The sequence below is a fragment of the Phyllobates terribilis genome, unplaced genomic scaffold (genome assembly GCF_046119375.1).
Source record: "Phyllobates terribilis strain yellow unplaced genomic scaffold, ASM4611937v1 Scaffold_268__1_contigs__length_2594270, whole genome shotgun sequence".
Classification (NCBI taxonomy): Eukaryota; Metazoa; Chordata; class Amphibia; order Anura; family Dendrobatidae; genus Phyllobates; species Phyllobates terribilis.
The window spans coordinates 1,876,660-1,948,748 of NW_027363028.1; the positions used below are offsets into that span (position 1 = coordinate 1,876,660).

Here is a 72,089-nt window from a genome sequence, read left to right on the forward strand (position 1 = left end):
ACGGCTGCACTCCGTACACATCGAACACACGGCTCTGCCCTGTATACACGGCTGAACGCCGTACACCTCATACACACAAGGCTCCGCTCCATACACCTCGTACACACAAGGCTCCGCTCCGTACACCTCGTACACGCGCGGCTCCGCTCCGTACACCTCATACAAGCGTGGCTCCGCTCCGTACACCTCGTACACGCGCGGCTCCGCTCCGTACACCTCGTACACGCGCGGCTCCGCTCCGTATACCTCGTACACGCGCGGCTCCGCTCCGTACACCTCGTACACGCGCGGCTCCGCTCCGTATACCTCGTATATGCGCGGCTCCGCTCCATACACCTCGTACACGCGCGGCTCCGCTCCATACACCTCGTACACGCGCTGCTCCACTCCATACACCTCGTACACGCGCGGCTCCGCTCCGTACACCTCGTACACGCGCGGCTCCGCTCCGTACACCTCGTACACGCGTGGCTCTGCTCCGTACACCTCGTACACGTGTGGCTCTGCTCCATACACCTCGTACACGGGTGGCTCCGCTCCGTACACCTCGTACACACGCGGCTCTGCTCCGTACACCTCGTACACACGCGGCTCTGCTCCGTACACCTCGTACACACACGGCTCTGCTCTGTACACACGGCTTCGCTACGTACACCTCGTATACACACGGCTCCGCTCTGTACACCTCGTACCCACGCGGCTCCACTCCATACAACTTGTACACATGGCTCTGCTCCGTACACCTCGTACACGCGCGGCTCTGCTCCGTACACCTCGTACACGCGCGGCTCTGCTCCGTACACCTCGTACACACACGGCTCTGCTCCGTACACCTCGTACACACGCGGCTCCGCTCCGTACACCTCGTACACACATGGCTCCGCTCCGTACACCTCGTACACGTGCGGCTCCGCTCCGTACACCTCGTACACACGCGGCTCCGCTCCGTACACCTCGTACACACGCGGCTCCGCTCCGTACACCTCGTACACACGCGGCTCTGCTCCGTACACCTGGTACACACGCGGCTCCGCTCCGTACACACGCGGCTCTGCTACATCCACACTGTAAACCCCTCCTGACCCCACACATAAACTTCAGCTCACCCAGCACCATGACAACCAGCACAGCAGAGTCCTGCATCCACTGAGGCCCCTGATCATGTGACCCCTGACTCCTCCCCTCCTGTGGAGACCCCCATTACTGGGCGCAGGGGGCATTAACCCCTTCAGCACGGAGACTCTTTTGGGGTCTTCCTGTAATAGATACATACGACCCAACTATGGAGACAGGAAGGGAGGAAACGTATTGTTCTCATAGTACAGGGCCCCTTTACTGGCCCCACAGTGTAATGCCCCCATTATGCCCCTTATGAAGGATGTATGATGCCCCCACACAGTGTAATGCCCCCATTATGCCCCTTATGCAGTATATATGATGCCCCCACAGTGTAATGCCCCCATTATGCCCCTTATGCAATATGTATGATGCCCCCACACAGTGTAATGCCCCCATTATGCCCCTTATGCAGTATGTATGATGCCCCACAGTGTAATGCCCCCATTATGCCCCTTATGCAGTATGTATGATGCCCCACACAGTGTAATGCCCCCATTATTCCCCTTATGCAGGATGTATGATGCCCCCACACAGTGTAATGCCCCCATTATGCCCCTTATGCAGGATGTATGATGCCCCCACACAGTGTAATGCCCCCATTATGCCCCTTATGCAGTATGTATGATGCCCCACACAGTGTAATGCCCCCATTATGCCCCTTATACAGTATTTATGATGCCCCACACAGTGTAATGCCCCCATTATGCCCCTTATGCAGTATGTATGATGCCCCCACACAGTGTAATGCCCCCATTATGCCCCTTATACAGGCTGCAACTCAATGGGGAGGGTGCAGCTGTGCTTGGGGGAGAAAATGGCTAGAAGGTTGGAGGAGTGTTTAAACTAGGGATTGGGGGGAGGGGGACCTGGGCACAAATAAAGAATTTGGGGGTGGGGTTAGAACAGTCAAGAAGGAATAGAGGTACAGAGAGATACATAAAATGCATGTACACTAATGCTAGAAGCCTCACCAACAAAATGAAGGAATTAGAATTAATTTTGTTGGAAAATAATTATGACATGGTGGGGATATCTGAGACATGGCTGGACGAGAGCCATGACTGGGCAGTTAATTTACAGGGCTATAGTCTGTTCAGAAATGACCGTACAAACAAGCGAGGGGTGGGGGGGGTGTTTATATGTAAAATCATCCTTAAAACCCATCTTGCGGGAGGATATATGTGAATCTAATGAAAATGTAGAGTCCCTGTGGGTGGAGATAAGGGGAGGGGGAAAAATAATAAATTATTGATAGGGGTTTGTTATAAGCCTCCAAAAATAATGGAAGTAGCGGAGAATATCCTCGTAAAGCAAATAGATAAAGCAGCGACTCAAGGAGAAGTCATTATTATGGGGGACTTCAACTACCCTGAAATACATTGGGGGACAGAAACCTGTAGTTCCAGCAAAGGTAATAGGTTTTTGACAACTATGAGAGACAATTACCTTTCACAACTGGTTCAGGACCCAACAAGAAGGGGGGCACTGCTAGACCTAATATTAACCAACAGGCCAGGCCGCATATCAAATGTATGAGTTGGGGGCCACTTGGGTAATAGTGATCACAAAATAATAAGTTTTCATTTATCCTTTAATAAGATATGTAGTAGAGAGGTTACAAGGACACTGAACTTCAGGAAGGCTAATTTACAACGGTTGAGTGATGATCTTAGTGCAATAAACTGGCACGATATCCTGAGACATAAAGCTACACAAAGCAAATGGGAGACATTTATTAGCATCCTGAATAGGACCTGTGCACAATATATACCCTATGGGAATAAACATGCTAGAAATAGGAGGAAACCACTATGGCTAAATAGAGCTGTAAGGGGCACAATAAGTAACAAAAAGAAAGCATTTAGAGAACTAAAGCAAGTAGGTAGTGATGAGGCATTAAATAAATATAGAAAATTAAATAAATTCTGTAAAAACCAAATCAAGGCAGCAAAGATTGAGACAGAGAGAATCATTGCCAGAGAAAGTAAAAATAACCCCAAAATATTCTTTAGCTACATAAATAGTAAAAAACTAAAAAATGATAGTGTTGGCCCCCTTAAAAATAGTCTGGGTGAAATGGTGGATGAGGATGAGGAAAAAGCCCATATGTTAAATGATTTTTTTTCAACCATATTTACACAAGAAAATCGCATGACAGAAAACATGATCAGTGATGACAAAAATTCTCCATTAAATGTCACTTGCTTAACCCAGCAGGAAGTACGGCGGCGTCTAAAAATCACTAAAGTTGACAAATCCCCGTGCCCGGATGGGATACACCCGCGAGTACTGCAGGAATTAAGTAATGTCATAGATAGACCATTATTTTTAATCTTTAAAGATTCCATAATAACAGGGTCTGTACCATAGGACTGGCGTATAGCAAATGTGGTGCCAATATTCAAAAAGGGGACAAAAACTGAACTTGGAAATTATAGGCCAGTAAGCTTAACCTCTACGGTGGGTAAAATCCTGGAGGGTTTCCTAAGAGATGCTATACTAGAGTATCTGAAGAAGAATAACTTCATGACCCAATATCAACATGGGTTTACGAGGGACCGTTCTTGTCAAACTAATCTGATCAGCTTTTATGAGGAGGCAAGTTCTGGACTGGACCAAGGAAATGTAGTGGATGTTGTGTATATGGACTTTTCAAAAGCTTTTGATACGGTTCCACACCAAAGGTTGATACATAAAATGAGAACAATGGGGATAGGGGAAAATATATGTGTGTGGGTTAAGAATTGGCTCAGTGATAAGAAACAAAGGGTGGTTATTAATGGAAAACACTCAGACTGAGTCTCAGTTAACAGTGGGGTACCACAGGGGTCAGTATTGGGCCCACTTCTTTTTAACATATTAATGACCTGGTAGGGGGCATACAGAGTAATATTTCAATATTTGCAGATGACACTAAACTCTGCAGGGTAATCAATACAGAGGAGGACAATTTTATATTACAAGGAGGATCTATGTAAACTAGAAGCTTGGGCTGATAAATGGCAAATGAGCTTTAATGGGGATAAATGTAAGGTAATGCACTTGAGCAGAGGAAATAAAATGTATAATTATATGCTTAATTGTAAAACACTGGGCAAAACTGTAACTGAAAAAGACCTGAGTGTATTGGTGGACGACAAGCTCACGTTTAGTGGCCAGTGTCAGGCAGCTGCTGCAAAGGCAAATAAGATAATGGGATGCATTAAAAGAGGCATAGATGCTCATGAGGAGAACATAATTTTACCTCTATACAAGTCACTAGTGCGACCACACTTAGAATACTGTGTACAGTTCTGGTCTCTGGTGTATAAGAAAGACATAGCTGAACTAGAGAGGGTGCAGAGAAGAGCGACAAAGCTTATTAGAGGACTGGGGGGTCTGCAATACCAAGACAGGTTATTACACTTGGGGTTATTTACTGTGGAAAAAAGAAGGCTTAGGGGTGATCTTATTACTATGCACAAGTATATGAGGGGTCAGTACAAAGACCTTTCTACTGATCTTTTTACTCTGAGGCCTCAGACGGGGACAAGGGGGCATCTTCTACGTCTGGAGGAAAGAAGGTTTAATCATAATCACAGACGCGGATTCTTTACTGTAAGAGCAGTGAGACTATGGAACTCTCTGCCGCATGATGGTGTAATGAGTGATTCACTATTAAAATTTAAGAAGCGCCTGGATGCCTTTCTTGATAAGTATAATATTACAGGTTATAAATACTAGATTCCTTGATAGGGCGTTGATCCAGGGAACTAGTCTGATTGCCGTATGGAGTCGGGAAGGAATTTTTTTCCCCAATGTGGAGCTTAGTGTTTGCCACATGTTTTTTTTTTTGCCTTCCTCTAGATCAACATGTTAGGCTATGGGTTGAACTTGATGGACTTAGTCTTCCTTCAACCTTAAAAACTGTTACTATGTGGTCCGGCCATAGTGTGACGGTATTTGTCCCTTGTATGTGATACTATTGGTCATTTTTAAAAAATGTATGTGACATATTCCCTTAAAGAAAAATAAATAAAAATATTCCTAAAAAGAGTACTGGATATTTCAAGAAATGTTTAATAGGCTAGAGTAGAGCAGGGTCCAGTCAGAAGAGTCTACCTTGTCATGGTGTTGGCTTACAAAATCTTTTGGCCAAAACAAAAGCTGCTGGCTATGTATGTGATATGGTGTTCTATGAGAACTGTTAGGGTATGTGCACATAGTCAGGAGCCACTGCGGGTTTCACACTGCGTGCTTATGCAGCATGAAACCTACAGCGGCCAGGTGTTACAGCATAGTGCATGGATTTCTAGAAATTGCGGGTCCACATGTGGACTTTCTCCACAGACTTTACCTTTATGAATACAGTCTGCATGTACAAAAAAAAATAATTGTGCCACTCATTTGCATAAAATGTGGTGCAGAAGTGGAGTTTTTCCAACAGTGGGTGGTGTGACTGATGAAGGTTCGAGGAGTGAAGGCAGAGCTGGGGTGGAGTCTCAGGGGGCCTGAAAATTTTGCCAGTATGGGACCTGAAATTCCAGGTGGCAGCCCTGCCCACATATACATACACTCATATACTAATCTTTTATGATATTGGGGTCTTCTGGAGAGGGCTGCAGTACCCACTGTGGAGGAGAGGACACAGCAAACAGGACTGATTTCAGCTTCCTGCTCCTGCTTGCTGTCCGATGCTGTGAACTCTCCTCCACCACCTTCTACTCTTTGAGGAAATGCTGCTGGGAAAGGAACCGCAGGAGGCAGAAGACCCCCTGTAAGCGCTCTCAACAGTCTGATGGGGAAGCGTTCATTGGCCAGCGGCCTCTCTCCTGCATGACATGCCCCCTTTTGCAATGCTCGCACTCTGCCCAGGGTATCAAAAATCATTACGGGTGGGAGTGGACGGGGTTAAGCAGCATCAGCCCTCAGTCAAGGGGCACCATAGCAGCTGCGGGGTCTACTGCCTGAGCACTGCGCCCCTTCCTGCATGGGCCCCCCTCCACCTGTGGGCCCGGGTGCGGCTGCATCGGCGGTGTGTCCACCCCTGGCTGAACCCCTCGCTGCGGCTCTGAGCAAATGTAATATTATTTACACACAAACGAGTGGTAAAGTAATCAGTGAGACACCTGTGGGATAAGAACGTAAGAACGCCCATTACACCCTCAGATGACTTCCCTGGTGGGTACAGTGTCCGAAATGGGGTCACTTTAGGGGTTCTTCACATGTCGGGGGCTTTGCTATTGGCCCTCACAAGTGAGGACTGACAAACACACACGGTTCTGCTCAGTACACCTCGTACACGCACGGCTCCGCTCCGCACACCTCGTACACGCGCGGCTCCGCTCCGTACACATCGTACACGCGCGGCTCCGCTCCGTACACCTCGTACACGCGGGGCTCCGCTCCGTACACGCGCGGCTCCGTACACCTCGTACACGCGGGGCTCCGCTCCGTACACCTCGTACACGCACGGCTCCTCAACCGTACACCTCGTACACGCACGGCTCCGCTCCGTACACCTCGTACACGCGCAGCTCCGCTCCGTACACCTCGTACACGCGTGGCTCCGCTCCGTACACCTCGTACACGCGCGGCTCCGCTCCGTACACCTCGTACACGCGCGGCTCCGCTCCGTACGCCTCGTACACGCGCGGCTCCGCTCCGTACGCCTCGTACACGCGCGGCTCCGCTCCGTACGCCTCGTACACGCGCGGCTCCGTACGCCTCGTACACGCGCGGCTCCGCTCCGTACGCCTCATACACGCGCGGCTCCGCTCCGTACACCTCGTACACGCGCGGCTCTGCTCCGTACACCTCGTACACACGGCTCTGCTCCGTACGCCTCGTACACGCGCGGCTCCGCTCCGTACGCCTCATACACGCGCGGCTCCGCTCCGTACACCTCGTACACGCGCGGCTCTGCTCCGTACACCTCGTACACACGGCTCTGCTCCGTACGCCTCGTACACACGCGGCTCTGCTCCGTACACCTCGTACACACACGGCTCTGCTACATCCACACTGTAAACCCCTCCTGACCCCACACATAAACTTCAGCTCATCCAGCACCATGACAACCAGCACAGCAGAGTCCTGCATCCACTGAGGCCCCTGATCATGTGACCCCTGACTCCTCCCCTCCTGTGACCTCATCACAGCTCCTGTGCGCACAGAGCAGCCATGTATGTGGTGGCGGCTCTGCAGGTGGAGGTATGTGGAGACCCCATTACTGGGTGCAGGGGGCATTAACCCCTTCAGCACGTAGGCTCTTTTGGGGTCTTGTGTTGCCCCTTTATAAGAATCATAAGGTTTTTGTCCTGATTCCTGTAATAGATACATACGACCCAACTATGGAGACAGGAAGGGAGGAAACGTATTGTTCTCATAGTACAGGACCCCTTTACTGCCCCCACAGTGTAATGCCCCCATTATACCCCTTATGCAGGATGTATGATGCCCCCACACAGTGTAATGCCCCCATTATGCCCCTTATGCAGGATGTATGATGCCCCCACACAGTGTAATGCCCCCATTATGCCCCTTATGTAGTATGTATGATGCCCCCACACAGTGTAATGCCCCCATTATGCCCCTTATGCAGGATGTATGATGCCCCCATTATGCCCCTTATACAGGATGTATGATGCCCCCACACAGTGTAATGCCCCCATTATGCCCCTTATGCAGGATGTATGATGCCCCCCACACAGTGTAATGCCCCCATTATGCCCCTTATGCAGGATGCATGATGCCCCCACACAGTGTAATGCCCCCATTATGCCCCTTATGCAGGATGTATGATGCCCCCACACAGTGTAATGCCCCCATTATGCCCCTTATGTAGTATGTATGATGCCCCCACACAGTGTAATGCCCCCATTATGCCCCTTATGCAGGATGCATGATGCCCCCACACAGTGTAATGCCCCTTATGCAGGATGTATGATGCCCCCACACAGTGTAATGCCCCCATTATGCCCCTTATGCAGGATGTATGATGCCCCCACACAGTGTAATGCCCCCATTATGCCCCTTATGTAGGATGTATGATGCCCCCCACACAGTGTAATGCCCCCATTATGCCCCTTATGCAGGATGCATGATGCCCCCACACAGTGTAATGCCCCCATTATGCCCCTTATGCAGGATGTATGATGCCCCCACACAGTGTAATGCCCCCATTATGCCCCTTATGCAGGATGTATGATGCCCCCATTATGCCCCTTATACAGGATGTATGATGCCCCCACACAGTGTAATGCCCCCATTATGCCCCTTATGCAGTATGTATGATGCCCCACAGTGTAATGCCCCCATTATGCCCCTTATGCAGGATGTATGATGCCCCCACACAGTGTAATGCCCCCATTATGCCCCTTATGGAGGATGTATGATGCCCCCACACAGTGTAATGCCCCCATTATGCCCCTTATGCAGTATGTATGATGCCACACACACACTGTAATGTCCCCATTATGCCCCTTATGCAGTATGTATGATGCCCCCACACAGTGTAATGCCCCCCCTTATGCAGGATGTATGATGCCCCCCACACAGTGTAATGCCCCCATTATACCCCTTATGCAGGATGTATGATGCCCCCCACACAGTGTAATGCCCCCATTATGCCCCTTATGCAGGATGTATGATGCCCCACAGTGTAATGCCCCCATTATGCCCCTTATGCAGGATGTATGATGCCCCCACACAGTGTTATGCCCCTTATGCAGGATGTATGATGCCCCCACACAGTGTAATGCCTCCATTATGGCCCTTATGCAGTATGTATGATGCCCCCACAGTGTAATGCCCCCATTATGCCCCTTATGCAGTATGTATGATGCCACACACACTGTAATGTCCCCATTATGCCCCTTATGCAGTATGTATGATGCCCCCACACAGTGTAATGCCCCCCTTATGCAGGATGTATGATGCCCCCCACACAGTGTAATGCCCCCATTATACCCCTTATGCAGGATGTATGATGCCCCCCACACAGTGTAATGCCCCCATTATGCCCCTTATGCAGGATGTATGATGCCCTACAGTGTAATGCCCCCATTATGCCCCTCATGCAGGATGTATGATGCCCCCACACAGTGTAATGCCCCCATTATGCCCCTTATGCAGGATGTATGATGCCCCCACACAGTGTAATGCCCCCATTATGCCCCTTATGCAGGATGTATGATGCCCCACACAGTGTAATGCCCCCATTATGCTCCTTATGCAGGATGTAAGATGCCCCCACACAGTGTAATGCCTCCATTATGGCCCTTATGCAGTATGTATGATGTCCCCACAGTGTAATGCCCCCATTATGCCCCTTATGCAGTATGTACGATGCCCCCACAGTGTAATGCCCCCATTATGCCCCTTATGCAGGATGTATGATGCCCCCACACAGTGTAATGCCCCCATTATGCCCCTTATGCAGGATGTATGATGCCCCACACAGTGTAATGCCCCCATTATGCCCCTTATGTAGTATGTATGATGCCCCCACACAGTGTAATGCCCCTTATGCAGGATGTATGATGCCCCCACACAGTGTAATGCCCCCATTATGCCCCTTATGCAGGATGTATGATGCCCCCACACAGTGTAATGCCCCCATTATGCCCCTTATGCAGGATGTATGATGCCCCACACAGTGTAATGCCCCCATTATGCCCCTTATGCAGTATGTATGGTGCCCCCATACAGTGTAATGCCCCCATTATGCCCCTTATGCAGTATGTATGATGCCCCCACACAGTATAATATTTCCACAGTACCGCCTGAGGTCCTGCAGTTGGAATAAGTCCTGAGATTTTACAGTTGAAATAATCCCTCTGGAGTTGGTTTTCCCTCTGCCTGCTCCCCTACATGTATACCCTCCGAGCATGTATACATGCATGTAGGGGAGCAGGTCTTACTAGATATCGTAAAAAACAAGGGGTAGGGTGGAGAAGTGCTGTGCTTGTGCGAATCTGTATATTGAATGGAGTACACGTACAGATGACAATTGTCTGCTCACCTTGATGGGTTGTGCAGACGGCACAACCCGGGTTTAGTAGCCACTGATGCTGATGTCGTTACCACCGCGCCCACTGTGTCTCCTCTGAAACCGCGGACTGAGCTCCCAATCAATTGGTTCCGGATGTAGATCACACGGGTGGTGACATAACAGGTCCTATTGCTGGAAGTGCATCCAGTTCCCTGCAGCTCCAAGCCACAACTCCCAACGGGAAAGGTGAGACAGTGTGCAAAGTGTTGCGGTCAATATGGGCGCCGGATACTGAATGGAGCACTTGGGACAGGTGACTAAAAGAAACAAACCTTTTTATTTGGATATTCTTATGCCCACAACGCGTTTCTGCAGCGATCCGCTGCCTTCATCAGGTGGAATTTCACCTGATGAAGGCAGCAGATCGCTGCAGAAACGCGTTGTGGGCATAAGAATATCCAAATAAAAAGGTTTGTCTTACTAGATATCGAGGCTTTGTACAGTAATATACTGCATGAGGATGATATCAGAGGAGCATGAGATTTACCAATTATCCTTATGGTAGCATGAGACGGACTCTACAACCCACAGAAGTTGATCAGAAGTTGATGCAGCTCATCCAGGATGGCACATCAATGCAAGCTGTGGCAAGAAGGTTGGCTGTGTACAGAGGCTGGAGGCGCTACCAGGAGACAGGCCAGTATACCAGGTGACGTGGAGGGGGCCGTATGAGGACAACAACCCAGCAGCAGGACCGCTACCTCTGCCTTTGTTCAAGGAAGAGCACTGCCAGAGCCCTGCAAAATGACCTCCAGCAGGCTACAAATGTGCATGTGTCTGCACAAACGGTTAGAAACCGACTCCATGAGGGTGGTATGAGGGCCCGACGTCCACAGGTGGGGGTTGTGCTCACAGGCAAAACACCGTGCAGGACGCTTGGCATTTGCCACAGAAAACCAGGATTGGCTAAGTCGCCACTGGCGCCCTGTGCTCTTCACAGATGAAAGCAGGTTCACACTGAGCACATGTGACAGACAAGTCTGGAGATGCCTTTGAGATATATATATATATATCACACACACACACACACACACACACACACACACACACACACACACACACACACACACACACACACACACACACACACACACACACACACACACACACACACACACACACACACACTGCTCCAGAAAAATAAAGGGATTCAGGTCTGGGGAACGGGCGGGCCAGTCCATAGCTTCAATGCCCTCATCTTGCAGGAACTGCTGACACACTCCAGCCACATGAGGTCTGGCATTGTCCTGCATTAGGAGGAACCCAGGGCCAACCGCACCAGCATATGGTCTCCCAAGGGGTCTGAGTATCTCATCTCGGTACCTAATGGCAGTCAGGCTATCTCTGGCGAGCACATGGAGGGCTGTGCGGCCCTCCAAAGAAATGCCACCCCACACCATTACTGACCCACTGCCAAATCGCTCTCCACGGCGTCTCCAGACTCTGTCATATGTGCTCAGTGTGAACCTGCTTTCATCTGTGAAGAGCACAGGGCGCCAGTGGCGACTTTGACAATCCTGGTGTTCTGTGGCAAAAGTAAAGCGTCCTGCACGGTGTTGGGCTGTGAGCACAACCCCCATCTGTGGATGTCGGGCCCTCATACCACCCTCATGGAGTCGGTTTCTAATCGTTTGTGCAGACACATGCACATTTGTGGCCTGCTGGAGGTCATTTTGCAGGGCTCTGGCAGTGCTCCTCCTGTTCCTCCTTGCACAAAGGAGGAGGTAACAGTCCTGCTGCTGGGTTGTTGCCCTCCTATGGCTCCCTCCACATCTCCTGGTATCTGCTCCATGCTCTGGACACTGTGCTGACAGACTCAGCTACACTTCTTGCCACAGTTCGCACTGATGTGCTATCCTGGATGAACTGCACTACCTGAGCAACTTCTGTGGGTTGTCCTGTAGACACCGCCTCCTGCTACTGTACCTCTAGGGGTGAGAGCAATGGAAAAATGAAAAAGTGACCAAAACAACAGCCAAAAGGATGAGAACAGAGAGATGGTCTGTGGTCACCACATGCAGAACCACTCCTTTATAGGGGGTATCTGGCTAATTGCCTATCATTTCTACCAGTTGTCTGTTCCATTTGCACAACAGCAGTAGAAATTGATTCACAATCAGTGTTGCTTCATAACTGGACAGGTAGATTTCACAGAAGTGTTATTGACTTGGAGTTACATTGTGTTGTTTAAGTGTTCCCTTTATTTTTTGAGCAGTGTGTGTGTATATATATATATAATATATTTCCATATTTTTATTGATCATATTAAAATTGTACATATACAGTACAGACCAAAAGTTTGGACACACCTTCTCATTTAAAGATTTTTCTGTATTTTCATGACTTTGAAAATTGTACATTCACACTGAAGGCATCAAAACTATGAATTAACACATGTGGAATTATATACTTAACAAAAAAGTGTGAAACAACTGAAAATATGTCTTATAGTCTAGGTTATTTAAAGTAGCCACCTTTTGCTTTGATGACTGCTTTGCACACTCTTGGCATTCTCTTGATGAGCTTCAAGAGGTAGTCACCGGAAATGGATTTCACTTCACAGGTGTGCCCTGTTAGGTTTAATAAGTGGGATTTCTTGCCTTATAAATGGGGTTGGGACCATCAGATGTGTTGTGCAGAAGTCAGGTGGATACACAGCTGATAGTCCTACTGAATAGACTGTTAGCTGCTTTTTTCTTGCCATAATACAAATTCTAAGTAAAGAAAAACGAGTGGCCATCATTACTTTAAGAAATGAAGGTCAGTCAGTCTGAAAAATTGGGCAAACTTTGAAAGTGTCCCCAAGTGCAGTTGCAAAAACCATCAAGCGCTACAAAGAAACTGGCTTAAATGAGGACCACCCCAGGAAAGGAAGACCAAGAGTCACCTCTGCTTCTGAGGATAAGTTTATCCTAGTCACCAGCCTCAGAAATCGCAGGTGAACTGCAGCTCAGATTAGAGACCAGGTCAATGCCACACAGAGTTCTAGCAGCAGACACATCTCTAGAACAATTGTTAAGAGGAGACTTTGTGCAGCAGGCCTTCATGGAATAATAGCTGCTAGGAAACCACTGCTAAGGACAGGCAACAAGCAGAAGAGACTTGTTTGGGCTAAAGAACACAAGGAATGGACATTAGACCAGTGGAAATCTGTGCTTTGGTCTGATGAGTCCAAATTTGAGATCTTTTGTTTCCAGCCACCGTGTCTTTGTGCGATGCAGAAAAGGTGAACGGATGGACTCTACATGCCTGGTTCCCACCGTGAAGCATGGAGGAGGAGGTGTGATGGTGTGGGGGTGCTTTGCTTGTGACACTGGGGATTTATTAAAAATTGAAGGCATACTGAACCAGCATGGCTGCCACAGCATCTTGCAGCGGCATGCTATTCCATCCGGTTTGCGTTTAGTTGAACCATTTATTTTTCAACAGGACAATGATCCCAAACACACCTCCAGGCTGTGTAAGGGTCATTTGACCAAGAAGGAGAGTGATGGGGTGCTACGCCAGATGACCTGGCCTCCGCAGTCACCAGACCTGAACCAAATCGAGATGGTTTGGGGTGAGCTGGACCGCAGAGTGAAGGCAAAAGGGCCAACAAGTGTTAAGCATCTCTGGGAACTCCTTCAAGATTGTTGGAAGACCTTTTCCGGTGACTACCTCTTGAAGCTCATCAAGAGAATGCCAAGAGTGTGCAAAGCAGTCATCAAATCAAAAGGTGGCTACTTTGAAGAACCTAGAATATAAGACATATTTTCAGTTGTTTCACACTGTTTTGTTAAGTATATAATTCCACATGTGTTAATTCATAGTTTTGATGCCTTCAGTGTGAATGTACAATTTTCATAGTCATGAAAATACAGAAAAATCTTTAAATGAGAAGGTGGGTCCAAACTTTTGGTCTGTACTGTATATCGTGCAAGACAAATTTGTTTTGCATCAGGCTGGAGATGACTACGGAATTGCACCCAATTCCTCAAATTATATACTATTATCTAAATGATCAAAGGTTCATTATTATGCCATCAAGTTTAGTTGATTTGATAATCAGAATTATACTATGTCAAATAATAAAGGAGATTATTTATGAAAAATTCTAAAGTGACTAGTGCATCAAATAGATAACAATTGATCATATATACTGTGTATAAAAATAATAAATAAACAAACGATACAACAAAGATACCACCTATAAAGTACTCTTGTGCCATATTTCGATATGAAATTCATATGACAAGATTGATAGATTATTAATTACCAGAGATGAGCGACTATTTTGATGTTCTAGTTCGGCAAATAAACCTGTAACATCAGAAAAATGTTCGGGCTCCCTATCACGGACACGAACATGGCCCGAATATCTTTGGTTTCCCGCGCTGTCATCTGCGTGACATCATGGGAATCAGGGCCTGTGATTGGCGGTAATATAGCTACCACCGGACACAGCACTGCAGGGACTATACTGACAGCTGTCACCGTGATCCCCGCAGGTTTGACAGTGACCTGCGATAATATAGCTACCGCCGGTCACAGCGCTGCAGGGACCATACTGACTGCTGTCTGCGTAATCCCCGCAACTGTGACAGTCACCCGGGGTAGAAAAGCTTACCGAGGGTGACAGGCGCCGGCTGATGGGGCTACTACCCTCATCATCCGGCGCCTCGTGGCATTGTAGACGAGCGCCGCTGATAGGAGAATTAACATCTCATCAGCGCGCTTGCGTGGTGAAAGTAAAAGTAAAATTAAAAAAAGTTAAAATATTTAAATAAAAATTATAAGCACATATACTCACCTATCACTTACCTGCACCTTGACCCTGATGTTCTCGTCCCCTGTAAAAAATAAAAAACACCATATACTCTCCTTTCAGCTAATCCTCGAAGCCCATCATCACCTGCAATAAAGGTAAAATAATAAACCAACCTCAATCTCACCTGTCTGCCACAGTCCATATAGCGAGGGTCCCATGACGATCTCAGTGATAGACCAGCCACATCCCGAGATATTTATACTCTCCAATCTGCGTTCTTTTTTAAAGCTACATGCAAATGTGCTCACCATCTTTTTATACAGATAATCACCAATAACATTTCATAAAAATATCACATGACCCGGAACAATTTACATACAGAATTATTAAAAAAAAATGTCACATGATCCGAGGCAATTTACATATATGATTATTTATACAAAAAACATACAACGTATATTAAAAAACTCTTTCAATACAATGTTTTTAGAACAGACTAAATTATCCTTTAATAATGGAACATTATTTCTCTTCGCATGTTTAGTCCATTTGGATGGCATGTATTTAGGTGGAACATCAAATATGTCTCCCGATCTAGTAGGCGTTTTTCAAATCACCTCCTCTGGGATTGGGAAAGATTTTTTCTCAGTACCATACATAAAGCTGAGAGATATCTTTGCTATGGATCTGAATAAAGTGTCTGGAAGCATAAGAAACATTTCTATTAGATTCATTGACATTGAATATATCAGCTACAGTTAGGTCCATATATATTTGGACAGAGACAACATTTTTCTAATTTTGGTTTTAGACATTACCACAATTAATTTTAAACAAAACAATTCAGATGCAGTTGAAGTTCAGACTTTCAGCTTTCATTTGAGGGTATCCACATTAAAATTGGATAAAGGGTTTAGGAGTTTCAGCTTCTTAACATGTGCCACCCTGTTTTTAAAGGGACCAAAAGTAATTGGACAATTGACTCCAAGGCTATTTCATGGACAGGTGTGGGCAATCCATTCGTTATGTCATTCTCAATTAAGCAGATAAAAGGCCTGGAGTTGATTTGAGGTGTGGTGCTTGCATTTAGAAGGTTTTGCTGTGAAGTAAACATGCGGTCAAAGGAGCTCTCCATGCAGGTGAAACAAGCCGTCCTTAAGCTGAAAAAACCTATTCGAGAAATTGCTACAATATTAGGAGTGGCAAAATCTACAGTTTGGTACATCCTAAGAAAGAAAGCACTGGTGAACTCATCAATGCAAAAAGACCTGGGCACCCACGGAAGACAACAGTGGTGGATGATCGCAGAATAATCTCCATGGTGAAGAGAAACTCCTTCACAACAGCCAACCAAGTGAACAACACTCCAGGAGGTAGGCGTATGAATATCCAAATCTACCGTAAAGAGAAGACTGCATGAAAGTAAATACAGAGGGTTCACTGCACGGTGCAAGCCACTCATAAGTATCAAGAATAAAAAGGCTAGATTGGACTTTGCTAAAAAAACATCTAAAAAAGCCAGCACAGTTCTGGAAGAACATTCTTTGGACAGATGAAACCAAGATCAACCTCTACCAGTATGATGGAAAGAGAAAAGTATGGCGAAGGCGTGGTACAGCTCATGATCCAAAGCATACCACATCATCTGTAAAACACAGCGGAGGCAGTGTGATGGCTTGGACATGCATGGCTGCCAATGTTTATTGATGATGTGACACAGGACAGAAGCAGCCGAATGAATTCTGATGTATTCAGAGCCATACTGTGTGCTCAGATCCAGCCAAATGCAGCCAAACTGATTGGTCGTCATTTCATACTACAGATGGACGATGACCCAAAACATAAAGCCAAAGCAACCCAGGAGTTTATTAAAGCAAAGAAGTGGAATATTCTTGAATGGCCAAGTCAGTCACCTGAGCTCAACCCAATTGAGCATGCATTTCACTTGTTAAAGACTAAACTTCAGACAGGCCCACAAACAAACAGCAACTGAAAACCACCGTAGTGAAGGCCTGGCAGAGTATCAAAAAGGAGGAAACACAGCGTCTAGTGATGTCCATGAGTTCAAGACTTCAGGCAGTCATTGCTAACAAAGGGTTTTCAACCAAGTACTAGAAATGAACATTTTATTTACAATTATTTCATCTGTCTCTTGTAGCTAGGACCCTTGAAGCTCTGTCCAGAGTCCAGGGTGGGTAACCTCTCCTAATTAGTTTATCCCACAAGTAGTGATTTCACTTTCTAGTTTGTCAGCTTTAGGCTGCAGTTACGCTTTATCCTGGTATACTCTCCCACTGGGATGGCTTTTATGGTGTGACACGGTTGACTGCTTGCAGCATGCAGTATCGTATTTCCTGACCGGGGTTTAGAAAATGTTGAAGTAGCTATACTGCCATTTCCCCCTTCCAGTCTGAGGTCCAAGAATGGAATTACAGTGGGTGAGTATTGTATGTGAATGACAAATTAAAATCATTAAGATACTGTACAAATTCCGGTATGGCAGATATATTGCCCCTCCATATGAAGATCAAATCATCATGTATCTGCCATACCAGAACAGACAATTCACATAAGGATTCGCAGAAGTATACCAACATTTATGCTCCCAGAAGGACATTATTAAGTTTGCGAGCGACGGGGAGTATTTAGCTCCCATGGAGACCCCCTTGCACTGAAGGAAAAAAACCTGCTTGTACATAAAAAAATTATTAGTTATTAAAAATTGCAATATACAGCAACGGGGATTGTAGAAATAACTACACAAAAGTAAATATAAATACAAGCAGGTGTAGTGCTATAGGAACATGGAGTCCTTTAAAAATCCTGCAGTTCTTTGAACTAATGGCTGCAACAAATTATCCTTCCAATCCCCTATTAATTCAGTAACTGAGTTTATACCCGATACTATGAGTCTCATCGGGGGAGGAATTATATTTTTATGTATTTTTGGCAGACCATATAAACCTGGCAACATTGGTTGCTCCACAATTAAATAATCTCTTTCTTTTTCAGTTATAACCTCTAGGGCAAAACCCTCTTGAATAATAGAATGGGTATCTATAACTAGCTTTGATAAGGGATTATTTAGGACTTTTTTATATGTTGTATTATCTGACAGCATTTGTAAATCATACATCTCTACTTCCATTAACCTCTTCCCAACCTCCCACTTGTAAGGCGGCGGTGTTCACACCGTGCAGTAACTGAGGCAGTGACCCAAGCAAGTCATAGAATGGTAGAGTTGGAAGGGACCTCCTCGGTCATCTGGTCCAACCCCCTGCTCAAAGCCGGATTCACTAAATCATCTCAGACAGATGTCTGTCCAGCCTCTGTTTGAAGACGTCCATTAAAGGGGATCTCACCACCTCTCGTGGCAGCCTGTTCCACTCATTGATCACCCTAACTGTCAAAAAGTTTTTTCTAATATCTAATCTGTGTCTCCTCCCGTTCAGTTTCATCCCATTGCTTCTAGTCTTTCCTTGTGCAAATGAGAATAAAGAGGATCCTTCTACAATGTGACAGCCCTTGACATATTTGTAGACCGCTATTAAGTCTCCTCTCTGTCTTCTTTTTTGCAAGCTAAACATTCCCAAATCCTGCAACCGTTCCTCATAGGACATGGTTTGCAGTCCGGTCACCATTCTGGTTGCTCTTCTCTGAACTTGCTCCAGTTTGTCAATGTCTTTTTTAAAATGTGGTGCCCAAAACTGGACACAGTATTCCAGATGACTTCACGTGATCTAGACTGTATGCTTCTGTTAATACATCCCAGAATTGTATTTGCCTTTTTTGCTGCTGCATCATACTGTTGACTCTTGTTCAGTAGTGTTGAGCGAACATGCTCGACACTGCTCGGTACTCGCCCGAGCATCACGCTACTCGGGATGTTCGGCGAGCACCGAGCATTTCCGGGTTACTCGTGCGGGAGCTCGGGTCTCCTCCCTGCATGTTTGGCGCTCTTTACAGAGCCAATGAGCATGCAGGGATTGCCAGCCAGTCACTGTAATGCCGCAGCCATGTTGGTTGTGGGCATTACATTGATTTGCTGGCCGCACAGCATCACCTCGAGTATTTAAAACCGGGCGCCGCCATCTTGGACACAGACGCCCGGGATTAGCTAGTGTAGGGAAAGTGCTGCTGAGCTAGGGAGAGATTTATACTGCAAAATAGGTAGTGTAGGGTCTCTAAAGGCTGCCAGATCAAACAAACAGACCTTCTCAGGACTAATATCCATCCCAGATATCAGGCAGGCAGGCTGTATAGGAGATGCAGTGGTTATACCAGCAAGCGCTGCATTACAGTCCTGTGTGCTCCTGTTGCTGAAATTTCTGGACTTAGGGCCAGGAAAAATCCTTTTTTTTTTTTTTCATCTAAATCCTCTTTTTTTTTTCCCTCCTTCACACTGTACAAATACCCGTCTTATTAACCTTTTGGTGCCCCCCCCCCATCCAAAAAAAAAAAGCGTGTCTGTGAGAGTTCAGACACAAATATATCTGTTGAAAATAGTCTGGTGTAGGCCAGAGAAACAGGAGTGTGGTTTTGCAGTTCCACGGTTCAAACCTCTGTATTATCCACTTTTGGGCCATTTTTACCCCCCAAAAAAACAGTTTGAGTGTGTCGCTCACTGTTCAGCCGCAAATATCTATATTTAAAAAAGTCTGGTATACACCAGTAAATTATAACTGTGGTTTTGCTGTTCCACGGTAAAAAATCTCTGTATTATCCTGCTTTTGGCATTTTTTGCTGTAAAGAAAAACAGTAATAGTGTCTCCTGATTGTTCAGACACAAATATATCTGTTGAAAATAGTCTGTTGTACACCAGTAAATTATAACTGTGGTTTTGCCGTTCCACGATAAAAAATCTCTATTATTCAGCTTTTGGTATTTTTTGACGTAAAGAAAAACAATAATAGTTCCTCCCTGATTGTTCAGATTGTTTAAAAGAGTCGGGTGTAGGCCAGAGAAATAGAACTGTGGTTTTCCTCTTCCACGGTTGTAATCTACTTTTTATTACACTTTTTCCATTGATAGTGCGAGTGTAAGCTATTTTACTTGATTTACAATGGGCAAGGTGCGTGCCAAGGCATGTGGAACTGGACGTTCTGGTGATGGTGCGTGCAGAGGACGGGGCAGTGGCCAAGGTGAAAATGTGCCACAACCAACAGCCACATCTTCTCACATCTTCTCACTCCCAGTTCTTGACCGAATTACTAGGGAAGCACAGAACAACACCAGTATTGCGACCTGATCAGTGTGAACAGGTTATTAATTGGATAGCAGATAATACTTCCAGTTACCTGGCCACCACCAGCTCCGGTTTGTCTTCCACACGGTCAAATGTTAGTAGCCGTGAGTCTCGACCGCAAATGTGGCACCCCAGGGGTCTGGTTTCCCACAGTAATGTAATGTTGTGTCTGAGAGCAGGTGGGAGGTCCCTTGGTCAGGAATCCTATGCATGCCACACCTCCTGCCCAGTCCTGGGAGGGGAAGAACTTCCCCTGTATAAACCCGGGGCTGAGGCAGGGTTAGAGGTAGAGAAGAGAAGCAGCATAGGAAGAAACAGCAGAAGCTCAGTGGGAGCAATACTACTACGAGTCAGGGGCTGGCAGCTGCAGAGCTCGCCCTGACTGAGAAGCTTTCTTACCGGACCCGGCGTCCGAGGCTGTGGGGACTAACTCTTACCCAGCAGCAGAAGCCGACCGGCAGGGGATTTCAGGTCCTCAGGCCCAGAAACCCGAAGGCACGGTCACACGCGTGGGACCAGCACCGCCATCGTGGAGCGGAAGCCATAGAAGGCCCCGAGTCACTGGCCATACGGGTGAGCACCACACGGTACACTCAGGGACGTGGGCTACTTATATCCGCTTCTAGCAAGGTAGCCAGAAGAGTACAGTCAGTTTGGGAGGCCTACAACTCCGCCTGGCCAGGGGAGATCCCATCTGCTCAAGGACTGACCAGGCCCCGTTCGCTAGCAAGTACTCCGGGAGGGTCTATCGTTGTTACCAGTAAAGACCCTGAATTACACCGCACCGTCTCTGAGTGGTTCCTGCTACCCCCATCTTCCATGTCGGCTGCCCTGAGGCCATACCCCTCCCGTTGGGGGTTATACTATCACGCTGCACAATTCTACACCGGCCTCAGCGGTCTGCCCTGCAGCGGCAGCTCCATAGCTGCAAATCAACGGGTGGCGTAGTCGACACTCAAATAACATCTATCAAGACTGCCACACACTGAGTTTGACTCCCTGGGCACGGACCGGGTCCCCGCCACTCGGAGACTACAACCCTCATCTGATCCGGTTCCGGGTAAGCCCCGTGCGCGAGACGCTGCGCGACACAGCAGGCCCAGGGGCGCGTCACATACTCCTCCTCACCCTGATGCTCCTTCCTCCCACTATGCCAAGTGTCGTCAGACAGCAACTGATCCCACATTTGGACACTCTGAAGATCTGTTCACTGGTCCATTTCCAGATTTGTGCCCCTCGCCTGCTCCGCTTGAAGTGGTGGAAGAGGAGATCCCATGTAGCGATGCCCAAATATTTGAACAGCCACGGCCACAGGAAGTCGACGCTGGCAATTTGTCACAAGAGGTGGACGATGACGAGACACAATTGCCAGGAAGTGAGGAGGAGGATCGTGGTGTGCAAGTGGAAGAGGAGGTGGTGTTGGAAGATCTAGTAACTGACCCTGCGTGGCAGGAGGACATGCAGAGCGAGGCCAGCAGCACACAGGGTGAGGGAGGCAGAGTACCCCAACAGGCAGGAAGAAGCAGTATGGTAGCCGCACACAGAAGGCAGGTAACAGTTCCTCGTAACACCAACACGAGGGACGTTGCCAGTACAACCGGTAGGTCTTCCAGAGTCTGGAATTGTTTTAAAGACTGCTGATAACCCCAAAAAGGCCATTTGTACCACCTGCCATGCCAGCATCAGCAGGGGTGACAAAACTACCAGCCTGACCACCACCAGCATGATCAGGCACATGGCAACAAAGCACTCGACTTTGTGGGGTGAACCCCAGGGTCCACGACCAGTGTCAGCGGGTGTCACCACTGCTTCTTCCGCTGTTGTGCGAGCAATAGAATCCCCTGTTGTGTGTGCAAGGCAATCCCCTGTCCATACTGCATGCAAAGATGCCCCCTCCTTTCAGTCTTCACTTGTTATGGCAGTTTCTCAAGAAATAGCATCAACGTCCACGTCCAACCGCAGCGTTCAATTGTCCATATCCCAGACCTTTGAACGAAAGCTTAAATTCGCAGCTAACGCCCCACAGGCCACAGTCCTAAATTCGCACATTTCACGACTGCTTGCATTGGAAATGCTGCCTTTTAGGCTGGTTGAGACGGAATCCTTCCCCAACCTTATGGCGGTGGCCGTCCCTCGGTACTCGGTCCCCAGCCGACACTATTTTGCCTGGTGTGCCATCCCCGCACTACACAAGTACGTGTCCCAAAACATCTGCCGTGCCCTCAACAGCACAGTTACTGGGAGAGTCCACCTGACAACGGACACGTGGACAAGTGCTTGTGGCCAGGGATGGTACATCTCCCTGACGGCACACTGGGTAAACATAATGGAAGCCGGGACCCAGTCGGACCTTGGGGCAGAACACATCCTCCCCACACCGAGGATTGCGGGCCCTATGTCAGTCAGAGTTGCCCCCACAGTGTACAGCTCCTGCCATCATCCTCCTCCTCCTCCTCATGTTCAGCCTCCATCTCGGCTATCACCACATCAGTTACAAGCTGGAAACACTGCCTCCGCCAAGCGGCAACAGGCTGTGCTGAAAGTCATAAGCTTAGGTGAGAAACCTCACACTGCTTGTGAGTTGTGGACAGCTGTGAAAGAGCAGGCAGATCTGTGGATGTGACCGCTGAACCTACATCCAGGCATGGTTTTGTGTAACAATGGCCGTAACCTGGTGGCGGCTCTGAGGCGAGGCGAGATCACACATGTACCATGCCTGGCTCATGTGCTTAACCTCGTGGTTCAGCGGTTTCTTAAATCGTACCCAGAGTTGCCAGATCTGCTCGTCAAGGTACGCCGCCTGTCAGCTCATTTTCGCAAGTCGGCTACAGCTTCCGCCGCCCTTGATCTGTTGCAGCAGCGTTTGCAGCTTCTGTCACACCGACTGGTGAGTGGTGTCCCCACACATTGGAACTCTACCCTCCACATGTTGCAAAGGATTTGTGAGCAGAAGAGAGCAGTTGTGGAGTACCAGCTGCAACAAGGCCGTCGATCTTCAGGTCAGACTCCACACATAAGACCTCAGGAGTGGACCTGGATGTCTGACATATGTACCATCCTGACAAACTTTGAGGAGGCCACCAAGATGGTGAGTGGCGATGACGCCATCATTAGCGTCAGCATCCCACTGGTCTGTCTTTTGCAACGCTCTCTGCAGAGAATTAAAGAGGAGGCATTGCAGCCAGAGTATGATGAGATGGATCAAGAAGCCGTAGCGGGCTTTTACACACAGCCCAGCCTCATCTCATCCCAACATGCATTGGGGGACAATGAGGGAGAGGAGGAGGAAGAACAGGAGCTGGTATCATGCGCTGTAGACTGTAGTACCTGTACAACTGTCATACCGTCAGTTCAGCGTGGGTGGCCTGAGGACAGGGGGGAGGAGGAGGAGGAGGAGGAGAGCATGGTCAGTCGTCATCTTGGTGAGGACACGGAAGTCTTGCCCGTTACCAGTCTGGCACGCATGGCTGACTTTATGTTACGCTGCCTTAACCGTGACCTTCGACTTGTCAAAATGTTGGGTGATAGTCATTACTGGTTGGTGACACTTTTAGACCCCCGCTACAAGGAGAACTTTCACTCTCTTATTCCTGAGGTGGAGAGGTCTACAAAAATGGGGCAGTACCAGAAGGCCCTTGCTGCAGAACTGTTAAAAAAAATTCCCATCTGAACACGCTAGCGGCAGAGATCACAGTTCTTTGCCCAACCAAGGCATACATGCGAGAGGGACGCAACTCAAATCCAGCAGAGGCAGGGGAACACTGTCAACTTCCTCTTTCTTCCTTCCGGATAGACCCTGAGGCGCAGGGTACTCTCACAAGGAGTGGAAAGTTTCAAAAGATGGTGAGGGAGTACCTTGCCGACCGTACCAGCATCCTCCGTGATTCCTCTGTGCCTTTTAATTATTGGGTATCCAAGCTGCACACTTGGAATGAATTCGCTCTGTACGCCTTGGAGGTCCTGGCCTGCCCTGCCGCTAGCGTGTTATCGGAGCATGTTTTTAGTGCCGCTGGGGAATTATAACTGATAAGCGCACTCGCCTGTCAACTGACAATGCTGACAAGCTGACCCTTATCAAAATGAACAAGGGCTGGATTGGGCCAGACTTCTCATCACCACCAAATGACAGCACAGTAACATAAAGTCAAATCCACTGTGTTATTTCGGGAGGTGTATTCACATGCTCCACTTCACACCCACACATGGGTATACGCGTCCTCATTTCGGCTGTTTTATGTTCTTCTCCTTATCATCAGCCTCCGCCACCACTATACCACCAGGGTGACCGTGTTGTCATTATTGAAAGTTCCTCCGTCCTTATTTTTGTCAGCTTTTGCTTGGAAGGCATAAGCAAATACTGTGGAAGACCCACTCCCCAATAATGGGAATAATATTTTTAAGATGCTGTACTGTATGGCTCTTGCAAGGGGCAATAAAACCGTCTTGTTAAGCTACTGCGACCTCCACCACTCTTCCATGGGGCATTGATAATGTGTTTTTATTCCACTGCGACCTCCACCACTCTTCCAAGGGGCATTGATATTGTCTTTTTATTCCACTGCGACCTCCACCACTCTTCCAAGGGGCATTAAAACTGTCTTGTTAAACCACTCTGAACTCCACCACTTTTCCAAGGGGCATTAAAACAGTCTTGTTAAGCTACTGCGACCTCCACCACTCTTCCTTGGGGCATTAAAACCGTCTTGTTAAGCTACTGTGACCTCCACGTCTCTTCCACGGGGCATTGATATTGTGTTTTTATTCCACTGCGACCACCACTTTTCCAAGTGGCATTAAAACCGTCTTGTTAAGCTACTGTGACCTCCACGTCTCTTCCACGGGGCATTGATATTGTCTTTTTATTCCACTGTAACCTCCACCACTCTTTCAAGGGGCATTAAAACCGTCTTGTTAAGCTACTGTGACCTCCACGTCTCTTCCAAGGGACATAGAAATGTTGTTTTTAATTAACTCTAACCTCCACGACTCTTCGAACGGGCATTGCATTTCCTCATAATTTTTGGCAGCTTTTGCTTGGAAGGCATAAGCAAAGACTATGGGAGACCCACTCCCCAACAATGGGACTGTTTGTAATATACTGTACTGTATGGCTCTTGTAAGGGGCATTAAAACTGTCTTGTTAAGCTACTGTGACCTCCACCACTTTTCCAAGGGGCATTAAAACCATCTTGTTAAGCTACTGTGACCTCCACGTCTCTTCAAAGGGGCATTAAAAGTGTTTTGTTAAACCACTCTGAACTCCACAGCTCTTCCAAGGGGCATTGAAATGTTGTTTTTAATTACCTCCAACCTCCACGACTCTTCCAACGTGCATTGCATTTCCTCCTAATTTTAGTCAGCTTTTGCTTTTCAATGCAAAGGCAAAAACTAAGGGAGACCCACTCCCCAATAATGGGTAGAAGGTTTTTAGTACGCTGTAATCCACGTCTGTTTCAAGGGACATTGCAGTTCCTCATAATTTTTGGAAAGCCTTCCATGCACTGCTTAGGCCAACAGTGTACAGGAGACCCAGTTGCTATAAATGGCAAAAATGGTTTAGTTAAGGCCCTCTAACCTCCAAGTCACTTCCAAGGGGCATTGGAGTGCCTCGAAATTTTTGGTAGGCATTGCACTCAGTGTATGACCTATAACTGTGTAGCCGAACCGCTCATTTTGTTACAGAAACATATCCTACAAGACATGTGTGGTTGACTGGCCTGATTTTGATGTGAATGGTCCCTGTTCCTCCTGCTCTTTCTCCTTTGCCACCACCTCATCCATCATTTATCACCTGAAGCTTTGTTTTAACGGGAGTCCTAGAACTGGGATAGTAGCAGGAAAACATCCAGCAATCCTCGGAGGAGGTAAGATATGGTCCAAAACGCTGACCACCTCAGGCCTAGCCGCTGCTACATACATGCACTTGCATTCCAAGAAAACAAAGCAGATGCTAACTTCTATCATCATCATGCTCCTCACCTTGGCACTCTCAACTCCCCTGATGGAGAAGCCAGGGCCCACTGGAGGAGTCGGGTTCTCTGGTGGGCTCATCCAATGCTGCCCTAAAGCATGCCAGTCTAAGAAAAGTGTGTGGGTCGGTAACAGGAGAAATAGGGGCGACTGGGGACCGTTTATGGACACCCGGCCGCCCCCATGCGGCTGGGGACCGTGTGTGGACACCCGGCCGTGGGGCGGTTGGGGACTGAGGGTGGACACCCGGCCGCCCCCTGGCTGCTGGGGACCGAGCGTGGACACCCGGCCGCCGGGCTGCTGGGGACTGAGTACGGATAAAACGGCCGCCGATGCAGCCATGACATGGTGGCCAGCGTCTGCCTCCACATGCCTAAAAGGCCCAATTTCAAGTGCAAGCAAGCTAGCAGTATGGTATTGCAGCCTGCGGGTGGGTGGGTGGTTGGCTGCATATTTGCGCTTGCATTGCAAGGAATGGGGGAGGTACAATTGAACACTGCCCTGGGACAAGGACTTGCACGGGGATAGTTGCAAGTCTGCATCTACTGAAGCGGCAAGGATCTCTTCTGATGGGCACACTTTTAGGCAGTTACCTGGGTGTCAGAGATGCTTCCAGGGGTCTTCCCCATGCTGTTCCCATGTCTTTTCAGCACTGTATGCATGTGTCACACAGCACATGGCCAGATAAGGTTGTAAAATGTTAAAATTACATTTCCCAGTGAATGCATTTGTCATGGTTGAAAGCAATACAAAAGTGCAAAAACGCATGAAAAATGCTACTTGTGAACATAGCCCAAGATGTGGAGCAGTATTTTTGTTTTTGGTTATTTATTTTACCTTATACACAAGTCTTTACCCTGGAAAGGAAATTCCTTAACATATTTCACAGGAAAACCGTTTGTTTCGTTTTTGAACGTTTATTGTGAGCCCGTAAAAGTGGCTTAATACCTCTGACCACGTTGTTGACAGCAGTGACCTGGGGGTCAGAAATGCTTCCAGGGGCGGTCCCCATGCTGCCCCCATGTCTTTTGAGCACTGTCACTATCATTTTGGTCAATTTTTAGGCTTTCTACAGACTGCCGGCGGTGCCGCCGCAAAAATGCCCGGGTCTCCCATAGACTAACATTGGGCTCGTTGCTCGGGTCGAGCACCTGAGTATCACGGTGAGCTCGCCCCGAGCTTCGAGCACCCGACCATTTTAGTGCTCGCTCAACACTAATGTTCAGTCTATGATCTATTAGTATACTTAAGTCTTTTTCACTATTATATACTTAAGTCTTTTTCACATGTACAAGTCCAACATAAGCAGCTTTTATTCAGCACTAACGAGTAAAACAGAAAGTCCTCTGGTTTGCAGCCTTGTTAACATAAGTCCATAACAACAGTTGCCATGGGCAACCTCCCCGCTGGGCTGCTCAGAGCCTGACTGGTGCAGAACCTTCCCAGGCGTAGGTTCTGCTACACACAGGCCCGCCAAGCTTTCCTGCTATGTCCCAACACTGAACAACACTAATCCTTAATGCAGGGTTTTTAAAGGACCTGTGGCAAGAGCCACTGGAAAATCCGGGTTGGATGGAGGAATCCGCCCCACTGCCTTCCTGTAGCCTCCTCCAAGAAATGAAGGCCCTGCCGGGTTTTACTAATCTGCCTTAGCCAGATAGCCTGACCAGGTCAATGCTCACCTTCATTCCTGCATTGCAGCCGCAGGTGTGACTGCAATGCACTTCAATGGGTTTAATAGGTCTCTGTACACATTCTGGGGAATATATACCGTCCCTTGTATACGATCCCCGTCACTGCCTCACATATCTGCAACCCCCCATTCAAACTTGATGGGTTGAACATTTATCACCATACAGGGTGCCCGGGACAGGGCATCCGCATTTGCCTGTGACTTCCCAGGCGATGTTCTGCAGAGAAACTGAAATTTTGCAGTGACAGTAACCACCTGGTGACTCGCGCATTCCTCTCCCTGACGTTACTCATCCATGTCAAGGGTGAGTGGTCCGTCACCAAGCGGAACTGACTCCCGAGTAAATAATAACGTATCGATTCCAAGGCCCACTTGTTAGCCAAACACTCCTTCTCTACCCCTATAGTTTTTCTCTGCCGGGATAAGCTTTCTACTCAAGTAGATGACCGAGTGCTCTTCACCATTCACTTTTTGTGACAATACTGCCCTGAAGCCTACCTCCGAGGCGTCTGTCTGTACAATGAAGGTTTCCTTGAAGTTGGGGCTGATGAGGACTGTCTGTCCACACAGGGCCAATTTCATGGACTGAAAGGCTTCTTCTGCCTGAGGGTTCCACCGAACCATTACTGATTTTTTTTTCCTTTCAAGAGATCGGTCAGGGCTGCCGTTCTCCCAGCAAAATTAATAACCAAGGATGCCGAGGAACGCCCTCATCTGTTTTGTACTTGAGGGTTTAGGCCAGTTTTTAATGGCCTCAACTTTATTGATTTGGTGCTTGATAACTCCTCGGCCAATCACATACCCCAAATATCGGGCTTCCTCTAGCCCTAGCCCACATTTTTGGGGGTTTACCATTAACCCCGTGGCTCTGAGAGAATCCAGCACCGCTTGTACCTGGGATAGGTGTGTATGCCAGTCGGTGTTAAAGATGATAATATCATTGGGACCCCATGTAACCCAAAAGGTAAGACCACATAGTAATATAGACCCTCCAGAGTTATGAAGACGGTCTTTTCCTTTGCCGATTCCATGAGAGGTACCTGCCAGTAACCCTTGGTGAGATCGAGCGTGGTAAAGTACTGGGCCTGCCCCAGTCTCTCAATCAGCTCATCCACCCTTGGCATTGGATAGAGGTCAAACTTCGACACTTCATTTAATTTCTGGAAATCGTTACAGAAGCGTAACGATCCGTCTAGTTTCGGAATCAGTATGATGGGGCTAGCCCACTCACTCCGTGATTCCTCAATGACGCCTAACTGGAGCATTTGTTTTACCTCAGCCGTGATGGCTTGCCGCCGGGCTTCAGGTACCCGGTACGGTCTCATTCGTACCCTTGCCCCAGATTCAGTGACAATGTCATGTTGGAGAACCATAGTCTTACCTGGTATCGCTGAGAACATGTCGGTATTCTGCTGCACAAGCAAGCGAGCCTCCTGTCGCTGCTGTTTAGTGAGCGCATCACTTATCCTGACCTCTCCCCTGGACGCATCCCTGGCTGAAGGTAGAGAAGTCTCTGGCAATATGCCCGGAGTGACGTCTGTAACTAAACACTCTCGATCTTTCCAAGGTTTTAGCACGTTTACATGATAAAGCTGCTCAGGGGTCCTCCTTCAGGGCTGATACACCCGGTAATTTGCCTCTCCCACCTTTTCTCGAACTTCATATGGCCCTTTCCACTTGGCCATGAGCTTACTCTCGGCTGTGGGTACCAGTACAAACAACAGATCGCCCTTGTTAAAAGACCTGACCGTGGCTCTTTTATTATATGTGCTCCTCTGGGCTGCCTGGGCATCTAAGATGTTCTCTCACGATGGGCGTGACCGTCACGATCCGGTCCTGCATACTAGCCACGTGTTCAATTACACTCCTATGTGGAGTCAGCTCTTATTCCCACGTCTCTTTGGCTTCGTCCAACAGACCCCTAAGGTGTCTGCCGTACAATAACTCAAAGGGAGAGAACCCTGTGGAAGCCTGGGGTACCTCACGGACTGTGAACATCAAATAGTGTAACAACATGTCCCAATCCCTTCCGTCCTTAGAAACCATCTTTTTTAACATGGACTTGAGGGTTTTATTGAACCGTTCTACTAACCAGTCGGTCTGAGGGTGGTACACCAAGGTGCGCAATTGTTTTATTCTCCGCAGTTTGCACAGTTCCCTCGTCACCTTGGACATAAAAGGGGTCCCTTGATCCGTCAGGATCTCCTTAGGTAGCCCAAGGCGACAGAACATGGCAAACAGCTCCTGTGCAATCAGTTTCGCCGAGGTGTGGCGTAGCGGTATAGCCTCCGGGTACCGGGTGGCATAGTCGACGACCACAAGTATATGTTGGTGGCCACGAGCGGATTTTACAATGGGCCCTACCAAGTCCATTGCAATCCGTTCAAAACGTAGCTCTATCACTGGCAGAGGTACCAACGGGCTACGGAAGCTTGCGGTGGGGGTGGTCAGCTGACATTCGGGGTAGGATTCGCAGTACTTTTGGACCTCCGCGTAAATCCCCGGCCGAAAGAACCGCTGCAAGATACGCTCTTGCGTCTTTTTAACCCCTAAGTGTCCACCCAGCAGGTGTGTGTGTGCCATCTCCAGAACCTCCCGACTGTACGACTGAGGTACCACTAACTGTTCCACGACCTTGTCCTTGATTTTGTCTACCCTATAGAGCAACTCATTGTTGATCACCACAGTATCTGCACCGGGCTGTTGAGCTATGCCATTTACCTCTAACACCCTTTCCCGCGCCCGAGTCAGGGTGGGATCCTGTAGCTGAGCTGTCCCAAATGTGCCCCGGGACACTTCCAGCTCGGGGATCGATGGGGTCTCCTCGACCTTTCCTGCCAGCACCTCTAAGGAAAACCTATCGGGGTCACACTCTGCCCCTAGGTTAGACACCCCTACGGCAGGTACCCCTGACTTGGGTTATTTGGGTACAGCTCCTGTAATAACTTTTACCGGGGGAGAGTGGATTTTGTCCAGAACAGGGGCAAGTCTCTTCTCAACACAGCCCCATAGGGAAGAGTTTTTACCACCCCCACCACATGGTTTATGTCTCCACATGGCGTGGACAAAACTACCTCCGCGGTTGGGTACTCTCAGAGGTCCCCATGGATACACACAACCCCGACTGTCTGTCCACTGGGGTTGTCTCCTGCCACCAGCGAACCATGTACCAAAGTCACTAGGCTTCCCGAATCTAGGAGGGCCTCCGTGGGGTACCCATTAACCAGTACTTGGCACAGTTGGGGGTCGGCGCTCGCATTGTAGACGGTCTGGGCATACATTGAGACCCGGCGGTTATACCCGCAGTCCATGGGCTCTGTAGTCAGGGGGCAGTTCTTGTGACAGTTTGGGAGGGAACCAGTCTCCCGCCACTCTCACTCAGTGGTACCCCTTCAGCACGGGTACGGTGCTGACTGTCTTTTTAGAAGAGGGACGCGACCCCTTTCCTGGTTCCTGGGGTTAGCAGAGATCGGTGTGACAGCCGTGAGGGGGCAGAGTCCCGGATAAAGTCCTGAGTGGTCGAGTAGCGCTCGATGAGGCTGACCACCTGGTCGAGTGTGCCGGGGTCCCCGTGCCGCACCCATTGTTGGATAGCGACCAGCAGAGTCCTCACCAGCCGGTCAGCTACCACCCTCTCCACCAGCTGGGCGGGAGCCAAAGTCTCAGGCTGGAGCCACCTCTTTACCAACTGCAGAAGGTCATAAGCCTGAGACCGGGTGGGAAAATACGCGCTGAGCCCTCACGTATGTATTGACCCCCAGTTGGGCAAGAATCTCACCTTTGAGCCTCTGGTAGTCCTGGGCGTCCACCCGACTGAGGTCGAAGTAGGCCTTCTGGGTGTCGCTGACCAAAAACGGAGCCACCACTTCCGCCCACTGGCCGGCTGGTAGGTTTTCCCACTCTGCTGTACGTTCGTAGATGGACAGGAAGACTTCCATATCATCCTGCGGTCCCATCTTCCTTTATGCTGAGCGAACCTTGTCCCAGGCCTCTCGACGTTCCGGGGCTGGTGCCGTCGGCGTCTCCCGCAGGGCTGTGAGCTGCTGCACGATCAGCTCATTGGTGTGCTACTGCTTAAACTGCTCCTGCTGCTGCCGCTGTGTGAGTACCAATTGCCTTAACAGCTCCTCCATTTTGTCCATGGGGTTGGGCTCAAAGGTGGCCGGCCGAATCATGGGCATGCAGCTGCCGGTGGGGTATGCCTCAGTCACAATGCCCACATTCTCCACTAAGCTGTAAGTTGGCGATGTTCACACCGTGCAGTAACTGAGGTAGTGACCCAAGCAAGTCCAACATAAGCAGCTTTTATTCAGCAATCATGGGTAAAACAGAAAGTCCTCCGGTTCGCAGCCAGGCTAACACAAGTTCATAACAACGGTTGCTGTGGGCAACGGCCGCGCCAGGCCGCTCAGAGCCTGACTGGTGCAGAGCCGTCCCAGGCTTAGGTTCAGCTACACACAGGCCCGCCAAGCTTTCCTGCTATGTTCCAAGCAGGTCCCAACACTGAACAACACAAATCCTTAATGCAGGTTTTTTAAAGGACCTTTGGCAAGAGCCACTGGGAAACCTGGGTTGGAGGGAGGAAGCTGTCCCACTGCCTTCCTGTAGCCTCCTCCAAGAAATGAAGGCCCTACCGGGTTTTACTAATCTGCCTTAGCCAGATAGCCTGACCAGGTCAATGCTCCCCTTCATTCCTGCATTGCAGCCACAGGTGTGTCTGTGACTGCAATGCACTTCAATGGGTTTAATAGGTCTCTGTACACATTCTGGGGGATATATACCGTCCCTTGTATACGATCCCCGTCACTGCCTCACACACTGTACATAAACGTCGGTGCTGGCTGGGCTCTGTGCAGCGCCCACGTTTATGAACAGTCGGCGGCCTCGCAGCGCTCCGGAACCCCAGGGTCCTGCAAGCGCTGCGGTTGTGGTGCAGAGCAACAGCTCTGACAGGTAACATCATCGGGACCTGATTGGATCAGGTCCCAGTGATGCTAACCCTTTGCTATCTTCTAGATTCCGCAATCCATAGCGATCGCTGCATTTAGGAGATAGTGAGGTCGTCCAGTCACCTTTCCGACGGCCCCTGTGATAGGACCTGGCGTTGTCATGGCAGCAGGAGGTAATATGGTGACTTCCTGGTCTGCCATGCATGGTGTCCTTCTAAAATCAGCCAGCAGCTGAGTATAGCAGGAGATCTGACAGTGTAAAACTGTCTGCTCTCATGCAATGCAATACATGTCTATTGCATTGCATAAGACCAGTGATCAGAAAAATAAAAATTGAAGTTCCATACAGGGACTAAGTAAAAATGTAAAAAAAAAAAAAAAAAGTATAAAAATGTTTTCAAACTGTTAAAAAAAAAAATCACAAAATAAAATTAAATAAATACGGTAAATAAACCAATACATCAATATATTTATGCAAAAACAAAAAAAGTACATATATTTGGATATTTGGTATCGCCGCATCCGGAACAACCCTATAAAACTGTCACACTAATTAACCCCTTCTGTAAACACCATAAAAAATAAAAAACGGAGCAAAAAGCTATGCTTTTTCATGATACCGCTCTCAGAACAAAGCGATGGAAAAACAATTCTTTTGTCTATAAAATAGTTTTTATTGTGTAAAAGCGCCAAAACATAAAAAACCTATGTGTGGTATCCAGGGCTGTGGAGGTGGAGTCGGAGTTGGAGTCGGTATAAAATGGAGCGACTCCGACTCCTAAAATATATAATAAATTGGGTACAGTAGTTGAATGCAGAATGTGCTGAATATTTTTTCATAGGAATTTGGGAAAGTTATGAAATGTCCTATAAATGGCTGTCCTATTCCTGATCTAAGGCTACATTCACACACAGCGTTTTTGCTGTGTTTTTTTGCGGATGCGTTTTTCAGCTGCAAAAGCAGACCAGCTTTTTAAAAATCATCTGAAAGGTTTTTGAACTCATAGATAATGTTTTTAATAGCAAAAGCAGATTAGAAAAACGCTGCACAAACTGACATGCTCATTCTTTGTGAGGATCCATTTGTGAGCCCTAAAAACGGACCCTCACAAAACGATGTGTCTGAATGTCATATCTTGAAACCCATTGACTTTGCTGGGATGCCCAGAGTCAGTGCATTTTACTGCAAAAAATGGATCAGCAAAAACGCTGTGTGTGAATCATGGCTGTAGCCAGGGAGGGCCGGGGGGGCAGCTGCCCCCCCTAGAAGCAGGGACACGCACCTATCAAAACTCACTTGTATGCTGCAGTGCTCCCGTCCTGCACTGGCTCCAGACTGCAGGGGGCAATCTCCCCTCCTCTGTCCTGTCTTCTGCAGTCTTCACCAGAGAGAGGAGGGGGAGGGTGCCTGCCCTGCACAGGATCTGATTCCTGGGCCCCAAGCTGGGTAAAGTGAGAAAGTGAAAGTACTACTGCTCATCTCTGTCACAGGAAGGTAGCTAATGCTAATATTGTAGGTGATTATTATGTGCTCTCTGTACAATGTGTGAACTATATGTGCGATGTGTGCAATGTACTTTTTGCTGTCTGTAGCTGTCATCTGTCTACCACACTCTATCCCTCTATCTATCCATCTATCCCTCCATCTATCTGTTCATTTATCCTTTCATTTATCCCTCTATCTATCTATCTATCTATCTATCCTTTCATCTATCCCTCCAGCTATCCATCCATATCTATCTATCCATCCCTCTATTTACCTATCCATCCCTTTATTTACCTATCTATCCCTCTATTTACCTATCCATCCCTCTATTAATCTTTCGATTCCTCCATCATTCTATCCATCCCTCCATCTATCTATCTATGATTTTATCTATGTTATCTATCTATTCTTGTCTTATGTTATCTATCTACAGTACAGACCAAAAGTTTGGACACACCTCATTTAAAGATTTTTCTGTATTTTCATGACTATGAAAATTGTACATTCACACTGAAGGCATCAAAACTATGAATTAACACATGTGGAATTATATACTTAACAAAACAGTGTGAAACAACTGAAAATATGTCTTATATTGTAGGTTTTTCAAAGTAGCCACCTTTTGCTTTAATGACTGCTTTGCACACTCTTGGCATTCTCCCGCAAAATATGGAAAAATTATAGCTCTCAAAATATGGAGATGCAAAAACTAGATTTTGCGAAACAAAGCGTCTTTTAGTGTATGACAGCTGTCAATCATAAAAACCCTATATAAATCTGGTATCACTGTAATTGCACCGACCCGAAGAATATAGTTGTCTGATCACTTATACCGCATGAGGAACGGCGTAAAAAATGAATAAAAACAATTCTTCACCTGCTGCTAATTTGTTAATTCTGCTTCCCAAAACAACGCAGTATGGCACGGCTCATGTTTATTCTGCACTAAGCGCTTACACCGGGGTTTCCGTGTAAATCTCTGAAATACATGATTCAGACAGAACACCCGACGGAAGATTCCCTGTAATGAGGCAGATGGAGGCGCCGTGGACACCATCTAGCCTATCATCCCACTATGTCAGTTTTTTTAGACATGCGTAAAAGTGTGGTTGGCCACAATTTTGTGCACCTCTAAAAAAAAAGGACACCGCTAAACAGAGCCAAGACTGAGTCCTGAGTAATTCTGCTGCCTCACTATAGTGAATGGATCCCTCGGGGGTTTCATCTGAATTACATCACTTGGAGATTTAGCGTAGAGAGACGGATAAACGTTATCTAAAATGTTCCCAATAAAAGCATCAACTCAATCCACAAAAAAAAGCAATTCCCCACTCAGGTCTGTCATCTAACAAAAATATAAGGGCCTTTCAAGTTACTGGTAGCACAAAGGCTCTGGAAAAGCGAAATGGCCCTTGCCCCCCAAAAGAAATTCAGAAAATTCTGTGCTCCCAAGTCCAAATGCTCCCCTCCCTTCTGAGCCCCACAATGTGCCTAAACTATATTTAGGGTCCACATGTCTGGCATTCCTGTAGCGATGGCAGCCCGCCTAATTTACAGGTGCATGTCTTAGAAGCATGAGCTGGGCACAACGTACTGGTCACTACAAGGTACTAGTCACTACAACAGCAGTTTGAAATTTTCACTCCGCAACATCCACTGCTGCATGTTTCTGGAAAACACCCATGAAGTGAAAATTGTCACTACACCTGTATGTAAATTCCCAAAGGGGTATAATTTCCTAAAAGGGGTCACTTGAGGGGGAATTCTGCTCTTCTAGCACTTAGGGGCTCTGTATGGAGTCCTCAAACTATTCTACAATAATTTGTTCTCCAGGAGTCAAATAGCGCTCCCTCCCTCCTGGGTCTTGCCGTATGGCTAGGCGGTACTGTACAGCCACATATGGGGTATGGCCACGTTTAGAAGAAATTGTGTGACACATTTCGGCACCATTTTTACCCTTTCCCCTGTGTGAAAATGTAAAATCTGAGGCTAAAACAATTTTTTTGTCTTAAAAATGTAATTATTTTTTCCTCACTGCCCAATGGTATAAATTTCTGTCACATGTGATGTAAATATGATCACTGCACCCCTAGATGAATTCATGAATTTATTGAGAGGTGTAGTTTGTAAAATTGAGTCATTTATGGGGGGGGTTCTTCTGTTCTGGGACCTCAGGGCCTCTCCCAGTGGGTCATGTCACCAGCAAACCACAACATTAAAATCTGCACTGTAACATGGCGCTCCTTCCCTTATGAACTTTGCATTGTGCCTGAAAAGTAGTTTTCGACCACTTATGGGGTATTGATGTACTTAAGAGAAGCTGTGTAACATTTTCTCTTATTACCCCTTTTGAAAACGGCAAACTTGGGGTAAAAGCAACATTTTAATGGAAAAAAATAGTAATATTTCATTTACTCAGCCCAATGTTATACAAGTTTGTGTATCGCCTGAGGGTTAAAAAATACTCACTACTCCCCTAGATGAATTCCTTGAGAGGTGTAGTTTACAAAGTGGTGTCACTTGTGGGGGTTTCTGCTGTTTTGGTATGTCAGCGACTCTTCAAATGTGACATGGTGTCTGCAATCTCTTCCAAGCCCTGCCGTGCGCTAAAGCAGTAGTTTTCCTCCACATATGGGTTATCGGCTTACTCAGGAGGAATTGCACAACAAATTGCATGGTGCAATTTCTCCTGTTACCCTTATGAAAATGTAAAATCGGGGGTTGAAAAACATTTTTGTGGAAAAAATGTAAAAATTTTATTTTTACGGCTCAATGTTATAAACTTCTGTGTAGCACCTGGGGGTTTAAGATGCTCACCACACATCTAGATAAGTTCCCTGAGGGGTCTAGTTTCCAAAATGGTGTCACTTGTGGGGGGTTTCCACTGTTTAAGCACACCAGGGGCTCCCCAAACACGAGATGGCGTCCACTAATTATTTAAGCAAATTTTACATTCAAAAAGTCAAATGGTGCTCCTTCCCTTCCAAGCCCTGCCGTGCGCCCCCACAGTAGTTTTCCCTCACATATGAGGTATCAGCGTGCTCAGGAGAAACTGCACAACACATTTTGTAGTTCATTTTTTCCTGTTACCCTTGTGGGAAAAAAAAAAATTTGGTCTAAAGTAACATTTTTGTGAAAAAAGTTAAATGTTCATTGTTTACTTCCATATTCCGAAAATTCCTGTGAATCACCTGAAGGGTTAATAAATTTAAGGAATGTGGTTTTGAGCTCCTTGAGGGGTGCAGTTTTTAAAATGGTGTCACTTTGGGGTATTTTCTGTCATAAAGGCCCCTCAAAGTCACTTCAAATAAAATGTGGTCCCTAAAAATGGTTTTGTAAATTTTGTTGGATAAATGAGAAATCAATGGTCAACTTTTAACCCCTATAACTTCCTAACAAAAAAAATTTGGTTCCAAAATTGTGCTCATGTAAAGTAGACATGTTAGAAATGTTATTAACTATTTTGTGTGACATATCTCTCTGATTTAAGGGCATAAAAATTCGAAGTTTGAAAATTGCGAAATTTTCAAAATTTTTGCCATGCCAAATTTACGATTTTTTTTCACAAAGTAACGCAAGTCATATCGAAGAAATTTTACCACAATCATGACATACTATATGTCACGAAAAAACAATCTCAGAATCAGTGGGATCCGCTGAAGCGTTCCAGAGTTATTACCTCATAAAGTGACAGTGGTCAGAATTGAAAAAATTGGCCCGGTCATGAAGGCGAAAACAGGCTCTGGCGTGAAAGGGTTAATACTACTACTCCTCCCTTGTCTGACATTCTTATGACAAGATCTTTCATACATTTTAATTCTTGAAGGGCAATCCGTTCTTTCTTGGTCACATTTCACTTGGCAGTCACCATATTCTGAGATGAATGCAACACCTTTAACTCTCGCTGCACAACATCCTGAAAAATATCCATTGAATCAGATCTGGACTGAATAGAATAAAATCCTAAAAATTTTACTTTGGTTTCTTTTGATATGGGTCACACTATGACTAAGAACATCTGAGTTCGAAACATGTTATTGTGACTCCTAAGTCCCATTGTCTTGTTTTAACTTTTTCACAATAAATGGAGTTTTAATTTTTTTCACATTACCTGGATTTCGTGCTGGATTTTTCGCCCTTCTGTAGAGTGGGTACGGAAAGTATTCAGACCCCTTTCAATTTTTCACTCTTTGTTTCATTGCAGCCATTTGGTAAATTCTAAAAAGTTCATTTTTTTTCTCATTAAAGTACACTCTGCACCCCATCTTGACTGAAAAAAACAGAAATGTAGACATTTTTGCAAATGTATTAAAAATGAAAAACTGAAAAATCACATGGTCATGAGTATTCAGACCCTTAGCTCAGTATTGAGTAGAAGCACCCTTTTGAGCTAGTACAGCCATGAGTCTTCTTGGGAATGATGCAACAAGTTTTTCACACCTGAATTTGGGGATCCTCTGCCATTCTTCCTTGCAGATCATCTCCAGTTCTGTCAGGTTGGATGGTGAACGTTGGTGGACAGCCATTTTCAGTTCTCTCTAGAGATGCTCAATTAGGTTTAGGTCAGGGCTCTGGCTGGGCCAGTCAAGAATGGTCACAGAGTTGTTCTGAAGCCACTCCTTTTGTTATTTTAGCTGTGTGCTTAGGGTCATTGTCTTGTTGGAAGGTGAACTTTCCACCAAGTCTGAGGCCCAGAGCACTCTGGAAGAGGTTTTCATCCTGGATTTCTCTGTACTTGGCTGCATTCATGTATCTTTCAATTGCAACCAGTCGTCCTGTCCCTGCAGCTGAAAAACACCCCCATTGCATGATGCTGCCACCACCATGTTTCACTGTTGGTATTGTATTGGGCAGGTGATGAGCAGTGCCTGGTTTTCTCCACACATACCGCTTAGAATTATCACCAAAAAGTTCTATCTTCATCTCATCAGACCAGAGAATTTTATATCTCATAATCTGGGAGTCCTTCATGTGTTTTTGAGCAAACTCTATGCTGGCTTTCATATGTCTTGCCCTGAGGAGAGGCTTCCGTCGGGCCACTCTGCCATAAAGGCCCGACTGGTGGAGGGCTGCAGTGATAGTTAACTTTGTGGACCTTTCTCCCATCTCTCTACCTCATCTCTGGAGCTCAGCCACAGTGATCTTGGGGTTCTTCTTTACCTCTCTCACCAAGGCTTTTCTCCCACGATTGCTCAGTTTGGCTAGACGGCCAGGTCTAGGAAGACTTCTGGTGGTCCCAAACTTCTTCCATTTAAGGATTATGGAGGTCATTGTGCTCTTGAGAACCTTGAGTAAAGCAGAAATTCTTTTGTAACCTTGGCCAGATCTGTGCCTTGCCACAATTCTGTCTCTGAGCTCCTTGGGCAGTTCCTTTGAGCTCATGATTCTCATTTTGTCTGACATGCACTGTGAGCTGTGGGGTCTTATATAGACAGGTGTGTGCTTTTCCAAATCAAGTCCTATCAGTTTAATCACAGCTGGAGTTCAATGAAGGAGTAGAACCATCTCAAGAAGGATCATAAGGAAATAGACAGCATGTGACTTAAATATGAGTGTCTGAGCAAAGGGTCTGAATACTTATGACCATATGATATTTCAGTTTTTCTTTAATAAATTTACAAAAATTTCTACATTTCTGTTTTTTTTTCAGTCAAGATGGGGTGCAGAGTGTACTTTAATGAGAAAAAAATGAACTTTTTAGAATTTACCAAATGGCTGCAATGAGACAGAGTGAAAAAAGTAAAGGGGTCTGAATACTTTGCATACCCACTGTATATATACAGTGGGGAAAAAAAGTATTTAGTCAGCCACCAATTGTGCAAGTTCTCCCACTTAAAAATATGAGAGAGGCCTGTAATTGACTTCATAGGTAGACCTCAACTATGAGAGACAAAATGAGAAAACAAATCCTGAAAATCACATTGTCTGATTTGGAAAGAATTTTTTTTCAAATTTTGGTGGAAAATAAGTATTTGGTCAATTACAAACAAGCAAGATTTCTGGCTCTCACAGACCTGTAACTTCTTCTTTAAGAGGCTCCTCTATCCTCCACTCATAGCTGTAGTACTGGCACCTGTTTGAACTTGTTATCAGTATAAAAGACACCTGTCCACAACCTCAAACAATCACACTCCAGACTCCACTATGGTGAAGACCAAAGACCTGTCGAAGGACTCCAGAAACAAAATTGTAGCCTCGCACCAGGCTGGGATGACTGAATCTGCAATAGGCTAGCAGCTTGGTGTGAAGAAATCAACTGTGGGAGCAATAATTAGAAAATAGAAGACTTACATGACCACTGATAATCTCCCTCGATCTGGGGCTCCACACGAGATCTCACCCCTTGGGTCAAAATGATCTCAAGAACGGTGAGCAAAAATCCCAGAACCATACGGGGGGGGGGGGGGGACCTAGTGAATGACCTGCAGAGAGCTGGGACCAACGTTACACAGGCTACCTTCAGTAACACACTACGCCGCCAGGGACTCAGATCCTGCAGTGCCAGACGTGTCCCGCTGCTTAAGCCATTACATGTCCAGGCCCTTCTGAAGTTTGCTAGAGAGCATTTGGATGATCCAGAAGAGTATTGGGAGAATGTTCTATGGTCAGATGAAACCAAAGTAGAACTGTTTGGTAGAAGCACAACTCGTTGTGTTTGGAGGAGAAAGAATGCTGTGTTGCATCCAAAGAACACCATACCTACTGTGAAGCATGGGGGTGGAAACATCATGCTTTGGGGCTGTTTCTCTGCCAAGGGACCAGGACTACTGATCCGTGCAGATGAAAGAATGAATGGGGCCATATATCGTGAAATTTTGAGTGCAAACCTCATTACATCAGCAAGGGCATTGGAGATGAAACGTGGCTGGGTCTTTCAGCATGACAATGATCCCAAGCACATCGCAAGGGCAATGAAGGAGTGCCTTTTTAAGAAACTTTTCATGGTCCTGGACTGGCCTAGCCAGTCTCCAGATCTAAACTCTATAGAAAACCTTTGGAGGGAGTTGAAAGTCTGTGTTGCCCAACGACAGCCCCAAAACAGCCCCAAAACATCACTGCTCTAGAGGAGATCTGCATGGAGGAATGGGCCAACATACCAGCAACAGTGTTTGCCAACCTTGTGAAGACTTACAGAAAACGTTTGATCTCTGTCATTGCCGACAAAGGATATATAACAAAGTATTGAGATGAACTTTTGTAATTGACCAAATACTTATTTTCCACCAAAATATGAAAAAAATTTCTTTCCAAATCAGACAATGTGATTTTCAGGATTTGTTGTCTCATTTTGTCTCTCATAGTTGAGGTCGACCTATGATGTCAATTACAGGCCTCTCTCATCTTTATAAGTGGGAGAACTTGCACAATTGGTGGCTGACTAAATACTTTTTCCCCACTGTATAATATAGTGTGTATGTGCTAATTATGCGTTCTATAGGGCTTCTGAGGGACACAATTGTCGTTCCTTAGGGTGCCAACCTCCTCTTCTAGGCAGCATCAGCTTAGTTTAGGTATGGGATTGGGTAAGGTAGTGACTGTATCAATCATTCATTGTTTACATCTGTTTATATACAGTACATCCACAACAAGCTATTGAGCTTGTAATTTTGGTAGTGTTGACCCCTTCATGACCGGGCCATTTTCCATTTTTGCATTTTCTTTTTTTGCTCCCCTTCCCACAGCCATAACTTTTTTTATTTTTTGGTCAAAAAACAAAGCCACAATAAGAAGAATTAAAATTCCCCCAAAATTCAAGAAAAAAAAAAAATTAATTCTTCTTATTGTGGCTTTGCTTTTTATGTTTAGCGTAGGGACTCATAAGCATGAGGACCCTTGACACTGATTACGAGCGTGCGTATTTTGGCCAAAATATCGGCCAATACGTCATATATATGCATTTTTGCACTTTTTTATTCCAGGGTGCAGCCAAGCCCATCAGTTGTGGCATTGTAGACTAGGGTGTCTGTTCTCATGGGGTGCACTTAGATAGTACCGGATGCCCCGCCTAATCTTATAGTAAGGGTGTAACTAATTGGCTGTATACTGTGCACTACCCAGGTGTGAACAACGCCCTATGCAAGCCATTTCATGTGCAATTCTAATACTAAGCAGTCACCCCCTCCATGAAATGGTAGGTTGTGAGTGATTGTCTCATCAGTATATTGCACCTGTATAGCCGCTGTTACCATTATGGATTATGTCGTTTGGATTTACACTTTCTTAAAAGGACTGCTGCTACTGGATACCTTTGCTTTCATCGTTGTATCTGCCGTCTAGAGGATCATGGACTGTGGCTACAGACTATACTGGCTGGAGATACGAAATCTGTGGGCCAACCAAAAGTTGGGAGACAGTGAGTATGGCCTTATACAAAGCCAGTGGAACTTCTGAGCCCAGATTGGGAACTTGAGGACTGAGAGAACTGTATTTTGACCATTTACCTGGAATTGCTTTATTAACATGGTTGGGATCAATAAAATATTGTTGCATCGTTAACCTGCCTAGGTGATTACTTACAACCCACAACCTCAGATCTTTACAAGTGGTGGCAAGCGGTGGGATCACCTATCTCTGGACAGCATACCAGGGAAAGTTACTGAGAGGTGACTTGGCAGAAGAAATGGCAGACTCCATCTACAAGAGGCTCAAGAAGGAGGAGCTGAGAGCCTTTTGCTCTGAGAGAGATCTACAGTGGTTGCCGGAGGACAATCGGGCGACCCTAATGCTATGCTTGGCCGATTGGGACCAGGAACAACCACATGAGGAGGTCAGGGCTGTCATCCAGATGGTGGAGGATTGACCGACTGAGTTGAGGCGGATGCTGGACGCGCTAGGAGATCGGGCTACGGAAATAGGGCGGGCGGCAGTGTTAAGAAAATATCTGGGTGTGCATGTAGCAGTACCCCAACCCGCCCCATTGGAGAGGACAGTGGATAACAGGAGAGAGGGGCCCGCATCTTTAAGGTACCGGGATATACCACAGTTCAATGAGGACACCTCGGATATTGACGAACATCTCCAGTTATTTGAGAACCTCTGTATGCTGCATGAGGTATCAGTCAGTGACTGGCCCAGATTTTTGAGTGTTGGCCTGACAGGAAAAGCAAGAGAAGCTTTTAATAACTTGTTTTCTGGGGATCAGAGATGTTACTCTACTATTCGCAGTGCATTACTAGAGAAGTATGCCATAACACCGGAAACCTACCGGAGGAAGTTTCGGGAGACTGACAAGCCCGCTGCACAGACGCATCGGGAGTTTGCTAATACACTATGTACGGCATGCACTCGGTGGATAGAATGACTAAGGGCACGGGAAGCAGAACATGTAATGGATATAGTCATGCTGGAACAATTTATGTCAAAGCTCCCAGGTAATTTAAAAGAATGGGTGGCAGATAGAAAACCACTCAGCCTGGATGAGGCTGCAAGATTGGCTGATGATTGGTCTGCTAATTGACTGGGGAAACGTGGAAGTACAGCCCCAGTGAGTCAGGAACAGGATTTTACAGGGAGGCCATCGAAACCCATGGACCAGCCAGATGAGGAACTGCAGGGATTTTGTACTTCACAAAGAGGGGGAGGTTTCCCAAACCCCCAAGTTCGGTCTGTGTTGGGGCGAGGAGGGTTAAACTACCATAACTGTGGCCACATGGGGCATTTTGCCAGGGAATGCTGGGAATGTTCTAGCCCACATCACAACCTAGGACGAGGATTGGTGTGCAACTGGGCCAATGTCGTAACCCAAAGCCAAAGACCGGTTCTCACTGCTTCAGTCGAGAGGGAGCGGCACTATCTGCAGACTAACCCCCCACCTGTGGTGAGTAATACACAAAGTGCAATGACTGTCACAATGAAGGAATGTAATCTGTGGGAGGTAAATTGCATCAGGGAGGAGGTCCAGGGACATCGGGACACTGGATCTACCCTCACCCTGGTCAGCTCAGATACTGTTCCCCCAGAGCTCCCTTTACCAGGCCGCCAAGTGACCATCCCCCTAACTGGGTGTCAGCACTCTGGGGTTGGTCACAATGAATACAAGTTTGGTGCTCATCGGGCACGTGTGGAGTTTCCCAGGACAAACTGGGGATCAGGGGGAGGATATGGAGGACCCCGTGGAAGGGACAGATCCCTGATCCAGCGAACTAAATACAGAGTCATCGTCTCAGGGCTTCCCCCATCGGGAAGTTGGCAGGATCTGAAAGACCATATGAGAGAAGCTGGAGATGTCTATTACACTGACGTATACCAGGGTGGAATGGGGACTGTGGAGTATATTCGCAAGGACGACATGGAATATGCTTTGAGGAAACTGGATAATACAAGGTTTCGTTATCACAAAGGCGAGACCTCTTACATTTGTGTCCAGCAACGGACCACCATTTTTGTCAATATTATTATTGTGTATTATTAGTGATTTACTTGTTATGTTTTATATAGTTCTGCTTACTTGTCAGTATGTAAGATTCACTTCTAAAATGTCCAGCATTCCACTAATCTCATCTTTATCACAGGAGTCCATTGTTGCAACAGCCAATAATCTCATTACGTGAGTGTAGATTGAGACACAGTGGAGCCGTCACCACAGGGGGTCTTACAGGCAGTCTCAGATGAAGGCTTCTAGAATATTCTTCATTGTTTGAGCGAACAGTGAATGTTTAAGGGGGAGGGTGTGATCACTTCTGACCTGGGAGGGGACTGATCCCAGTGGAAGAAAGTGGAGACATGCTTTAGTGAAGAGTTGTGTGTAAGGATTGAAGGAAGAGGATGGAGACCGTGAACTTGGGAGGATGGATTGATAAACATGTTACCATTATGGATTATGTTGTTTGGATTTACACATTCTTAAAAGGACTGCTGCTATTGGATACCTGTGCTTTCATCGTTTTATGTGCCGTCTAGAGGATCATGGACTGTGGCTACAGACTATACTGGCTGGAGATACGAAATCTGTGGGCCAACCAAAAGTTGGGAGACAATGAGTATGGCCTTATACAAAGCCAGTGGAACTTCTGAACCCAGATTGGGAACTTGAGGACTGAGAGAACTGTATTTTGGCCATTTACCTGGAATTGCTTTATTGCCATGGTTGGGATCAATAAAATATTGTTGCATCGTTAACCTGACTAGGTGATTACTTACAACCCACAACCTCAGGTCTCTCCATCATTGTTATATGGGTTTGCTGCATCCTGGTAGTTCATTAGGTCTGAAGAACTGAGCAGGTAAATACTACTGCTTTTTTGCTATATATATATATATATATATGTTTAAGATTTTAATTTGATGGGGGGTTCCCACAATACTGTACTGCCCCCTACACTAACAAATTTGGTACCATCCTCCCCACTGAGTAGCCCACGGGTAATTAATAAATACCCATTTAGCTCTGTTATTGGTGCAGATGACGTCACTACATCACACCTGTAGTATGGATACTCAAAACTCACACTGCAGAGACCGGAGCAGCGCACCTCGGGAATGGTGTTGGTTGAGTAGTGTGTGTGTGTGTGTGTGTGTGTGTGTGTTTTTAAATACCAGTAATTGTGTGGGCATTATATTACGTGAAGGACTGGGGGGGCTCTCATACTGAGTGGAATTCCTCATTTTGTGTAGCAGGCTGTTGTGGCCATAATACTGTGGAGGTGCTGAGGGGCCATCTTACTGTGTGAGAGCCCTCATTCTGATCTACTTGGGCACACAGGAGAACAAAATCCTGTTGATGAGTCAGATAGGGATAAGTAAGTGAGAAATACAAACCTTTGTTCTATCTGGTTGAAGACTTGAATTGATATGGTGTTGTGTGCCAGTGGGACATCAGATAGTACGTTCTGAAGGAAAGGAAAGATATAATGGCAGTGGGAATCCAGATTCCAGGCATGGAGCATAGTGGAGAAAAAGAGCAGGATGAGGCCCTTATCTCAGATCAGGAGGCCAACCTTAAAAGGTTTGCCATTGGTGGCAGAAGGACTAATTAAAGGGTGATTAAGTTAAGGAAGGATTCCTTATCTTAGACTAACAGAATTTAAACAAACCATTGTCTATACTAGAGAGAAAGCTACAGTGTTGCCTAACTGGGACATGAGTTCTCCTAGGGAGAGCTGAAGATGCAGTGCCACAGTAGTGTGTGGCCCTCATCGAATGTACTTTGAGACTACTACTGTAGAGTTGTACCGATGCACCTCAGCCAGTGAGGTCCTCACAAATCAACTGGGAGCTGTGAGTAGCTCTCAGAGGCACACATTTTGACCCGTATGGTCCCCACTGGGGATGATAAGCCTTCCCATAATGGTTTGCTGCACTGATGTAGCTTGTAAGAAAAGTTATGTACTGCCAAATGTAACAAGAAAGTTCCTGACTCTGCATAATGCAGAAGAAACATTCATAAAGTGTTGTGCCTGCTATCTGATGTATATACTTCTCATCAAGTTCTTGTTTAGTGTGGAAAACTTTGCCTTTGGACTTTAGTTTTCCTCATTAATCTCCATTCCATCTGGTCCGTGCCTGCCAAGTACAGCAGCGGCATGCGGTCTGCAGAGTCGGGAGATATGACTCCACCAGATATACAGTATATATTTATAGATACAGTACAGACCAAAAGTTTGGACACACCTTCTCATTTAAAGATTTTTCTGTATTTTCATGACTATGAAAATTGTACATTCACACTGAAGGCATCAAAACTATGAATTAACACATGTGGAGTTATATACATAACAAAAAAGTGTGAAACAACTGAAAATATGTCTTATATTCTAGGTTCTTCAAAGTAGCCACCTTTTGCTTTGATGACTGCTTTGCACACTCTTGACATTCTCTTGATGTACAGTTGAAAACAGAAGTTTACATACACTATATAAAGACACACATGCATGTTTTTCTCAATATCTGACATGAAATCAGAATAAAGCTTTCCAGTTTTAGGTCAAATAGGATTACCATAATTTACCATAATTTTTAATATTTGCCAAATGAGAGAGAATGTTTTAAGGCATTTTTATTACTTACTGCAAAGTTAAAACATTACATACATTTCTTTACTATTTGGTACCATTGCCCTTAAACTTGTCTTGTGCTTTTTGCATGTTTTACTATTTCTGCTGGTGTCTTTCTTGTAACATAGGAAAGCCTAAGCCAAGAAATAAACACCATAAAACAATGTACATGAAGACTTTGGTATCAAATAATTTCTGTCTGCGGTGTTTGTGTAAACAAAAAAGCTTTTATAAAAGCCTCAAACTTCTGTGTGTGAATCAGATATGAGATCATATGATACAAGATTACAATACGGGGAAGACGGGAAACATTCATATAGACGACCGGTGGAGATGTAGTCGGTGACGGATTCTGGCCCAATATGTTTCTAGAGCCGTAGTAGAAAATGAAGATGCCGTCCTGATCATGAAGTAGTTATTTCTCATGTCACGTGTAATGAATATTTCCTGCAGTATTGCTAATACCGATTTCAGTGTCCGTAAGTGAGACGAGAATTAGCATTATGGAAGATGAGTCTATGAGAAACTTGTTCAGCTGCAGACTCCAAGGAAGAAACTGCTTGTTGTCTGTGGCCTAAAATAGACTGCTGAAAAAAATAAAGGGAATACTTAAACAACAGAATATAACTCCAAGTAAGTCAAACTTCTGTGAAATCAAACTGTCCACTTAGGAAGCAACACTAATTGACAATCAATTTCACATGCTGCTGTGCAAATGGAATAGACAACAGATGGAAGTTATTGGCAATTATCAAGACACCCTCAATAAAGGAGTGGTTCTGCAGGTGGGGACCACAGACCACATCTCAGTACCAATGCTTTCTGGCTGATGTTTTGGTCACTTTTGAATGTTGGTTATGCTTTCACACTCGTGGTAGCATGAGACGGACTCTACAACCCACAGAAGTTGCTCGGGTAGTGCAGCTCATCCAGGATGGCACATCAATGCGAGCTGTGGCAAGAAGGTTTGCTGTGTCTGTCAGCGTAGTGTCCAGAGGCTGGAGGCGCTACAAGGAGACAGGCCAGTACACCAGGAGATGTGGAGGGGGCCGTAGGAGGGCAACAACCCAGCAGCAGGACCGCTACCTCTGCCTTTGTGCAAGGAGGAACAGGAGGAGCACTACCAGAGCCCTGCAAAATGACCTCCAGCAGACCACAAATGTGCATGTGTCTGCACAATCAATTAGAAACCGACTCCATGAGGGTGGTATGAGGGCAGATGGGGGTTGTGCTCACAGCCCAACACCGGGCTGGACGCTTGGCATTTGCCACAGAACACCAGGATTGGCAAAGTCGCCACTGGCACCCTGTGCGCTTCACCGATGAAAGCAGGTTCACCCTGAGCACATGTGACAGACGTGACAGAGTCTGGAAACTCTGTGGAGAGCGATCTTGCGCCTGCCACATCCTTCAGCATGACCGGTTTGGCAGTGGGTCAGTAATGGTGTGGGGTGGCATTTCTTTGGAGCCAGACTATTAGGTACCAAGGTGAGATCCTCAGACTCCTTGCGAGACCATATGCTGGTGCGGTTGGCCCTGGGTTCCTCCTAATGCAGGACAATGCCAGACCTCATGTGGCTGGAGTATGTCAACAGTTCCTGGAAGATGAAGGCATTGAAGCTATGGACTAGCCCGCCCATTCCCCAGACCTGAATCCGATTGAGCACATCTGTGACATCCACCAAGGTCACGTTGCACCACAGACTGTCCAGAAGTTGGCGGATGCTTTAGTCCAGGTCTGAGAGTAGATCCCACAGGAGACCATCCGCAACCTCATCAGGAGCATGCCCAGGCATTGTAGGGAGGTCATACAGGCACGTGGAGGCCACACACAATACTGAGCCTCATTTTGACTTGTTTTAAGGACATTACATCAAAGTTGGATCAGCCTGTAGTGTGTTTTTCCACTTTAATTTTGGTGGTGACTCCAAATCCAGGCCTCCATTGGTTAATAACTTTGATTTCCATTGATGATTTTTGTGTGATTTTGTTGTCAGCACATTCAACTTTGTAGAGAACAAAGTATTCAATGAGAATATTTCATTCATTCAGATCTAGGATGTGTTGTTTGAGTGTTCCCTTTATTTTTTTGAGCAGTGTATATAGGTTTTATTAGTAGATGTAAAGAAGAAAACTAAATACTGTAAAATTATAAATCTCCTCATGTTTTCCCTTATTATCTCCAGTAATTGTATTATTACACAGGATTTTTATAATGTTACATCGGCTCATCATCTTCTCGTTCAGGTCTCTACAATATCGATCCTCTCAGTAAAATCTTCTATACAAGAGAATTTTCCTGATTTATCCATCAAAGATGGAAATGGACAAAGACAAGATGGTGGAGAGGATATTACACCTCACCCTAGAGATCCTCTTCCGGCTTACTGGAGAGGTGAGAGATTCTGATGACGTCACATTACATCATTCTTATCTATGGGAATAACAGATGGACAGAACTGGAGAGGTGAGGACTCTGGAAATGTCAGCAGTGAGATTTATTAATATGTCTCTCCATAACCAGGATTACACAGTAGTGAAGAAGACCTCTAGTGAGCGCTGTCAGGCCCCTGTGTCTGAGGAATGGGTGAGACCCCAGAGCCCAAACATTGGGCCTCCATCTCACCCCCTGATGCATGAGAACATCAATCGCCAGAAGATCCTAGAACTCACCTACAAGATGATTGAGCTGCTGACTGGAGAGGTGACACTGCTGGGAATGCTGGGACATTATACAGTAACGCTATGGAGGGATTGGGGGGATGACGGTAGCATTGTATGTGTCAGGTTCCTATAAGGTGTCAGGATGTCGCTGTCTATTTCTCCATGGAGGAGTGGGAGTATTTAGAAGGACACAAAGATCTGTACAAGGACGTCATGATGGAGGTTCCCCAGCCGCTCATATCACCAGGTAATGGACAGGACTAAATACACACGGCCTATAATTATCTGTATGTAAAGAATGAATTCAGTCCCTGTATGTGTTTCCTCCAGATCTATCCAGTAAGAGGACAAGACCAGAGAGATGTCCCCATCCTCTTCTTCCACAGGACTGTGAACAAGAAGATCCCAATGTTCCTCAGGATCATCAGGTAGATGGAGATAAGGTGTCATGAGATCTCCCCTATGATGTGTAGACGGCTGTGAAGGTCTTGTGCTCAGTCTTGTTTTATCCACCAGTATTATATGTTTTATACTTGTGTAATGAGAACGGTGGAGATGGCAGGATTAGAGCTGATCATAGATGTGACTTCTCCATCTGTCTGTGACTTTTACAATATTTGTTTTAGGGTGAAGATCTGACCCATATTGATACTACAGAGACATATGTGAGGGGTGATGAGCGGTGTAAAGAGATGATTCCTACAGATAACCTCCCAGGTGAGTAGTAACCACTAAATGCACAGAAGTCACAGATTCTTCTCTGTCACCGGCTGTGGCTGCTTTATCGGTGGTGCAGTCCGGCCATATCACAATCGTGTGATCACCATTTTGCCTCTAGACCACAACATTCTCCTCCACCAAAACTGTTCAAATGATTTTGGGCATTGAAAGCCCTTTTCTATAGAACTTATAACCTGGAGCATCTACCTACCAACTGAAATTAGAAGATGCTGACCCTTACCTCCTCAGATCTGTAAACTACAGAACCAGGTGACAACGTACGTAGAATGTACAGACAAGTTAGAAAATCACTAGAAGAAAATGTTATGATGGGCCTGTAAGAGAAAGCGGATGGTAATGATGCTGTGGGCTTCTATATCCCTGATATCTTATTGGATGAATCTACCTTCTCTCCCTTCTGTGCTGCTGAATGTGCTTATATGGTCCCTACAAGACCAGGTCCAGTCTTTCTGGCCAAACTTCACTTTTATGATCGAAAACATTAAATGTGCAGTGAGGGACAAGTGTGAATTTCTGTACATTAACAACAAAGTTTCCCTTTTGTCCTGACTTTTCAATTTCTTTTAAAACCGACTAACTTCATACAGGATCGCGATTAACTATGCAAAAAGCATTACACCTGTGCCATGATATACAGGTGCTTCTCAATAAATTAGAATATCATCAAAAAGTTAATTTATTTCAGTTCTTCAAAAAAGTGAAACTCATATATTATATAGAGCCATTACAAACAGAGTGATCTATTTCAAGTGTTTTTCTGTTAATGTTGATGATTATGGCTTACAGCCAATGAAAACATGAAAGTTATTATCTCAGTAAATTAGAATACTTTATACCACCAGCTTGAAAAATGTTTTTAAAATCCGAAATGTTGACCTACCGAAATGTATGTTTAGTAAATGCACTCAATACTTGGTCTGGGCTCCTTTTGCATCAATTACTGCATCAATGCTATGCGGCATGGAGGCGATCAGCCTGTGGCACTGCTGAGGTGTTATAGCAGCACAAGTTGCTTTGATAACAGCCTTCAGCTCATCTGCATTGTTGGGTCTGGTGTCTCTCATCTTCCTCTTGACAATACCCCATAGATTCTCTATTGGGTTAAGGTCAGGCGAGTTGCTGGCCAATCAAGCACAGTGATGCTGTTGTTTGTAAACCAGGTATTGGTACTTTTGGCAGTGTGGACAGGTGCCAAGTCCTGCTGGAGAATGAAATTTCCATCTCCAAAAAACTTGTCGGCAGAGGGAAGCATGAAGTGCTCTAAAATTTCCTGGTAGACGGCCGCACTGACTTTGGTCTTGATAAAACATAGTGGACCTACACCACCAGATGACATGGCTCCCCAAACCATCACTGATTGTGGAGACTTCACACTAGACCTCCAGCAGCTTGGATTGTGGCCTCTCCACTCTTCCTCCAGACTCTGGGACCTTGATTTCCAAATGAAATGCAAAATTTACTTTCATCTGAAAACAACACCTTGGACCACTGAGCATCAGTCCAGGTCTTTTTCTCCTTGGCCCAGGTAAGACGCTTCTGGCGTTGTCTATTGGTCATGAGGGGCTTGACACAAGGAATGCGACACTGGTAACACATGTCCTGGATACGTCTGTGTGTGGTGGCTCTTGAAGCAATGACTCCAGCAGCAGTCCACTTCTTGTGAATCTCCCCCAAATTTTTGAATGGCCTTTTCTTAACAATCCTTTCAAGGCCGCAGTTATCCCGGTTGCTTGTGCACCTTTTCCTACCACACTTTTTCCTTCCACTCAACTTTCCATTAATATGCTTGGATACAGCACTCTGTGAACAGCCAGCTTCTTTAGCAATGACCTTTTGTGGCTTACCCTCCTTGTGGAGTGTGTAAGTGACTTCTAGACATCTGTCAAGTCAGCAGTCTTCCCCATGATTGTGGAGCCTACTGAAACAGACTAAGGAACCTTTTTAAACGCATAGGAAGCCTTTGCAGGTGTTTTTTGTTAATTTTTCTAATTTACTGAGATAATGACTTTTGTGTTTTCATTGGCTGTAAGCCATAATCATCAACATTAACAGAAATAAACACTTGAAATAGATCACTCTGTTTGTAATGACTCTATATAATATATGAGTTTCACTTTTTGTATTGAAGAACTGAAATAATTTAACTTTTTGATGATATTCTAATTTATTGAGAAGCACTTGTATCTCTAAGCTGTGCGAGGCTGATAGCTGTAATATACTGTAATATATACGCCTGCAGGAGATGTGTTGGTATGACTCGAGCCCTGGTATGTTGGATTCACTTCACGTCATAAATTCCATTATGTTTTCAATCCTAAGGAATTCAGATTACTGCACAATCTCTCCTGAAATGGGGGCGCTAATACTTTCTCTACTCTCCTGGTCAGGTTATTGTAGCTCCAGTGGTCCACCATAAATAAGTGTAAGTCCGCTTTAATGTTGGAGTTCTCCCCTCATACATATGTTCTTGTTGAGGATGTAACATATTTTTTATGTCTTTTTTTCCAGGTTCATTCTGTATGATAGTTTCATTATGGTGGGATCGGCCTGACTCACTTATGTGAATCTGTAACTCTTTAATCTGTAGTCTTTAAAAAAAGGTCTCCATTACCTCTTCACAATGCCCGAGGTCTAAATTTAAGACGCCTCAGCTCTGAACTATTATAAAAAGTTCATTTAAAATGTCTAATATTTCTTCTTGAAACTCATCTGATCTGAAAATATTGGCACTTAGCGATAATTTAGATTGCCAAGAACCACATGCTCTAATTACCCCCGAGAGGTTTCACCACTATTTACTCATTTTTTTACTAAAGAAGCCTGTTCAGCTTGATTTCTTCAGTTCTTCAGTAGATGTGTTATGGTCTATAGTCACAGTTTTGCCCATCACCCCTTTAACTTCTTTAAAGGAAATCTCTCATCTCCTGTGAGATTTTAGACCTCTAATATGGGCATACAGATTATAGAAAAGTAGATCTATACATGCCTGTATGGCCCATGGTAGAGGTATGCTTGCAGTGAAATTGAGTTTTATAAAATCTGTCTTCACATGCTTTGCATCCCCCAGACACCAAGAAATCCCCGCCTATCTCTTTAGTTAGCACAGAAATCCCAGCCTATCTGCTTATTTAGCATGCCCCCCCCCCCTCCCCTGCATGTCACAGGGCCCTGTGACGTGCGCTCTTGTAACTCACTTCCTGCGCATGCGCAATGCGACGCTCACATCAGGAGCGCTTTGTTTCCTCCCGGCCCGTTTGTCTCTGCACTGTTCCGCAGTGTTCTGGCGCACCGGGGAGGCTGCATCGGGGAGCCTGCGCACCAGAACACTGCGGAGCAGTGCAGAGACAAACAGGCCGGGAGGAAACAAAGCTCTCCTGATGTGAGCGTCGCATTGCGCATGCGCAGGAAGTGAGTTACAAGAGCGCACGTCACAGGGCCCTGTGACGTGCAGAGGAGGTGGGGAACATGCTAAATAAGCAGATAGGCGGGGACTTCTTGGCGTCCGGGGGACGCCAAGCATGTGATAACGGATTTTATAAAACTCCATTTCACTGCAAGCAGACCTCTACTATGGGCCATACAGGCATGTATAGATCTACTTTTCTATAACCTGTATGGCCATACTATAAATCTCAAATCTCCCAGGGGATGGCAGATTCTCTTTAACCCCTCTACATGGATCTGGACTTACACAGAGACCCCTAGCTTGGGCCACTGTGTTACCTGCTGTTCTGTTGTGTCAGATGGGAAGAATAGTCAGGTATTCGGGTCAGAACCAGGAGGGCAGAGAAAATACAAAATCAGAAGAAACGAGTAGTCAGTAAACGGCCCAGGGTCACAACAGGAAACAAATCCACAAGCCGGGAGCTGAGCACAGAGGTCTGAACCAGAGGAGAACAAGGCTGTAACTGGCAGCTTCCAGCAATATGCTTCCAGCTTTCCAATTCTCTGAAGGAGGGAGCTGATTACTCCAGCTGGACAGCACGCACAACCATACTGCCGGACTGGATGATACTACTGGTCCCAGCAACCCTAATCTTAATGGCTGGACAGAGCCTGTGCTGCCAGAGCTTCTGGTTCCAATGTCTCCTCCATCACCAGCGCTGCCTGCAGAATGAAAAAGGCTGCTGGTGACAGAATTAGACGTTGCAGGAGCAGATCCCAGAGAAAATGGGACACACCATTTGCAGAAACCTTGATATGACAAAATGAAAGAAAACCAAAGCGGTAGAATTCCCCATAAAGTTACTCCATCTTTCTGGAAATTTGCACACAGTGGATGTTGGAGAGTGAAAATTGCAAAAATGCCATTTTATTACCCAACACACAGTGCCCAGATAAATTAAGTGGGTTCTTCTCACTATAGTAATGCCAAATACATGAATGCTAAATGTGGTTTTGGCACAGTCTTTTAGACTGTGAACTGTAACTGACTTGGTGAATAATTCTTTTTTTTTTTTTTACGAAACTTGCCATTTTTACAGACACTTTTAAGTAAAAATGTTAAAATTTAAGAATATTTTATTAAAAAATAATACTTAATTTTATTCTTGGCAGATGACTGTACCAGGAGATCAGAGGAACAGCTGACATCTTCAATTTTTAAATCAGATGATCTTGAGATCCAACAAGATACAATTGAAGTGAATGCCATTACTCCAGATATACCATCATCCCTTCATAGCAAAGATCAATCATCTAATCCTTTGAAACAGGTCCTGTCTTCTGATTCATTAGCGATTACTAAGGAAAATCAAAGTTACAAAATAAGCATTAAAAAACAAACTGCTCCTAGAGCAAAGAAGACATTTTCACGTTCAGAATATAGAAATACTCTTCTTAAACAAGAAAAAATTCGCAGATCAGATCTTGCGAGGCAGAGAACTCACACAGGGGAGAAGTCATTTTCATGTTCGGAATGTGGGAAATGTTTTAACCGTAAATCAGTTTTGATTAATCACCAGAGAACTCACACAGAGGAGAAGCCGTTTTCATGTTCGGAATGTGGGAAATGTTTTAACCGTAAATCAGTTTTGATTAATCACCAGAGAACTCACACAGGGGAGAAGCCTTTTTCCTGTTCAGAATGTGGAACATGTTTTAACCAGAAATCGGGGCTTTATAGACATCAGAGAATTCACACAGGGGAGAAGTCTTTTTCCTGTTCAGAATGTGGAAAATGTTTTAACCAGAAATCGATGCTTTATAGACATCAGAGAACCCACACAGGGGAGAAGCCTTTTTCATGTCCAGAATGTGGGAAATGTTTCAACCATAAATCAGCTTTGGTTAATCACCAGAGAATCCACACAGGGGAGAAGCCTTTTTCCTGTTCAGAATGTGGAAAATGTTTTAACCAGAAATCGGGGCTTTATAGACATCAGAGAACCCACACAGGGGAGAAACCTTTTTCATGTTCAGAATGTGGGAAATGTTTTGTGAAGAAATTATCTCTTTTGAGTCACCAAAGAATTCACACAGAGGAGAAGCCTTTTTCATGTTCTTAATGTGGGAAATGTTTTACACGGAAATCAATTCTTAATAAACATCAGAGAAGCCACAGAGGGGAAAATCATTTTTCATATTCAGAATTTTGGAAATGTTTTAACCGAAAATTGTATCTTCTTAAAGGGGTTACTAAGAAAAAAAAACAAAAGTCAGCTCACCCATTGAGGAATCCAAAGCTCAGGAAACCAGCAGTGCAACAGGAATACGAATCGAGAGCAGAAAAAAATCCAGCTTCAATGACTAAAGACCTTACTGTCTGAAACGTGTCTGCTAGAAAATAATTCCCCCTCTAGGGGTTGTAACATCCATGCTGTTATCTCAGGTTTTTTATATTTACTCAATAAAGCAATGTTTTTAGAGGATCATTGAAGCTGGATTTTTTTCTGCTCTCGATTCTTAAAGGGGTTGTCCTCTACTTGAACAATGCTTTGTAATTCCTCACGTTTGGCCTCGTTAAATATGACGCCAGCGCTGATGGGGCTCACATGGTGTAACAACCTGACCTGAGCCCCGGGAACACAAGTGCTGACACCAATGGAACGGCACAAGTATGGGAGGTTTGTATAATTCTTAGAATAATTTTTGTAATAAGTATATTGTTTATCCATTATGTATATATTCAGTGTGTTCATTAATAGAGATTTGAATCCTTAGTTATAGAAATATAGGTTTATCAAAAGATCATAACAGGTCTACTTTTCAGTCATGCTCTTTGCGGTCAGAAGCATCTAACATTCTGAGATACAGTGGTGTAAAACAAAGTGTTTGCCCCGTCCTGATTTCTTATTCTTTTGCATATTTGTCACACCTAAATGTTTCAGATCATCAGATGTAAATATTAGACAAAGATAACACAAGTAAGCACAAAATGCAGTTTTTAAATGAAGGTATTTTATTAAGGGAAAAAGAAATCCAAAGCTCCAAGGCCCTGTGTGGAAAAAGTGACATCACACACACACCCTAGCCACACTCAGGCCTGATTCCTGCCACACCTGTTCTCAATCAAGAAAATACTTTAATAGGAATTGCTTGACAAAGTGAGGTAGACCAAAAGATCCTCAAAGCTAGACATCATGTCGCGATCCAAATAAATTCAAGAACAAATGAGAAAAAAGTAATTGAGATCGATCAATCTGGAAAAGGTTATAAAGCCATTTCTAAAGTTTTAGGACTCCAGCGAACCACAGTGAGAGCCATTATCCACAAATAGCAAAAGCATAGAACAGTGGTCAACCTTCCCAGGAGTGGCCGGCCGACCAAAATTACCTTAAGAGCGCAGCGGCCACTCATCCAAGAGGTCAAAAAAGACCCCACAACAACATCCAAAGAATTGCAGGCCTCACTTGTCTCAGTTAAGGTCAGTGTTCAAGACTCCGCCATAAGAAAGAGACTAGGCAAAAATGGCCTGCATGGCAGAATTCCAAGACTAAAACCATTGCTAAGCAATAAGAACATAAATGCTCTTCTCAGTTTTGTCAGAAAACATCTTGATGATCCCCCAAGACTTTTGGGAGAATGCACTGTGGACTGACGAGACAAAAGTTGAACTTTTTGAAAGGTGTATGTCCCATTACATCTGGCATAGAAGTAACACAGCATTTCAGAAAAGGAACATCATACCCACAGTAAAATATGGTGGTGGTAGTGTGATGGTCTGGGGCTGTTTTGCTGCTTCAGGACCTGGAAGACTTGCTGTGGTAAATGGAACCATGAATTCTGCTGTCTACCAAAAAATCCTGAAGGAGAATGTCCGGCCATCTGTTCGAGACCTCAAGCTGAAGCGCATTTGGGTTATGCAACAGGACAATGATCCAAAACACACACCAGCAAATCCACCTACCTCTGAATGGCTTAAGAAAAACAAAATTACGATTTTGGAGTGGCCTAGTCAAAGTCCTGACTTTAATCTGATTTAGATGCTGTGGCATGACCTTAAATAGGCAGTTCATGCTCGGAAACCCTCCAATGTGTCTGAATTACAAAAATTTAGCAAAGATGACTGGCCAAAATTCCCCTAGAGCGTTGTAAAAGACTCATTGCCAAACTGCAAACGCTTGATTGCAGTTGTTGCTGCGAAGGGTGGCCCAACCAGTTATTAGGTTTAGGGGGCAATCACTTTTAAACAAAGGGTCCTGTAGGTTTGGATTTCTTTTTCCCTTAATAATAAAGACCTTCATTTAAAAACTGCATTTTGTGATTACTTGTGTTATCTTTGTCTAACATTTAAATTTGTTTGGTGATCTGAAACATTTAAGTGACAAACATGCAAAAGAATAGGAAATCAGGAAGGGGCAAACATTTTCACACCACTGTATGTGTAGAAGCCGTAACTGTATCTTTTGAAATACAGTATGCTTAGAATATTATCTTTAGGCGGCAACAAGTATTAGTTTTAGCTACCTGTCATATCTGATTGTGTATATTTTGCATTGCCTATAATAAGCTTGATCGGAATGAATTAGCATCAGACGGCCCGCTGAGCATCTCACTTGTCTCCTTGTTGAACAAAATAAACATATTTTTACTGCGGAATTCAGGATGATCTCCTATCTCACTTGGTAGAAAGTGAAATATTTCTGTCAATAATTGTTTTTATTTTAACAGGATCAAACATGTGGAATGTTTGTCCACTACTTGGACAACCTTTTTAAACGTCAAAAATCCCACAGCGGGAGAAGTCATTCTCATACCAAGAGTGAAAAATTAATTACTGGAAAATCAATTTTGTTGACCATCAAAAATAACTCAGATGGGGAGAAACTACAGTGCCTACAAGTAGTATTCAACCCCCTGCAGATTTAGCTGGTTTGATAAGATGCAAATAAGTTAGAGCCTTCAAACTGCAAACGAGAGTAGGATTTATGAACAGAAGCATAAATCTTACAAACCAAAAAGTTATGTTGCTCAGTTGAATTTTATTAAATTTTAAACATAAAAGTGTGGGTCAATTATTATACAACCCCTATGTTTAATATTTTGTGGAATAACCCTTGTTTGCAATTACAGCTAATAATCGTCTTTTATAAGACCTGATCAGGCCGGCACAGGTCTGTGGAGTTATCTTGGCCCACTCCTCCATGCAGATCTTCTCCAAGTTATCTAGGTTCTTTGGGTGTCTCATGTGGACTTTATTCTTGAGCTCCTTCCACAAGTTTTCAATTGGGTTAAGGTCAGGAGACTGACTAGGCCACTCCAACACCTTGACTTTTTCCTTCTTGAACCAGGCCTTGGTTTTCTTGGCTGTGTGCTTTGGGTCGTTGTCTTGTTGGAAGATGAAATTACGACCCATCTTAAGATCCTTGATGGAGGAGCGGAGGTTCTTGGCCAAAATCTCCAGGTAGGCCGTGCTATCCATCTTCCCATGGATGCGGACCAGATGGCCAGGCCCCTTGGCTGAGAAACAGCCCCACAGCATGATGCTGCCACCACCATGCTTGACTGTAGGGATGGTATTCTTGGGGTCGTATGCAGTGCCATCCAGTCTCCAAACGTCACGTGTGTGGTTGGCACCAAAGATCTCGATCTTGGTCTCATCAGACCATAGAACCTTGAACCAGTCTGTCTCAGAGTCCTCCAAGTGATCATGAGCAAACTGTAGACGAGCCTTGACATGACGCTTTGAAAGTAAAGGTACCTTACAGGCTCGTCTGGAACGGAGACCATTGCGGTGGAGTACGTTACTTATGGTATTGACTGAAACCAATGTCCCCACTGCCATGAGATCTTCCCGGAGCTCCTTCCTTGTTGTCCTTGGGTTAGCCTTGACTCTTCGGACAAGCCTGGCCTCGGCACGGGAGGACACTTTCAAAGGCTGTCCAGGCCGTGGAAGGCTAACAGTAGTTCCATAAGCCTTCCACTTACGGATGATGCTCCCAACAGTGGAGACAGGTAGGCCCAACTCCTTGGAAAGGGTTTTGTACCCCTTGCCAGCCTTGTGACCCTCCACGATCTTGTCTCTGATGGCCTTGGAATGCTCCTTTGTCTTTCCCATGTTGACCATGTCTGAGTGCTGTTCACAAGTTTGGGGAGGGTCTTAAATAGTCAGAAAAGGCTGGCAAAAGTGATCTTTAATCCACACATGTGAAGCTCATTATTCTTGGTGCCTGAACTACTTCTTAATACTTTAGGGGGACCAAACAGAATTCTTGTGGTTTGAGGGGTTGAATAATAAATGACACTCTGAATTAACTTTTAACGTTTTTTTAAAAAAAAAAAAAAAAATAACAAAAACAATATTTGCTGCAGTGCATTTCCCACTTCCAGGCTGATCTACAGTACAAATGTCACAATGCCAAGTTAATTCCGCATGTGTCAACCAGCTAAATCTGCAGGGGGTTGAATACTACTTGTAGGCACTGTATATATGTTATTGACAAATTGTACAAAAACATATAATATAACATAATTAACCTCTTAATAACCACCAATATGTCTTTACTGACCTGAGATATAAGAGATTAGCGTCCTCCAACAGGTGACAATCCAGCTGTACACTATAGCTGACAACTTGCTGCATTGGCCACAATCGGTGTTGGAACCGACCATGGCCGTTTAACTCCTTAGATGCTGCTGTCAATAGTAACTACAGCAATTAGATGATTAAAGGGAAGGGGCCATAAAAAATGTAAACAATTAAAAAAATGTAAAGTATTAATGGTTTGATTTTTTTTTTTTTTAAATATCATTTGTTTTTAATGAAGTAAAATATGAAAAATAATTTAGCAAGGTTTGGTATTTCCACTTTTAAACACTGGGGGGAGCAGCTGCTGAAATTTGCCATGAAAACCTAGTGTACAACTGGCTCACATTACGACTGCAGTAAATTGGGGCTGGATCTGCTCTCGTGTGTGATGTCGCTCCTCTCCTCCCCTTCTGGGTGTTTACAACAGGATAAGAGAGGATGAAGTTTAGGATCACAGTGTGGAGCCATTTTGTTGGTGACTGCCAGTGATACTGACAAGTACAGTGTTACCGAGGACGCCGGCAGCACCGATTCTGTTAGATGGTGCTGCTCTCTGTATCATAAGCTGGGGTTAGATACCGTCTTGGTAGCCCTTCCAAGAAGAGCTAATTTGGATTGAGATAATTATCTTCTGCCATTTTTGGTTCAAATTAAATAAACACGATGCATCGGAGAAAGAAAATAACACACAGACAGTGTCTGAGTGTACAATTCTTGTCTCAGAACCCAAGCAACAAGTACTTTATTACACCCCCAGAAGAAAGGGGTGGCTAACATTACCTAAGAAAGAAAGTATTTTAAAGCCTTAACAACATTAGACGTACTAATACGTGTCTGTGCCCTGGGACTTAAGAGCCAGACCCGTATTAGTACGTCATCGCGATCGCGCACGCACACAGGCTGTGCGGGCGCGATCGCCGCCGGGTGTCAGCTGATTGTCACAGCTGACACCCGGTACTATGTGCAGGGAGCAGTCCCGCACCGCTCCCAGCACATTAACCCCCGCAATGCTGCGATCAAAGTAGATCGCAGCATTGCGGTGGCAAGGGGAGGTGATCGCAGATACTCACCTCCTCTTCCGGCCTCCAGCGCTGTCTGCCGTGGTTTCCAGGATCTTGCCATGACGACCCGATGTCGTCATGACAACATCCGGGTCACCAGACAACAGGAAGATTGTTTGGACATGCGCAGTGCATCTCCAAACAATCTTCTCCCTGTCCAGCGCTGACAGCCTGCATGGCACAGGGATGGTGCTGCAGAATAAAAAAAGTGAAAGTCCCAGAGTGGGACAGAGTGAAAAAGTGTAAAAACTGTCAGAAAGTGAAAAAAAAAAAAAAATTGTAAAAATATTAAAAAAAAAAATAAAAAAAATAATCCACCAAAAATAAAAATATAATGTACCCATCAATAAATATTATTATAAAAAATAACAAAAAAAAACAATAAAAGTACACATATTTGGTATCGCCGCGTCCGGAACAACCTGACCTATAAAACTGTCCCACTAGTTAACCCCTTCAGTGAACACGGTAAAAAATAAAATAAAAAACGAAGCAAAAAACAATGCTTTATCATCAGACCGCCAAACAAAAAATGGAATAACACGCGATCAAAAAGACGAATATAAATAAAAATGGTACCGCTGAAAACGTCATCTCGTCCCGCAAAACAACAAACCACCATACAGCTCCATCAGCCGAAAAATAAAAAAGTTATAGCTCTCAGAATAAAGCTATGCTAAAAAATATTTTTTTCTATAAAATTGCTTTTATTATGTAAAAGTGCAAAACATAGAAAAACGATATAAATGTGGTACCGCTGTAAACGTACTGACCCGAAGAATAAAGCTGCCTTATCAATTTTACCACACGCGGAACAGAATTAAAAAAAACAAAAAAAACAATTCCTGAATTGTTGGTTTTGTTTATTCTGCCTCCCAAAAATCGGAATAGAAAGCGATCAAAAAATGTCACGTGCCTGAAAATGGCACCAATAACAACGTCAAGTCATCCCGCAAAAAACGAGCCGTCACATGACTGTCTGCCAAAATCTGGAAAAATTATAGCTCTCAAAATATGGCGATGCAAAAACTAGACTTTACAAAAAAATGCGTCTTTTAGTGTGTGACAGCTGTCAGTCATAAAAACCCCATATGATTCTGGTATCACTGTAATCGCACCGACCCGAAGAATAAAGTCGTCTAATCACTTATACCGCACGAGGAATGGCGTAAAAAATAAACTCTCGGGTTAGGGTTGGGCTAGTGTTAGGGCTGGGTTTGGGGTTAAGGTTGTGATGGGGTTGGGATTTTTTTCAAAAGTAAGAAAAAAAGATGACGATATGGCGACTAGTGTTGAGCGCAAGTGCTCGCTACTTGAGTTTGCATCGGGTGCTCTGGTATGCATTGAGTATCGTGGGTATTTGAGTGACATACTCGAGTCTCCGCCCCATATGCTTCGCGGCCAAAAAAACTTTGCGGGGATTGCCTGCCATGCACGAGCGATCCCCGCATATTTTTTTTTGGGTGTCTAATAACCGTGAAACATGCGGGGCAGGGACTCGAGCATGTCACTCGAGCACACGCAGTACATGGTGCATACCTGAGTACCCAATGCAAACTCAAGTAGCGAGCACTTGCGCTCAAGACTAATGACAACTTATTCAATATGATGACCTAATGTTATCAAATTCTGTGTCGTACCTCTGGGTTCAAAATGTTCACTAATAAAATCCTTGAGGGGTATAGTTTCCAAGATGGGGTCACTTGTGGGGGAGCTCCACTGTTTAGGCACATCAGGGGCTCTCCAAACGCGACATGGTGTCCGCTAACAAATTGAATGGAAAATCGGCTCAAATTGTTAGCGGACGCCATGTTGCGTTTGGAGAGCCCCTGCATGCCTAAACATTGGAGCTCCCTCACAAGTGACCCCATTTTGGAAACTAGACCGCCCAAGGCACCTATCTAGATGCATAGTGAGCAGTTGGAACCCCTAGGTGCTTCACAAATTGATTTGTAAAAATGAAAAAGTGAAAAAAAAAACACTTTTTCATTTTTACGAATCAATTTGTGAAGCACCTGGGGGTTCCAAGTGCTCACTATGTATCTAGATAGGTGCATTGGGGGGTCTAGTTTCCAAAATGGGGTCACTTGTGGGGGAGCTCCAATGTTTGGGCACACAGGGACTCTCCAAATGCAACATGGTGTCCGCTAATTATTCAAGCAAATTTTACAATCAAAAAGTCAAATGGCACTCCTTCCCTTCCGAGCCCTGCCGTTCGCCCAAACAGTGTTTTTTCCCCACATATAGGGTATCTGCGTGCCCAGGGGAAATTGCACAACAAATTTTGGGGTCCATTTTTTCTTGATACCCCTGTGAAAATGGGTCTAAAGTAACATTTTTGTGAAAAAAGTTAAATGTTCATTTTTTTCTTCCACATTCCAAAAATTCCTGTGAAGCACCTGAAGGGTTAATAAAGTTCTTGAATGTGGTTTTGAGCACCTTGAGGGGAGCAGTTTTTAGAATAGTGTCACCTTTGGGTATTTTCTGTCATAAAGACCTCTGAAAGTGACTTCAAATGTGATGTGGTCCCTAAAAAAATGGTTTTGTAAATTTTGTTGGAAAAATGAGAAATCGCTGGTCAACTTTTACCCCTTATAGCTCCCTAACAAAAAAAATTTTTGGTTCCAAAATTGTGCTGATGTAAAGTAGGCATGTGGGAAATGTTATTTATTAACTGTTTTGTGTGACATATCTCTCTGATTTAAGGGCATAAAAATTCAAAGTTTGAAAATCGCAAAATTTTCAACATTTTTCCCACATTTCCGTTTTTTTCACAAATAAACGCAAGTGATATCGAAGAAATTTTACCACTATCATGAAGTACAATATGTCACGAAAAAACACTCTCAGAATCAGGGGGATCCGTTGAAGCGTTCCAGAGTAATTACCTCATAAAATGACAGTGGTCAGAATTGTAAAAATTGGCCTGGTCATTAACGTGCAAACAACCCTCGGCGGTTAAGGGGTTAATTGGAAATAACAGTCCTTGAAAGCTAGCTCTGTACAATTTACTATACTTTTAAAAACAAAGAAGGAAAGCTTAACACAAAGACAGCTCTATATTTCATACAATGCCGTTTTATCGCTTTTATGTATGACTAATATTAAAATATTAAATTATCAAAAATATATACAGTACAGACCAAAAGTTTGGACACACCTTCTCATTTAAAGATTTTTCTGTATTTTCATGACTTTGAAAATTGTACATTCACACTGAAGGCATCAAAACTATGAATTAACACATGTGGAATTATATACTTAACAAAAAAGTGTGAAACAACTGAAAATATGTCATATATTCTAGGTTCTTCAAAGTAGCCACCTTTTGCTTTGATGACTGCTTTGCACACTCTTGGCATTCTCTTGATGAGCTTCAAGAGGTAGTCACCGGAAATGGTTTTCACTTCACAGGTGTGCCCTGTCAGGTTTAATAAGTGGGATTTCTTGCCTTATAAATGGGGTTGGGACCATTAGTTGTGTTGTTCAGAAGTCAGGTGGATACACAGCTGATAGTCCTATTGAATAGACTGTTAGAATTTGTATTATGGCACGAAAAAAGCAGCTAAGTAAAGAAAAATGAGTGGCCATCATTACTTTTAAGAAATGAAGGTCAGTCAGTGCTAAAAATTGGGAAAACTTTGAAAGTGTCCCCAAGTACAGTTGCAAAAACCATCAAGCGCTACAAAGAAACTGGCTCACATGAGGACCGGCCCAGGAAAGGAAGACCAAGAGTCACCTCTGCTTCTGAGGATAAGTTTATCCGAATCACCAGCCTCAGAAATCGCAGGTTAACAGCAGCTCAGATTAGAGACCAGGTCAATGCCACACAGAGTTCTCGCAGCAGACACATCTCTACAACAACTGTTAAGAGGAGACTCTGTGCAGCAGGCCTTCATGGTAAAATAGCTGCTAGAAAACCACTGCTAAGGACAGGCAACAAGCAGAAGAGACTTGTTTGGGCTAAGAACACAAGGAATGGACATTAGATCAGTGGAAATCTGTGCTTTGGTCTGATGAGTCCAAATTTGAGATCTTTAGTTCCAACCACCGTGTCTTTGCGCGATGCAGAAAAGGTGAACGGATGGACTCTACATGCCTGGTTCCCACCATGAAGCATGGAGGAGGAGGTGTGATGGTGTGGGAGTGCTTTGCTGGTGACACTTGGGGATTTATTCAAAATTGAAGGCATACTGAACCAGCATGGCTACCACAGCATCTTGCAGCGTCACGCTATTCCATCCAGTTTGCGTTTAGTTGGACCATCATTTATTTTTCAACAGGACAATGACCAAAAACACACCTCCAGGCTGTGTAAGGGCTATTTGACCAAGGAGAAGAGTGATGGGGTGCTACACCAGATGACCTGGCCTCCACAGTCACCAGACCTGAACCCAATTGAGATGGTTTGGGGTGAGCTGGACCGCAGAGTGAAGGCAAAAGGGCCAACAAGTGCGAAGCATCTCTGGAAACTCCTTCAAGATTGTTGGAAGACCCTTTCCGGTGACTTCCTCTTGAAGCTCATCAAGAGAATGCCAAGAGTGTTCAAAGCAGTCATCAAAGCAAAAGGTGGCTACTTTGAAGAACCTAGAAATAAGACATATTTTCAGTTGTTTCACACTTTTTTGTTACGTATATAATTCCACATGTGTTAATTCATAGTTTTGATGCCTTCAGTGTGAATGTACAATTTTCATAGTCATGAAAATACTGAAAAATCTTTAAATGAGAAGGTGTGTCCAAACTTTTGGTCTGTACTGTAGGTAGATTTAATTGTCTAACATAATAATCAATGCAAAGTATAAGTATTTACCATAACAATACGCGGAGTGTTACACACACTGGGATTATTCACAGCACATGATACACTACACATATAGGGTTCAGTGTAGTGTATCACATGATGGGATTACGTGCACCAGTCCGGGGCGTATCGCACATGATGACTGGATTAGATACATCAGTCCAGGGCGTATCGCACACTATGACAGGATTAGATACACTGGTCTAGGGCGTATCACACATTTTGTTGGTGATACAAGTACAGTGTCACGGAGGACGGCCAGCAGAGCTGATCCTGATGGTGCTACTCGCTGTATCATAAACTGGGGTTAGATATGTGGACTGTATCACATGCGCGATTAGATACGCTTAGAGTAACATGCTGCAATTAGATACAGGACTAAGTGTAGTGTATCACATTATGGGATTAGATATTGAGCTCAGCAGAGTGTATCACACAGGATGGAATTACACAGTTTCTAATGTATGGAGCAGGGTCACACCTTACACCACTGCTCCCATAGAAGTGGACGGAGAGGGGTCATACATTAAACCACTGCTCCCATAGAAGTGGACGCAGCTGGGTCACACATGACACCACTGCTCCCATAGAAGTGGACGCAGCGGGGTCACACATTACACCACTGCTCCCATAGAAGTGGACACAGCGGGGTCACACATTACACCACTGCTCCCATAGAAGTGGACGCAGCGGGGTCACACATTACACCATTGCTCCCATAGAAGTGGACAGCGGGGTCAGACATTACACCACTGCTTCCATAGAAGTGAACAGAGCGGGCTCAGACATTACACCACTGCTTCCATAGAAGTGGACAGAGCAGGGTCAGGCAAAAAAACAAACCTGTTGTCCAAGTCTCAGGAATTCCACATATTCACAAGGATCAGACAGAATCTACAGGATGGTGAGGAGTGTGTCTCCAAGCATACAACCACGTGGAGGTCTGCGGAACACAGAAAAGCCACACAGGACCATCCATTGACGGATCAATCCAGGAGAGGAAAAGCCATTCCATAGGTGAGAAATGGATTTTATTCTTGACTATTCTAAGAAAAGTGACATACAGTTTAAGTTTGTTCATAGTCATACAGATGCACAATTATGGTCTATTTGTATAGCCAATGTGGATCAGAGAATCTTAGTATTGATAAAAGGTTTCTCTCTGTAAAAAAGTTACAGAGAAACCTTCAAAATGTGATGCATATGGTCCGTGTGTACAATAATTTAGTCTTTGAAGAAACTGACACACAGAAAGCATGGATTATCACACAGGACATCAGTCATACTGACAAACAGGTGGAGACACAAGAGACCAGTCATACTGAGACACAAGAGACCAGTCATACTGAGACACAAGAGACCAGTCATACTGAGACACAAGAGACCAGTCATACTGAGACACAAGAGACCAGTCATACTGAGACATAGGACGCTGATGGGGATTACTCTGATTGTCCAAATTGTTCAATTTTGGCAGAACATATTCAACAATTGGATCAAATTGATACTCGGACAGAGTTATTGTCCAAATTACACCAAGACATAGAAAAGGTTTCTGTTCATACAAGATCCAATAGTAAAAGTGAAGAAAGTGCTTCTCCATCATTTGTACCAGACACACAAAGTCCAGATATTTCAGTAGAAAGTTTACAGGGAAATGAATTACAAAGGAAATAATTACATGACAGAGCAGCACGAATCAGGCTTAAAATACACGATCAATTAATGAAAATTGTAAAAGACTTTCCAAAATACAATAAGATGGATGCTTTTGATAATGCAGATATTTTTGAATCCAATACAGATAAATTCCATCTTAATAACGAACTAAAAAACAAGACATTCAGAGTATGGTTACCCTCACATATGGCAAAAAGATTACAGACCACACCCAGGCTAAATGACGATAATGAACTGACACATAGTACAAAAGAAGACAGACTTAGACAATTGCTATTATGTACCACAGGAGACATGCCCGCTCTTGACATTTTGCATCAATTGAGTGCGAGTGTCCATGATGACCCGTTTGCTTTTTTGGTCAAATTTGAACAGGCCTATAGAATGCTGATGCCTGTTGGGCCTAATGAGGAACCAACATCCATGATCAAATTGTATGTAACAAAATTCAAGTACCTAGATCCTGTTTCAGTGCAATTGGCTAGTGCTCTGGCATCATTGCAGGAGGCAGCACCTTTTATCGACAAAATTAGGAGATCCATGAAGCGAAACCAGGTCAAGGCAAAAATAGCTGTAGTTCATAAAGAAAAAGAGACAACTGACATCAGAGAAAAGTCAACCAAAACCTAAACCCACATTAACATCTAGAAACAGAGATTACACTGAACATATAGGTAAAAATATCACACAGAGGAGCAAAATTAATTGTTATTTTTGTGGTATACCTGGACACTTGGAGCGGCAGTGCAGGAAATTTTTGAGAGCAGAATCAGAGGTAGGTACAGTCATGGCCAAAAGTATTTAGAATGAGACAAATAGTAATTTTTCCAAAGTTTACTGCTTCATTTTTTGTAATGGCAATTTGCATATACTCCTGAATGTCAAAGAGTGATCAGCTTAACAGCAATTACTGTACTTGCAAAGTCAATATTTGCCCAGAAAATTAACTTTAACCCCCAAAACACATTTCAACATCATTGCAGTCCTGCCTTAAAAGGAGCAGCTAACATCGTTTTAGTGATTGATCCATTAACACAGGTGTGGGTGTTGATGAGGACAGGGCTGGGGATCAATCAGTCATGAGTAAGTAAGAATGACATCACTGGACACTTTAAAAGGAGGCTGGTTCTTGGTATCATGTTTCTCTTCAGTTAACCATGGTTATCTCTAAAGAAACACGTGCAGCCATCATTGCACTGCACAAAAATGGCCTAACAGGGAAGAGTATCGCAGCTACAAACATTGCACCTCAGTCAACAATCTATCGCATCATCAAGAACTTCAAGGAGAGAGCTTCCATTGTTGTCAAAAAGGCTCCAGGGCGTCCAAGAAAGACCAGCAAGCGCCAGGACCGTATCTTAAAACTGTTTCAGCTGCGGCATCGGACTACCAGCAGTGCCGAGCTTGCTCAGGAATGGCAGCAGGCTGGTGTGAGTGCATCTGCACTTACTGTGAGGCGGAGACTATTTGAGCAAGGGCTGGTTTCAAGGAGGGCAGCAAAGAAGCCACTTCTCTCCAGAAACAACATCAGGGACCAACTGATATTCTGCAAAAGGTACAGGGAGTGGACTGCTGAGGACTGGGGCAAAGTCATTTTCTCTGATGAATCCCCTTTTCGATTGTTTGGGACATCTGGAAAACAGCTTATTCGGAGAAGAAGAGGTGAGCGCTACCACCAGTCTTGTCTCATGCCAACTGTAAAGCATTCTGAAACCATTCATGTGTGGGGTTGCTTCTCAGCCAAGGGAATCGGCTCACTCACAGTCTTGCCTAAAAACACAGCCATGAATAAAGAATGGTACCAGAATGTCCTCCAAGAGCAACTTCTCCCAACCGTCCAAGAGCAGTTTGGCGCCCAACAATGCCTTTTCCAGCATGATGGAGCACCTTGCCATAAAGCAAAGGTGATAACTAAATGGCTCATGGAACAAAACATAGAGAATTTGGGTCCATGGCCTGGAAACTCCCCAGATCTTAATCCCATTGAGAACTTGTGGTCAATCATCAAGAGACGGGTGGACAAACAAAAACCAACAAATTCTGGCAAAATGCAAGCATTGATTATGCAAGAATGGACTGCTATCAGTCAGGATTTGGTCCAAAAGTTGATTGAGAGCATGCCAGGGAGAATTACAGAGGTCTGACTGCTCCTTTGGAAGTGCATTGAGGTGAAGGGTGCATTGCTGGAAAAGGAAAAAAAAAAAAAAAAAAAACCTCTCTAAATCTCTTAGTTTGCGAGTGTGAACGAGCTGCGTGTGTCCGGAGCATAAGTGCGAACGAAAGTAAGTGTGTGACTTGTTTTTCAGTGACTTTGGATTCAGGGAGTTTGGAAGGGAGGACTTAGGACTGAATTGCTGACTGTATTTCATTCTTTCTTTACTTTACTTTTTACTTATTTAATCCACCTGACCTACTTAGCTGATTCCCCCGTCCATACTTGATACTTAATTGATCCCCCGTCCATACTTAACTGATCCCCCGCCGATATCTAATTGATACACTTGCACATCCCTAATTGATCCCCGTCCATACACCTATATATAAATAATTGTGTTTTGTACTTGTGTATATATATACTGACTGTATCCCCATATTTAGAATGACGTCCATGTTGGCCGGAGCCGTGCAGTGTACATCTTGCGCAATGTATGCATTCCGTGAGCAACCGCTCAGAGATCCATACTGCTGCGAGAGATGTGAGCATATCGTGCACTTGGAAGCCCAAATTCTGGATCTAAGTGCTCAGATAGCGGTACTGAGGAGCATCGACAACATGGAACGGAGTTTGCTGCTCACCGAGCAGACACTCAATGGGTCAATACTGGGGGTGGAGCATAGAGGGGAAGTGCAGGCTGAACAGGCAGGGAGCTGGATAACAGTTAGGAGGGATAGAGGGAAGAAGTATAGGAAGGCTGGTTCAGAACCGGCATTATTGGAGCACGACAGATCCTCTGACCGCCGGGGGAGTGTATGCTCCAGTAATGAGGGGGAGGGGGGAAGTGTAGGGCAGGCAAGACAGGTTCTGGTAGTGGGTGACTCTATTATTAGGGGGACAGACAGGGCAATCTGTCACAAAGACTGGGATCGCCGAACGGTGTGCTGCCTCCCTGGCGCTCGAGTCCGGCACATCGCGGATCGGGTTGACAGGTTACTGGGTGGGGCTGGCGAAGACCCAGTGGTCATGGTCCACATCGGCACCAATGACAAAGTGAGTGGTAGATGGAGGGTCCTTAAAAATGATTTCAGGGACCTAGGTAGGAAGCTTAGGGCAAGGACCTCCAAGGTAGTTTTCTCAGAAATACTACCAATCCCGCGAGCCACACAGGAGCGCCAACGGGAGGTTAGGGAGGTGAATAAGTGGCTAAAGAGTTGGTGCAAGGCAGAAGGGTTTGGGTTCATGGAGAACTGGGCCGACTTCGCGGTCGGCTACAGGCTCTACCGTAGGGACGGGCTGCACCTCAATGGGGAGGGTGCAGCGGTGCTGGGGAAGAAGATGGCTAATAGGTTGGAGGAGTTTTTAAACTAGAGACGTGGGGGGAAACCAAGGAAATAGGTGGGATGTGAGGCAAGCAAGGGGGAAGGGGAGAAGTGAATATAATGAGGGTGGAGAGGGGGGTGGGGATAGTACAGTTAGATCGTTAGAGAAGAATAGGATGCTAAATAACCCCAAAGTTTTATCTTGCATGCTGACCAACGCAAGAAGCCTGACCAATAAGGCGGATGAGCTGCGGGGGCTTATATCGGAGGAGAGGTATGACATCGTAGGTATAACAGAGACTTGGCTAGACGATAGCTACGACTGGGCGGTAAATTTATTAGATTATAGTTTATTTAGAAGGGATCGGAAACAGGGGAAAGGCGGAGGAGTCTGCTTATATGTAAAGTCATGTCTAAAGCCCAGACTAAGGGAAGATATAGGAGAGGGAGAAGAGG

The 72,089-nt window shown here is 45.1% G+C and overlaps 1 protein-coding gene across 1 annotated transcript; it reads left to right on the forward strand.

The window, feature by feature from the left end:
• The first annotated feature begins 7,243 nt into the window (after nt 1-7,243).
• Nucleotides 7,244-56,568, forward strand: LOC141219397 (gastrula zinc finger protein XlCGF66.1-like). Its single transcript, XM_073666114.1, has 7 exons — nt 7,244-7,311; nt 49,484-49,631; nt 49,761-49,940; nt 50,024-50,147; nt 50,231-50,328; nt 50,527-50,617; nt 55,199-56,568. The coding sequence occupies exons 2-7, from the start codon at nt 49,554-49,556 to the stop codon at nt 56,146-56,148; spliced, it is 1,521 nt and encodes a 506-aa protein (XP_073522215.1). The 5' UTR covers nt 7,244-7,311; nt 49,484-49,553; the 3' UTR covers nt 56,149-56,568.
• Nucleotides 56,569-72,089: the final 15,521 nt, after the last annotated feature.

What these genes read in the sequence shown, in the direction of transcription:
- LOC141219397 (XM_073666114.1), top strand. Translation starts at nt 49,554, where the DNA reads ATGGAAATGGACAAAGACAAGATGGTGGAGAGGATATTACACCTCACC. An exon ending in TTGAGCTGCTGACTGGAGAG is followed by an intron (nt 49,941 to 50,023) that starts GTGACACTGCTG and finishes TGTATGTGTCAG; the next exon opens with GTTCCTATAAGGTGTCAGGA. An exon ending in ATGTTCCTCAGGATCATCAG is followed by an intron (nt 50,329 to 50,526) that starts GTAGATGGAGAT and finishes TATTTGTTTTAG; the next exon opens with GGTGAAGATCTGACCCATAT.